Genomic DNA, 72,089 nt, shown 5'->3' with positions numbered 1-72,089 from the left:
AAATGGATCTGACTTCAACACCCTCAAAATGCATCCAGGTCTCCCCACCCAATCACCCATTTGGACACTCTCTGAAGATAAATAGGAAAGTGTCCACTAGCAAACGTGGGTGCTCCCCACGACAAAGAGGGCAAGATGGCCTCGCCCAGAGGATGGTGTCACTAGAATTCTCCCCGGCTGCACTGCTCCGATCCTCGTCATGGTTCTAACAGAGGAAATCAAATGAACCGAATGCAAAAAGATGTTCTGCCTCCCAGCAGCTGCCTGACCTTTAAAGTTCTGTAAACCTCTTTGAATCTTGGGTTAAAATTGGAATAGAGTGATATACCTCGCAAGATGGTGTTCAGGAATAAAGGAGGTAAAATATGTAAAGAATGTTTGGCACATACGAGAAACTCAGTAAATTCTAATTCTCTCTTTTCTTACCCAGCTTCTGATTTTCCAGAAAATCCTCAACTTTACGCATTGAAAACACATTAGGGACCCAGAGTCCAAGGACTCCCAGATCACCTAAGGAGAGTTCCCAAAACGCAGAGTCTCAGGACAAAACCCTGGACCAAATGAATTATTAGCTCCAGGAGTTAAGCCCAGGGATCTGTATACTCTAATGTACAAACCCTGCTTGCAAACCACCTGTTTGTCCAAGATCAGAACATTTGGTCCAAAAACCCATCTGTGGTTCTACGGGGTGAATTAGACCAAGGGGCCTGCTGCTGAGGTCAAAGGTTTCAGAACTGTTCTTCCTATTTTTTTGGAGATTTCCTTTTCATCCCTTTCTCCATTTCTTTTGATTTATAAATGTACAGTTTTCATAAATCTGATTCTTAGCTTACGTACACTGTATTAAAATCAGGCAAACCCAATGTAAAAAAAAAATCCTTGCACGAAAACACTATTATTGCACAGAAAGTAAACAAATGAAAACAGGAAATTCAAAACCATTCTTCCTATGGTAGCTCCAAGTCCTCATGCAAATATAGGTATGAATGCATCAATTCAGCAGCTGACTAGACAATAAAATGACTGTATACAGACGGGCAGGAGAAACGCATTCAGTTACTGTCAGAATAATAACTGCATTTCTTGACTGGCGCTCGTTAAAATGCCCAGTCAGAGCTTCAGATTAAGGTAGCTCTAATGCACAGTCCGAGGACTTTTAGACTCAAATCTTTTTTTTAATTAGATTGCTAGATGTCACTTCTCAAGTCCTTACGTGATGAAGCATTAAATTCCCATAGGACCCAGGTACCTACTAGAGAGACAGTAGTTAGTTCTCAAGTCAGCGTGTCAAGAAATATTTGAACCATTATCTGTCACTGAAGTGGCTTATGTGGTACGTAGAACAGAACTCTTAGCCAAGGGGAAAAACACTAATAAAAGGGTGACCTTCAGCAACACTTTAGTTACACTATATGTAACAATTCGATGATTTTTTAAAAACTACAAACTACCCATTAGATCCTTTATACAAACTACCCATTAGATCCTTCAAGTAGAATCGCTCTTCCCAACCCCATGTCAAAAACAAGGTTGCGTTTTTATATATTTATTCATTTATTTATTTTTGGCTGTGTCGGGTCTTTGTTGCTGCACGTGGGCTTTCTCTAGTTGAGGCGAGCAGGGGTTACTCTTCCTTGTGGTACGCGGGCTTCTCATTGCAGTGGCTTCTCTTGTTGCAGAGCACGGGCTCTAGGCGTGCGGGCTTCAGGAGTTGTAGCACACAGACTCAGTAGTTGTGGCTCACGGGCTCTAGAGCGCAGGCTCAGTAGTTGCGGTGCACAGGCTTAGTTGCTCCGCGGCATGTGGGATCTTCCCGGACCAGGGCTCGAACCCGTGTCCCCTGCATTGGCAGGCAGATTCTCAACCACTGCACCACCAGGGAAGTCCTGGTTGCGTTTTTAAAATGGCTTCCTGCTACCTAGGTTCAAATAAATAAAAATATTGCTAAAAGCCAGTCTTGATAATCCAGAAGCTGGCCATGAGTACTTCAACCCACCCCTGTCTGGAGTCCACCCCTGGCACTTGGCCAGAACTCTTTACAAAGCCTCCATGCTGTTAACAAACTATGTGCACTTTAAAATGCAAACAATGGTACAAATGAACTTATTTACAAAACAAAAATAGTCACAGATGTAGAAAACAAACTTATGGTTACCATGGGGGAAAGCGGGGGCAGGGGAGATAAATTGGGACATTGGAATTGACAAATACACACTATATATAAAATAGATAATTAATAAGGACCTACTGTATAGCACAAGGAACTCTACTCAATACTCTGTGATGACCTAGATGGGAAAAGAATCTAAGAAAGAGTGGATATATGTATATGTATAACTGATTCACTTTGTTGTACACCTGAAACTAAAAACATTGTAAATCAACTATACTCCAATAAATTTTAAAAAATAAAAAATAATAAAATGCAAAGCGTTTGGCAGCAGTCAGCACTCAGGAAGTGCTGCTTTGGGCAGGTTCTCCCTTCCCCACCTTCCGACATGATTTTTCTAGGGACACAGCTGACCGCTTCTTCCATCCTGATTCCTTGCTAAGTCTTCCTTTTCCTTCTCTGGTTGCTCCTTCCCTGTCACCTCTGTCCCCTCCTCTGCCTCACCATTAAAGGTTGCTGTCCTTCATGCTTCATCTTCTACTCACCTTTCCTCACCCTTTACCCACTTTCCCTCAAGCAACTGTATCTACTCCCTGGGGACAGAAATAACCACGTCCTTGTCCAAAACTCCCATGTTCCTAAATCCAACTCAGACTTCTTTTTCTGAGTTCCAGCCATGCAAGTGCTGACTTGGCGTTTCCATTTGCACGGATCACACACACAGGAAGCTTCACCTCCTTCTGCAGCATTCCCCGTCCCCTTCCTGACGTGCACGCAAGGGCTCGTACCAGACACCCAGGAGCCAGCCTCCACAGCCCCCTTCACAAGCAACCCCCCGTCATAACCAAGCTGAAGACATGCCTCCAAAACCATCTCGAATCCTCTTGCTTCTCTTCATCCCTCCTGCTCCCTCTCTAGAGCGAGCCCACATCCTCACCCCACTCGGAGCCCCGAGTTCCCTGCAGGCACCCAACATCCCTTTCTGTCCGTTCTCTGCACAACCGCCAGTTGTGACATTTTCAAAATGGAAATTTTATAACTGATGTACTTAAAAACCCTACAGTGGTTTCCCAGGCTTTTACGACAAAGTCCAGAACCCTAAAAATTCCAAAATAATCTGATTTTTCTCCTTACCTCTCAGACCTCAGTCTTGCCTCCTTTGCACTGACAGCCCTCTCTGCTGTTCCTCTTCCCTGCATCAGGAATGGAAATGTCCTTCTCTCTTCCTTTCTCCTCTTCCTCTTCCCACTCCCATCAGAAATGTCTCTTTCTCAAGGAGACTTTCTGATATCTTTCAAACTAAGTTACAGTCTTCTGTTCTATGTTCTCATGGTACCTTGTACTTTTGCCCCTATAAAAACTTAGCACAATTATATATATATATATCTACAATAATATATATAATATATATCACAATCCCTTATGTAACTGTTAATTCTACCCTATTAGCTCGGAAAGAACCATGCCTACTTTCTTCACCACCAGGATTCCAGAAAGCAGTAGAAAGACTAGCAAATAATGGATGCCCAGTAAATATTTGTTGAAGCAGGAAATCAGTAAAGTGCACTCACTGCTTCTCTTTTTCTATCACTTACCTACACTGTTAAGCGATCTCATGATTCTCGTAATTTATTTAAGCAACATCCTCAGAATGGCCCCTACAATCTCTCTCACAGGTCAGGAGTGCCTAAATCTAAGAGGAAAGGAATAGGATTTGGGGGGCTACACAAATTCATTGAAGAAGTGGTAAATTAACGACAAATTTCTAATCCATTTTAATGAATGAACAGATACGTCCTTGACTGACCTGCAGGTAGGACACTGCCTTAAGCTGTTCTGGAACTCAAGGACCTTGTGGAGCCAAATGGCCCATGATGAGGATGAGGTTGAAGAAGAGTACCACACATATATGATTAGTCTCTATCCTTTACACGTAATTTTTTTTTAGTTTTGTTTTTTGGTCCCGCCATGTGGTATGCGGGATCTTCGTTCCCCGACCAGGGACCAAACCCACACCCCCTGATGTGGAAGCACGGAGTCTTCACCACTGGACCACCAGGGACATCCCTACACATAATTCTTAAGTATCCTCTGGGGCTTCCCTGGTGGCGCAGTGGTTGAGAATCTGCCCGCCAACGCAGGGGACATGGGTTCGAGCCCTGGTCTGGGAGGATCCCACATGCCGCGGAGCAACTAGGCCCGTGAGCCACAACTACTGAGCCTGCGCGTCTGGAGCCTGTGCTCCGCAACAAGAGAGGCCGAGATAGTGAGAGGTCCGCACACCGCGATGAAGAGTGGCCCCCGCTCGCCGCAACTAGAAAAAGCCCTTGCACAGAAACAAAGACCCAACGCAGCCAAAAATAAATAAGTAAATAAGTAAATTTATTTAAAAAAAAATTTTTTTTAAGAGAGCACAACAATAACGTGCATGATGTAGATGCACAAAAGACTAATTATTTTACACAGCTTCACAACCACGCATTTACTGTCTCCATTCACCTGTTACGAGTTGGTTCCTTTTCCTCCTGGGCTGCACAAAGGAAGCACTGGCATAGAACCAGCGCATCATAAAATTGCCAACAATTCTTACTAACAGGAAGTAGGTAGATAATATTGGCAACTTAATCATTTTCATGGACTTTTCGATAGTATTTTAAAAAGAAATATTACTGAGTACATAATGAGTTATTTAGCAAGTTCCTGGAAATACAACTATGAAAAAAGTTAATAAAAGTGATTTAAAATGGTGGAATGATTACTCATCAATACAGTTAATACACTGGGCAGGTTGAACCTAACAATTTTGCTTTTTACAGGCAGTTTGACCAGCCATTTTTAATTTATCCTACTAAGTAATGTGATCATGAAATCCAATTAAGTCGGCAGTGATAAAGCCTGAGAGTATTTCTCCACAGCCCCTATATCAAAATGATTTGTTAAACACAGAGCTTTAAAAGGCATCCTCAACATGCCAGTGAAAGGCACTGACTATGGCCTGACCCTCTGCATTTCCAGTGGTAGCAGATGAAATCAGACATAGTGAGCATGCCACCTTTAAGTGTTAGCGCAAAACCTTAAAGATTTAGTGAAGTCAGACAGACAGAGAAAGAAATATTGTATGATATCCTTTATATGCAGAATCTTAAAAAAAAAAAAAAAGATACAAATGAACTTATTTACAAAACAGAAACAGACTCACAGACTTAGAGAACTTATGGTTACCAGGGGGGAAGAGTCGGGGGGAGGGATAGTTAGGGAGTTGGGGACTGACATGTACACGCTGCTATAAAGGAAAAAAATAAAATAAAATGGATAACCAACAAAGACATACTGTATAGCGCAGGGAACTCTGCTCAGTATTACGTAACAACCTGAATGGGAAAAGAATTTGAAAAAGAATAGATACATGTGTACGTATAACTGAATCACTTTGCTGGCCACCCAAAACACAACACTGTTAATCAACTATACTCCAATATAAAATAAAATGTTAAAAAGAAAGATTTAATGCAAAACCAACCTGCAAAATGCGAAGTTGAACACAAGAAAGAGCACGTAGTTCATATGGTATTTATCTACCGTAAACATGGATGGCTGTTATGTCTGCTCTGCATGTAACTATTCGGCTCACCCACTGCAATGAGGCAGCAAAAGGCAAATCTGTCTCCTTTCCAAAGGACAGCTGAGCCATTAAGAATGAAATGACCATTGCAAATTGGAACCCTGCCTATTGCAACCAATTTGGTCGGAAGTGAGGTTCAGCTATGCCTCAGGTGTCAGCACCAGTCTCTTTCAGAGGAAAGGAAAGACTAGACTATCTTGTGTCTGTCTACTCACTGGCAGAAATAAACTATTGAATTTGCACTGTAATATATTTGGGGTACCACTTGTTACAGCAGTTAGCCTACCCTAACTAGTATATCTACTATGAGAAAGGCAATGTTCATAAGGGACAAATTCCCTTAAGTAAGATTCAGTCTTTGTCAGTATTTCTATTAAAAACAGCATGTATTCCTTTTCCTTATTAAAAGGAATATACAATCACTATAGAAATTTTAGAAGCACATGAAATTCCTAACATCAATAATTCTAATGCCTCACTGATAACATTTTGTTATATAGCTTTCCAGGTTTTTATTTCTCTTTAGATTGACAGATGGATATAAATAGATAGATAATAATAAAAACAATTATACACAGTCTGCATTATAATATTTTTTCACTTGACAATATACTATGAATGTATCTGTAAGTCATTATACTTTCTTCTACAACAAGATTCTTAAAGACAACACAATCCATTATATAGCCATAAAGTTTTATGTAACCATCCTCCCACTGAAGGACATAGTCTGGAACAACGGGTAGCAAAGGTACAGAAAGTAGATAGAGAAGCAGACCATTATGGGGAAGAATGAACAGTAGGTGTAAATGTAAAGATCCCTCCAGCCACTTGGCACGTGGGGAGCCATGCCATCAGTGTAGCACGGGGTTCCAGGTAGGAGAAGAAATTGGATAAGAACACTTGGATAAAAGGTGAATGCCTTCTAAGCCATTCTAAGGAGTTCAGATTTTATCCTGATGGCAGCTGAAGAGGTTTAAGCAAGGGTATAGTACCATCTTTTCTGCTTCAGAAAGATCATTAGCAATAGTTCAGAGAATGAATTTAAGATGAGGAGAATCCCTGAGCAAAGATAAGAGGCTATTACAGTAAGGCTGAGAACTGCTACAGAAACAGTGGAGTTGGGGTAGAAGGGAGGGGTCTCAGATGTGTTAAGGAGGTAGAATCAATAAGATCTGGTCACCAAATGGCTATGGGGGAGAAGGAGAGGTTTCCGGTTGGGCTAACTAGGAAGACACTGATGCTACCATATGGTGAGGGGTTAACTAAGCTCTTCTGAGCACTTACTACTCTATGTGGCATAGAATAAGCTGTCACTCCAGGAAGCCGCTGGTAGTAACAGCAGTGACTGTAATAGGAGTAGTGATAGCAGTTTCATCATTAGTATCCAGGTGTCCAGATGGACTGCAGGGGACGTGATGAGATCCTGTTTAATATATTTACCATGAAGTGTCTATAGGACATTTGGGTGGGTTATCTGGTAAGTGCTTGAATATACTGATCTGGAGCCAGAAAATAGGGTCTGGGCTAGAGATATGGACCTAGGAGCCAAGGTTTATAAGCACCATTAGATTTGCTGGAATAGCTGAACTCACCAGAGGCAAAGGAAGGAGCAAAACAAAACTAGACACAACACAGTTGAGTCGTGCCCGGCCCCTGTGGCACTGCCAACGTCTCTTCATGCAGTGATTTACAAAGATCAAATTATTTCTCATTTGACAACTTGTTTCTGTATTGATCCTTCTACTCACAAAAGGACTAAAATATATCATCTTCTTGCCCCAACCATAAATGTCATAAGCTGAGAAAGAAGGTCTTTTAACCCAATTCTGCATGAAGGTGGGAACTCTCTCCCCACCATCAACAGAACTGGTGCCATCCGGCTGGAAACCAAGATTCCCTACTCTCTGTGCTGGTCTCATCCATTTCCACAACAGCACTCATCATTAACACCCAAAACAGTGTCAGATTTACACTGCTCAAATAAATACATAAAAATTCATAGTAAAGCACTTTGAATCTTCTTTGTCATTTCATAAAACAAATGACTGAACTTCTTGCTTTAAAAGTTTACAGTTGTAAATTAATATATTAATCATACTTTATAGCTTCAAAGACAGTATCTGCTTCTTGAAAAGACAATGCTCGTGAACACAAATAACTATTTTTGACAGTGTAATAAAATGACCCAAAAGGCAAGGGAGGTGAAAAGCTTTGGAGGAAAGGGGAGATACTTTTTCACTCTCCTTAAGCTGTCACTCCTCTTTCGGAGTGTCCAAAAGTTTCACAATTGTTTTTCCATGACTGCTCTCCACAGAACAAGACTAAAATGAGAAGAGAGGAAGAGAAAAGCTCCACGGGCAGCAGCAGAAGGGGTTTGCATGTTGGGTCATTTCTGAGATGACGACCAGATGCAGTTTGAATGGACCATGGAAAGCTCTTTACTTCCACCTTCTCATGCTGCATATTAGGGAATTGAGGCCCAAAGAGGTAAAGTTACTCACCCCAAACCACCCAGGTACTAAACTACAAAGCTAGAAGTGGAAAGGAGTTCTCCTGACTCTAAGGCTGGGGCACTTTTCACTTGTGAATAAGCTGAGGACACCCCAAGTGTCTGGCTGCAAGGATACCGTGGTCTCCCAGGTGAGGCAAGACATTCACAGCTAGAAAAACTGTTAAACAGGGGCTTCCCTGGTGGCGCAGTGGTTGAGAATCTGCCTGCTAATGCAGGAGACACGGGTTCGAGCCCTGGTCTGGGAGGATCCCACATGCCGCGGAGCGGCTGGGCCCGTGAGCCACGGCTGCTGAGCCTGCGCTTCTGGAGCCTGTGCCCCGCGACGGGAGGGGCCGCGATAGTAAAAGGCCCACGCACCGCGATGAAGAGCGGTCCCCGCACCGCGATGAAGAGTGGCCCCCACTTGCCGCAACTGGAGAAAGCCCTTGCACGAACCAAGGACCCAGCACAGCCAAAAATAGAATAAATAAATAAATAAATAAATAAAAAATAAAAAAAAAAAGAAACAAATTATTAAAAAAAAAAAAAAAACTGTTAAACACATCAGTTTTTAAAAAACAAAGATAACATAAGGGAAATTTGAAATGCACCACGTATAAAGTATGGAGTAAAACATACTTTATAAGGTGCTCTGTATTCAAAGGCTAGAATGAGTATTTCTGGCAGGATCGTTATTAGGACTGTCATGGAAGCAGTAGGATATAGCTGTCCCTTGAAGGACACAGAATTTCCGTGGACAGAAATGAGGGAAGAAGTAGACCCAGGCAGAGGAAGTGGCATATGGAAAAACGAGAGGATGAGGAAAGTACATGGCCTGTTCATGAAGCAGACTGGATAAAATCGTTCACATAGTACAAGTGACAAAGATTAGGCTTGGTTTGGATTAATGAGGACCCTGAATGTCGGGGTCTAGAGGTAACTATGATGCATTCATTGAAAGTTTGAGCAGAAAAAGAGGTCTAATAAAAGTAGTATTTTAGAATGATTCCTCCTCCAGTGCAGGGTCTAACGAAAGTCAGTTTGGAGCAATGGACAGAATAGAGGCAGGGAAATTATAAAAAAGGAAACTTAATGAATAAATCAAATCAATTAAAAGATGCTGATACTAATCCAAGCATGATAAGGTGTCTCTCTGGACCATGTTGATAGCAATATGAATAGGAGTACAACATTCTTATGGTGACTAAAGGCTAAGTTTAATCTTTAAACCTTTTACTGGTTTTTATTAAACTATGATCGATTGTAATTTTGTTATCTGGTGGCTTCAGATTCAGGAGCCTAAATGCTGGGTAAATTAAGAGTTGAATAGATGAACACCTCTGTTTCTGAGAACTTTTGTTTATTAATGACAGTGTAATTAGAAGCACTAACTTGGAATAGAAAACAACAACAATACAAAAACTGCTCACCACCACTTCACACCCATCAGGATGCCTATCATCAAACCAATAGAAAATAATACACATTGGCGGGAATGTGAAGAAATTGGAACCCTTGTGCATTGCTGGTGGGAATGTAAAATGGTACAGCTACTGTGGAAAACACCATGGCAGTTCTTCCAAAAATTAAACATAAAATTACCATATGATCCAGCAATTCCACTTCTGGATACGTATCCAGAAGAACTGAAAGCAGGGTCTCGAACAGATATTTATACACCCACGTTCACAGAAGCATTATTGACAATAGCCAAAAGGTAGAAACAACCTAAGTGTCCACTGACAGATAAACAGATACATGCAATGGAATATTATTCAGCCTTCAAACGGAATGAAATTCTGACACATGCTACAACACAGATGAGTCTTAAAGACATTATGCCAAGGGAAGTAAGCCAGTAACAAAAAGGCAAATACTGTGTGGTTCCACTAAAATGCGGTAAAATATAGTCAAATTATGGAGACAAATTAGACTGGTAGTTGCCAGGGGCTGGAGGAGAGGGAAAAGGGAATTATTGTTTAACTGGTTTGGAGTTTCAGTTTGGGAAGATGAAAAACTTTTGGAGACCGATGGTGGTGATGGCGGCCTGTGAATGTGAAGGCTTAATACCACTGAACTGCAACTTAGAAATAATTTAAATGGTAAATTTTATGTTATTACAACTTGGGGGGAAAAACACTCACCAGAATAAGACTGTGGTCCAAAAATGCTTGACTTTTTAATAAAATTCCCACTGCAATGAAAGAAAAGTTGCCACGGTTTCTGAGGAAAAGATGTGCGCCATCTCAGTGGATGGGAATGAGGACCTTGGAGGAAAGAGTATCTCAGAGGTGTCCAGACTTGCAAAGAAATCGAGAGCGGGGGAAATCTCAAAGCTGTGGTCCTTGTGCGCTGATGGCACGACAACGAACTCTGAGCAGAACATCTCCGTGCAGGCAGCCACCAAAGAGCCTTCACTGCCAGAATCACCGCCCGAGGACAAAGGCTAATGGCAAATTTTACCTGAAACCTCGACAGCTGCCCTTCTCCTCCTCGGTAGACAGAAAGAACCTCCGCTCCAGGTCTGCACTGGGCTGCAGCCAGGATGCTCCCTGCGGTAGAAGAAAATGCCGCCACTGCATCTGCTGCTTCACGGATGACACATCGCCCGTGATGTCTCCAGGGCCAGCCAAGAAAATGGAGGAAAAGGACCTCATTGTTCACCAGAGCCCAAATGGATAGGTGCCGTCCCACCTAACATTCTAAGCAAGAGCTGACAGGATGTTCACGACAAAGGAAAGAATAAGTGAAAAGTCAGTCACCCAAACTCTTTTCTTATTACTTCTGAGGGATACAAGCAGTCTTTTCCATCTTCAGTTACAAGAACTGAACTTACAGGGCTGACGTGGTGAAACACCTATGGGGGAGATCAGGGAGAACACAGAATTTCTGAGAGCTGAGATCTAGTACCCAAAATAAAATTGGTTGGGATGATTTGGTAATGGGTCTGCTCAAAACAGTGGCAGGGATTCATTGACGATCGAAAACCCCTTCTGTGCTTGGAAGTGTTTACAACACACGGAATTCTGTTCCCCAGCTGGGGCTATAGAGTACACAGAATACGGAATATTAAAATCCAGGAATAAGTTATGAAAAAACAAATTTTAGGAAATTAAATAACCTTTCTCGGAAGCCCAAAGGTTGATCCAGAGGAGGAAATGGTGTCCTGTTCTAAATGCTACTTCCTACAAAGAGGCTAGCTCACCAAATCACAGACCTGAAGAGAAAGAATCAGAGGTTTTGCTTGTTTTCTCCAAAATTCAGCCTAGAACAGTGATTGCCACCATCCAGCAACACCCTCCAACAAGCATCCGGGATGCTTCACTCATTTATTCATTTGATTATTCAACACGGATTTAACCCACACAGGTCAGGCAACATGTGTCTATCAAAGAGGAAAAAAGATACAAACTCAATGAGTGATAGTTATAACTCGGTGGTCTTAGTAAGCCCCTCAATTTTTTAGCTTCCTTTGCCTTAACAGCAATTCCCAGGCTAGAGACAAACATTTGGGAAGACAGTATTACTGCTGTGACTTTCCAAACGCAGCAAAGCAGAGAGGGCTTCACCTCTCTGATCATGACCCCTCCATGCCCCGGGCTCACGGGTGTGCCCACTACCAAGACCCTAGGGCCCACATCAGGCATGCCCCCTTGTGCTGGGCTCTGTTCAGCTCACACTTGCTGGCACAGTAGAGCGAAAGAAGTAATTCCCTCCTCTAGGTTCTGGGCCTGACCTCCTAAACCTGGCTCCCAGCTCCAGAAGCAGGCAGCACTCAGAGCTGTGCTCTTCTAGTTCCCAGCACACTGACTGGGGCAGACCTCCAAAGCCAGAGCCCTGGGCTTTGTAGCAGGGAAGCCCCTGAAATAGAGATGCAATGCAGGTTACCATCTATGTCTTCATGGGAGGGACAAAGAGCCTATCAGGAACTGAAAGACACCTATTGTAAATTCACATCTTTTTTTTTGCACCGTGCAGCTTGCAGCATCTCAGTGCCGTGACCAGGGATTGAACCCAGGCCATGGCAGTGAAAGCCTAGAATCCTAACCACTAGGCCACCAGGGTACTCCCAACATTCACATCTTGTGATCTAGGACTTCCATATTCTGACACACTTAGACCCAGACAGCCGAATTCCAAGGTGTCAAGAGAAGACTTGTCAGTGTGGCCATGAGCAGGCATCAGTACATACTTGCTCTCTTGAAGACTCAGATCCACTCATGGGCCCCATCATTTACCTAAAGCTTTACCCTGCAGTGTCCTCACAAAGGAAACAGAGATGAAGGGAAGACACAGCTGAAGCCTGAGTTAGGAACTGATAGCTCTATCTCCCCTGTACCATCCAAGCTGTGAGTAAACTAAGTTTCTTTTTGTTTTTGTTTTTGTAGTTAGTAAAAAAAAAAAAAAAAAAACAGGATATAAATATGGCTAGGTCCTAATGGGGAGAACCAAAGTTAGGATAGTTTCTCAGGAAACTATTTTCCAAAGGGAAAAATATCCTGGTTCTCTGGAAGACTAAAAAAATAATGTCAATTACCACTTAGGCATCTCTTTCTAGGATGGCTGGGTGGCAAGTCTATGTTGGGGGGGGACTATTTCCTAACTATCAGATCTATGCCAAGCAGAGATTCGTCAACCCATTTTAAGCTTTCAACTTCACCAAAATTTCTTTTTTTTAAATCTTCTGCGACCTGTATGGATCATTTGCAGATGGAGAGTCAGGAGACAAGCCTTCAGAAACAGGCTTACCTCAAGCCCATCACAGCCCTAAACAATATGAAAACACAGTAATACGAAATACAGCCTCTCAACTAGCACTTAACTCAATAAAAGTTAGGTCTGAATTCTGTACATTTGCAAATAATTCAACTTTAGATTTTAAAATGTGACAGGCTGCATCACTAATCAGCTGCTCAAGTATTAGAAAATGACTGATATTTGGGAGAGTCATACATTAGGTCACACATTCTTTCATGATGTTACTTTCATTTTAACTTAAATTTCATGATAACATAACAGCACAGAGTAAAATGTGCATGCACAAATTTAGAGCATTCACACATGAATGGAAAACTGTCTACAATAGCCATTTCTGTTATTTAAAAGTAAGGACATTAAAAATTCGTTCTCACTTTCTTATGAAAACTTTGATGAAAACATGTTGTTACACTATTGTTTTTGGTAACAAATTGCATGAGTCCATAAGAGCCCTAATTTTTTTTTACTTTTTGTTTTCTTTACAAACTTTATTATATACTTTCAATGACTAATAATTCATGAATCCCTACCACTGTTTCTCATTATATACTTTGTTTTCATTATCATTCATTTATATAAGGCTAATCAAGATACCCATTCAATCAGAACTATCTATAGACATAATTTTTCCATATCCTTTGAGCATATCAAAAACAACCAAACAAAAAACCTAAGTATTGCTAAGTACTGAGGGCAGATGAGAGTTTCAAGATCTTTGGACATCTGGCCAGTTCATCACTTGTCACTGAAATTTAAAAATAGGTTTTAAAAGATGTTACATTTATAATTAAGAAAAAAATAACAGGAGGAAAATGGGCATCGAAGCAAAGGAGATTTCCTGAACAATGAATAGATTGCATTTGACAAGGGCAATAACCCGCCCAATCACGTCTTTTGCTCTCATTTGCTATAAGTATACAGGCCAGCGGAAGCACGGCCCATTGTTTTGACCCTCAGGGCTGTTGAAGCTTCCTGGTCTTACCTAATATATTAAGACATATGGTAAAACCTTCCCTAGATCCAGAGGATTTATAGATCTCCCACAACTGATGAGAATGATCGCCTAGTGCTTGTAATATATTCTTTTTTTTTTTTTTTTTAAGAAAATTTTCGTGGTTTTATTGTATCATGCGGCATTGAAACATCTGAACAAATCAATATCTCGGTGGTGAGGCAGCTGCTTTCTCCTTCACTTCTTTGGGTTACTAGAGCAACTTGTCAGTAGATTAAAAAAAAAAAAAAAAAAAGACAACCTTCCGCATTACTTAACTCTTTCCAAGGCATGCGCTGGTACAACACAAACTTCTCCCGTCAGATGCAACTAGTCTAGCGGCCAAACATCATGCACAATACCTCGGCAGCAGTAGCGCACTGCGCCCACTCCCACCGCGGCCCTGCTCATTTGTGTATGATATTTGGAGCATCTGGAGGAGCATGAATAATATCGGGAAGAGGAGGGAGGAGGAAACAGCATGAGTGCCTGGCTGGGAGGAGGTCAGCCGAAGTTGTGCAGGGCAAGCCTGAACATGTCATTGGTGCAAACCCAAGCATCATTGATGTTCTTTAATAGGAACATCTGGTGGAACCCCATGATGGGGTCTTCATCGGCCTTAAGCTGGCCCACAACCATGCTGATGATGCAGCTATGTGGCGTGGGCTGACGGTCCTGCGCCGTGATGCTATGCTGGATTTTCTGGAACGGAAGGCTAGACAATTTCTTCACAATGGCAGCTTTCCCCTGGAATTGCTGTCCTTCCCACATAAGGCATGACGCGTCAATATAAATTGCGTCTAGTTGGGTTCTGTCGTTATCAAATAACTGGTAGTAATGTTGAATGAAGCTGGATCCAATCTGCTCCCAAATTGGCTTGTCTCCCATTCTGGAGCGTCACCCAGCCTAGTTGAGACCCGAGGGGCTGGCACGATGGCTGCAGCGGCGGCAGCAACCCAGCGCCGTCTGCCTTGTAATATATTCTGATTCTGATATTTAAATTCACCTTTTAAAATATTTTTATTCCAAAGAGTTGTTTTCCCAGATGACCCATCTTGGTTTCATTTTTTAACATAAATATATATAAATACATACACGGTTTCTCTACTCAACAGAAAGAAGTGTTCTATATACAGTATAGAATTGACAGTAAGATTTATACAGTTTAAAGAGAGCCATCACAAGCACTTGGGAAATTACATTTACACATGTATTTATGAAAGACAAGCAGTCAAGCTGTATCTGTTCCTATTGCTATGCCCTTAATACAGCTTTTATTGAGAACAATTCTCTTCAATAGTTGGCTGGAAAATCCTTGCAGCATTTCTGTCATTTTCATAACACCATAAGGTCAGCACACTTTATTAAATAGTTATTGAGAACATGAGAAAAAGAAAGACATTGATCATAAATATTTGATAAACATGTTTGCATTATTATACATTCCAATATGATATACTGAATATTTAGATTGGCTTGTAAGAACACAAGTGATGTACAAATCTTGCATGGCCCAATTAGAGATGTTATTCAGCATCAGTATTTTTACTCCTTTTTGGGAATCAGTTACAGCCTAGTATAACGGCAATGCTTTGAAAACTAGAAGTGTAGTACATCAAACAATGATTTGTTTGAATAACGGCAATTTAATTGAACAAAATCATTGAAATTATTTTGCATTCCAATAAATATAAAACCTAGAAATGTCTTAGCCTGTGTAGTGAGCAAGAGAGAAAGCAAAGACTGGGAAGAATTTAACTGTAAAGGAAGTGCAATTCACACAAACCTCAAACATAAGGCAAACAAGCTATGAGATTCTGTGTTGTCATCTAAAATACACTACACAGTTTTTGTTTCCAAAAGTCCATTGTTCAGAGAAGAGCTTCTTTTTATACAGACTCTACTCAGGAGTTTCTCTTAGATGGGGGGAGGGGGCGGGGAGGAGAGAAAAAATAATTCAGGGAAGACTTCCATTAGCTCAACCCTAAGGCTAATCTGTTGCACGTGTAGTTTCTACACTAGTAAGCAACTTGTAGGAAACAACACTGCAGCTGAGCAAAGGAGAGCTGGAAACTGTTCCCCTGGGTATGATATCACAAAATGACTTGCCTAGATCCCCTCTCCAGCCTAGCATCAGGGCTCAGGCAGGAACACAACCATTGCGCCCCCAGGGCAGCTTCGTGTGGTTAGATAAGAACCCTCTGCTCCATCACTCTCCCTGAAATCTCCTGACCAGAAAAGCACACAGAAGCAGCTCGACCACGACAAATCAGTCCCTATTCTCTCTGTACATTTTTTTTTTTCCAATTTGTGTTCCTTTGCCTGGTAGGCTCTGAATGGCATTGTTAAACCAGACCACACAACTGGAAAAATTCACAAGTTTTCACACACATACACACTTTTACACCCCATATTCCAAGTATGGATTTACTGAGTTTCCATTATATAAAATAGCTTACACTATTTACTTATAGCCTACAATGTCACAATAACTACTACGTTCGTAAAACTCCAAGAGAAACTTTGAGCACGATTTCAGTTAGTCTTTAGCTAAATCTATTAGTTAAAGTTTCACGCGGTATCGTACTTTAAAGTACATAACCCTAAAATCACCAAACATACACAATAATTACACAAACCTGAAGCAGTAACTTCATGATTTCTTAATCAACTACATTACACGCAGGAGATTTCCAGTTCATTAAAAAAAAAAAACCCTGCTTTGTTTAGCATGCCACAACTTACAACTATGTATTTCCTTTGGCAAACAAAAGGGCAAAACTACCTTTAGTGAAGCTTTTTCGGCTTAGAAGCACGAAAATAGTATTTCTCCAGACAACATGAATTTTCCATTATCCAAACGTCCTCTGGACCCTTACAAGAAGTTTACCCCTGAAAACTGACATCTCTTTCTAGTTAGAAGGCGTAACTAACGCCATGGCTTATCTAGCAACACCCCACCCCCCATCCTAGGCACCACTGCCAACTACGATCCCCTTTATATTAACTTCCACCACGTGCAGTAGATGATCCACAACTCACATGGTTTGGGGTAAAAGCAAAATCCTTCCTGAACTGCATACAATAAAACACCTGAAAATGGGATGACAGCGTGGCTTAAAATGTTTTGTTTCAGATTCTCTAACAGAATAACATATGATGCAGTACAATGGTGAGGAGCTTTTGTGTTTCCTAATAAGACAGCTCCCAGCAGAGAGTTTCCCATGTTTTATAGTGACATCTATCAGCCAGACCCGGGGAATCCCAACGTCACTCAGCTTTCTTCAGCACCACTGTTTGAGAACAGCTTCCGGCCACAGAGTGGTGCAATCTTAACAGGTCTCTGGCGCACAAAGTGCATGGTGAAAATAAGGCAATGGAGGATAAGCAATGCTCTTCCCTGACATCAAAACCAAATCGTTAGGCATTAATTAACCGCAGGCTACAAGCATCAGAAATGCCAATCAGAAATTTAAATAACTGGCCATCACCTGATACGAATTGAAAAGAGCTGACACACTTTGCATCACAGGCAGACTGAGCATGGCATGGTGCTGAGTTTTGTAAAAATTCAATTAACCCAGCCATCTATCAGACGGATACATCAAGACCAGGGGAAAATCTATTATGCATGTTAGAATTTGTGATGTGTAATCATGTTAATTTTTGGTTTGAGAAGAAACCCCTCTATGTTTTAGTGATTACATGATCATCAGGAAATTACACAAATATTTAGAACCTAGAAATTACTTTATGAATGGCATAAACGTAATGCTACTTCAGAAATGTAATCAGATTATCAGCTGATTTCTCAGACCTGATAATACTAAGGAGACCTGGGAAGAACCCTCTGCAGTGGTAAAATCGGGAAAGGTCTTTGAAACACGATTGCTAAACTTATCTTCCGAAATTCTCCTTAAGGGCCTACGTGTGAAGCTCTATAATGACGCTCATCTGTTCCGACGCACTGACGTGCCAAAGCATACTCCAAACGAAAAGACTGGGAAAACAACAATTCTTGACACGATGTCACCAAAAAGAAAACACCCAACTTTATACTTCTCACATACACATTTTCACAAGGTGCAGACTGCACCTGTCTGTTCGGACGTGACTTCGCCAAAATCTCTGCCACATCGCAAGGGGAATCGCAGTGCTCCGTCCTGTTCTTGTTGGACTCTCCACAGACACAAACCCCTGACCAAGTCCACACTCCGGACTCGAAGTGATGGGAAGACTTTACAGTCCTGTCTGACTCACCTTTCCTCCTTCAGAGGAAAAAGCCCCTCACGGCTGCCCTTAACAGCAACTCCTAACGAAAGAGTTCAAGAAGGCACGCGCAAGAAAGCAGCCGGCCCATTTCCATTCTACTTGGCGAATGAAACCCCAAGGAATTAAAAAGTTTGAGGCGGCCCCAACCGAGGACCAAACTTGGGCTTTCAGCAATGGCAATGCCTCGAAACAGGGACACTGGAGAAGGCGCTGCCCGTGGAATCCAATCCGCGAACCTTCCTCCTCTGAGGATCGCCCAGAGTCTTCCAAGCCCGAAACTCCACCGCTCAGACCACGTCCGCCCGGAAGCCGTCGAAGCCCGGCGCCCGCCACGCCCCGGGAGTGCGCCCTCCCCGCCCCGCCCGAGCGCGCCCCGCGAGGCGAGGAACTTACCGCACCGCTTGCACAGCACCCGGCTGACTTCCTTCTTGAGGTTCCGGTCCGTCTCCAGAGGGGGGAAGGCTGCTCGGAAGGCGGCCGGCGCGCGGCCGCTGCTGTTGGCATCGGGCTCCATGAAGAAGATGTACCTGCTGTCCTCCTTGAGCCGCCCACAGGAGGGGAACGCGGGGTGGCCCCAGGCGCCCAGGCGCACGGTGAGCAGCGAGTCCTTCTTCAAGCCCCCGGCTTTCACCGCCCACACCTGGTGCACCTTCACCAGATAGGGCGCCTCGTCTCCGGGCTCGGCGGCGCTGGGCGCGGGGCCCGCGGGCCAGTGGGACACGGTCCCGTTGGCGGCGGGCAGCGCTCCCGGGCCCGCGGCTGACGGCTGGCGCTCGCCTCCCCACGCCCCTGCCTCGCCCGCCGCCGCCGCCGCCTTCCTGTCGAGTGCCCCCTGCTGCCGCCGCGGCGCGTGCACCTTTCCCTCGATCACCACCGCGGCGCGCTGAGCCAGCTCCTGCACCGAGCCCACGCTGGGCGGGGACTCGTAGCACACCGAGGCCCCCGCGGGAGCCACCTCGTCGCTGGCGGCCGCCTCAGGCGCCAGGACCGCGGTCCACAGCAGCGGCGGCGGCGAGCGGGCGGCGGGGCAGGGGCGCTGGGCCCGGGGGCCGGTCCTCCCGGAGCGGCGCGGGGCGCGTCGCCATCTCATGGTGCGAGGTGCGTGCGGGCTCCTGGCTGTCGGTTCCGACTCTGCCTCGCTCTCTCGCGCTGCCTCCCTTTTCCTCTCCCCTCCTCCCCCCGCACCCCTCCCCCATACCCTCCTCCTAATTTATTTATTGGCGGGAGCTGTGGGAGAGTTGTTTACGGGAGGAGGAGGAGGAAGAGAGAGAAGAGGTGGGTGGAACCACAGAAAGGCCAAGCAGTATAAGGGTAAAAAAAAAAAGTTTTTTTAAGCAAAATAGAAAAAAAAAAAAAAGCCGCCGCCGCCGCCGCCGCGGTTGCTGGGAGTGACAAGTCGTCCCCGCGCCGCCGCCGCCGCCGCCGCGCCCGAGCCCGGCTGTCGGGGCTGCCGTCACCGGAGGAGGACGTGGAGGTGGAGGAGCGGCTCGGCGGGGAACAGTCCTTTGTGTGAAGCGATGCTGCGGCGGCTGCCGAGGCTGCGAGCGGGCGGCGGGGCGAGCGCGCGAGGGAGAGAGCCCTGGAGGCGGAGTTGCGTGCCTGGAAATCGCTGGGCGGCCGCGGCGACAGCGCCCTGCGCCTCGCCGGCCTGTTTACCTGCGGGGCGCGCTCGGCCCGCGCCTCCCTTCCCCGTGCTGATGCCCGAGCCCGGCCCGCGAGTCGGTCCTCCCGGGTCTTCCCCGGCCTGCGCGCCGCCTCCCTCTCCGTCGCCCTGACTGCTGCACTGGGAGGCCGGGCGGCGACCAGGCTGCAGTCCGAGGGGGCTGCGGAGATTTCCCGGGGGCTGAGAGGTGACGCTTCGGTGACCGGGGACCTGTTAGCCGGCGCAGGAAGGAAGGGGGCACGCGGGAGATGCGGGGCCTCGTGGCAGAAAAGTTTTGGGTGAACTGGTTACCGGAGAGTCCAGAGGGAGCAACACGTTCGCAGGAGACAGGCTGCAATTAGAACAACTTTCTGTCTCGCTCGCTCCCCTGCTAACGCGCACACACAGGGAGCTCTTCAGGTTTGCTGCCTCTTCCACGGCTCCCCTCGTGGGACGCTTCAGGCTTGATTACCCTTGCCTTTTCTGCTGTGAAAATTCCCCGTTCGCCGTGATTTTCTGACCTGTGGGGTACTGCTGATCTGAGCACTGCTTGAATAAAATAGTGGCTCAATAATGCCGCTTGGTATAAAGTTTCAGGCACTTCGTCAACTAGTCCGTTTTTTAAAAAAAATAACTGAATGAAACGAAGGACGCCTCCGTGCCTGCTGGTACAAAGGATCCCAGGCATGAGGGGCTGTAGGTTAAATATTGTTCCATCTGAATATCACACCCGCCCCACCCTAACTCATCCCATCCCCCTCTGAACCCTCCACCCGCTGTCCCGCCAAATTTAAGAGGCTACTTTTATTTTTTTAAGAGTTTTTTTTTGTTTTGTTTTGTTTTTAATATTTTGGGGATTGATTTTACTTTCTTTTTTTTAATTTTTACTTATCTTTTATTTATTTATTTATTTTTGGCTGTGTTGGGTCTTCGTTTCTGTGCGAGGGCTTTCTCTAGTTGTGGCAAGCAGGGGCCACTCTTCATCGCGGTGCTCGGGCCTCTCACTATCGCGGCCTCTCTTGTTGCGGAGCACAGGCTCCAGACGCGCAGGCTCAGTACTTGCGGCTCACGGGCCTAGTTGCTCCGCGGCATGTGTGATCTTCCCAGACCAGGGCTCGAACCCGTGTCCCCTGCATTGGCAGGCAGATTCTCAACCACTGCGCCACCAGGGAAGCCCCATCAACAGAATTCTTTTATTCAAACTACCCTGAACAAAAATATCTTTCGATTCATTTTCAAGGGCCCAAGTGGTGTGCAAAGTGAGAAGACACACACTAGGGAATTTGATCCATACCCTTCCAAGTCTTAAGGTCACCCAGGAGGCATTCTCGACCTCTTCACCCATGAGGCAGCACCAAATTGTCCTCCAGAGAAGGACTCCCCGACTATCACGTCCCTTTTGTCTTATGGCTGAAAGGGGGTTGGGATCTGGGAAGGACATCTACCTCTGTGAGCTGCACACCAACTCCGGCTCACACAGCCTTGATTTCTGGTAAAATAGGATCAAGCCTCCAAAAGCAGACAGGTGAAGGCAGGCAATGCCTAGCAGCAGAGGTGTCCAGTGAGAGGGCAGTAGGCTTTGCCAAGGGGGAGGATGGAGTCAGGACGTGTAGATGGTTATCAGAAGCAACTGCCGGAGGGACCAGCTTGTGCTATGAGAGCACGCCCTCCAAGGACCTGCCTCTCCCTTTCTTTGGGTTTTTCCTATTTGAATGTGACCCCCATGGGACCAAGAACCTGGTCAAGATTCTTGTGGAAACTGGCCATAACCCTCAGATTTTCTTGAACAAAGCCAATTTCACAAAATATTCTTTCAACAAGGTCACTTTGATAGGTGTATAACTAAACTATGATTTCATGGAAATGTTCTAGAAGACTTTCTATACAAATGATCTTTTTTAAATTAAAACTATTGTTTAAAGTCTTAATTGTTTTAAAGCAAAAACAACGGGGCAATAGCTTATTATGAAGATATGAACAATCATTTATGGAGCCCCTCTGTGTGAGGTGCTAAGGTACAAAGGTGAGTAAGCAAAGCCCATGCACTCAAGAAGTCTAAAATCGTGCTCTCTGGGTCCTACCATCTCTGCCTTTTAAACAAAGGAAGAACGGGATGGACCCCCTGGGAGTCACTGGACCTAGGTCCCGAGACCACACCTAAACTGTTCCCACCTTTTAAATAATCCAGTCCTCCTGCTAGAGGCGTATCATCCAACTACTGCCAACTTCCGTGTCCCCTCTGGACGCCTGCAATAACTTCCTGCTGGTATCCTTCATTCAGGGTACCGGGGTTCTGGTAACTGTCCTGTCCGCAGCCCCTCTCTTGGTGACTGTCTTGAACTCACTCAACGCACTGTCCTGCCTTTGGATATCAGCACACCAGGAGGGCACCTCTAGCCCGTGCCTCTCTGGGCTCCACGCCCTGGGCTGGCCCCTGGGTGTCCTCACCCTCCATCAGAGAGGTAGAAAGGCTTGATTGGGAAGAAGCTCTGAGGACAAAGCCCCCTGGTCCCTCTCCCTTGCTGCCCCATACCCCTTGGCTGGGGGCAAATTCACCTCTATGCCACTTTAGCCCTGCTCAGCCTGGAGCAACATGGACAAAGGGTTTCGTCATGTCCTTCTCCCTGCTTCTCAGATCTTTCTGGTCTCTGGGTCACAACCTCAAGGTTATTGTGGCGGGGGGGGGGGGGGGCGGGTAGGGTGGAGGTGGGTGGGAGCGGCCACCATCCAGTGGTGTAAGTTCTAAGCTTGGAAGTCATTCAGAAACCACCTTCTCTTTCACACCCATTATCCACTTCATCCATTTTTACCTACTTCATTGTCCCTCAGATCTATTTATCGCTCATTTTTCTCCACTGCTGTCACCCTCATCCAAGGCCATACTCTTTCAGTTGATAAAAGAAATGTTCACATACTGAGGTATGGGGCAGTCATTCTGGCTTAATTTGAATTTTATGCTAACTAGAACAGCCCGTTTGTGGCTATCAAACCTACTTTATACATCTGCTTTAGTTATTAAAGAAAAGGGTGCACTGACCAAAAGTAAAGAATGTCCATGTTAAAAATAAAGATGAAATGCCCCCCCCCTTCCTGGGACACCACTGCTGGTGTTCCTTCCATGAGAAGACCCCCTTCCCAGGTGCCAAAGTCATACTGACTCGCTGTGTGCGTGCTGATCTGGTTTTTTGAAAACCTAAAGGAATGTATCCCTGACTTGTTTGATGATCTTTGTTCTGACAAGACATAAAACTGTGCTGAAATCCATGCTTCTCCAGAGCAGTTTCTCAGAGTAATCTAAGAAGCTGTCTTCTGGGCTACAGCCCTCAGTTTGGCTCAAATAAAACTCTTTTCTACTCCTATTATAGACTGTTTATGGATGATTTTCATCGACACAGGAAACAATTGAAAGTCTGACAGTTGACAGTTCAAAGTAGATGACACTCTTGTTTCCATCAATCCATTCTCTGCACCTCACCGCACGGCTTCTAGCCATGCTGGCTTTCTTGTTATTCCTTAAACGCTGTGATTTCTCTGACTGCAGACACTTTGCATATGCTGTTCCATCTGTCTGGAATTCTCCTGTCTCCCCTCACTGCTCTGACTAATCCTTACTCAGAGAAGACTTCCCTGTTGCCAAAGACCTTGTGATTTCCCCTTTCTCTACTATTCCATTACGTTCCTTCATTTAGATATTTGTATGATTTTTTAAATTAGTGTCCATTTCCCACACTATCCTGTAAACACTATAAACAGAAACTGTATCTGTTTCATTTGCTATTAAATTCTCCGTAATTAACACAGCACCTGACTCTTGGTAGACAGCCAATTAATATGAAAGATTAAGTAAATGAAGAATATATAGTAATTCAGAGCTCACATTTGAGAGCTAAACTGTACTGTGTTTGAACCTTGGCTGTATCACTTACAAGGTGTACGATTTTGGATGAGATACTTGACCTAAGCTTCAGTTTTCACATCTTTTTAAGATGAAGGCAATGAAGATTCCTACTTGCACTTGTAAAGTTCAAATGAAATAAATACCAAGTATTTAGTAAAGGGCCTGACACATAAAAAGGGCTTAATAAGTCGTCTGCTAAGAAGAGGATATATCCAATGATAACAATATAATAATGGGATTACAGAGTACAGGAGGAGGCCACAAGGCTTACAATAATCAAACACCCATGACACTACCTCCACCTTAAAAAAATTACTTTCATAGCTGTCATTTTGGGGAATTCTTTCCTCTCCTCTGAATCAGATTCTAGATGGAAGTAATGACTATGATATATATTTTTTAGTATAAATGAGCTTCAGAACCAGACTCCCAAGCTACAGATCTTGTCGCAGGCCTAGGAAGTTGTATACAGCTCAAGTGCCATACTACACATTCACATCTGTTTTTTCATTTAAATTATCATCTGTGTGTTTGTATAACAAAAGTGTTACTCCCCTGTTGGGTACAGTTTGGAGAGGAAATACTAGATTTTTCAGGACATATCATTGATCTGTAGTGACAAGAAAAAATATTCTACATCAGGGCTGTCTCAGAAAACTCAGGAGTCCTGGTTACCAGAAATTCAGTTTGGTGGGAAGATGGCAGAAGAAACAAACCATCCTCATTGTTTCCACAGTGTGGCAGACTTCAAACTGATTCTTACAACATAAAATGTTCGTAAATTTCAATCTATCTTATTGAAAGAAACAAAGCAAAATAGCAACAAAGTTCCTGTTCAGGGGTTGGGAATGATACTTCTTATTCCCTACAACCTTCAACCTGCTGGGCCCTAACAAAACGAAACTCTGGAAATGAACAGAAGACAAGGCAGCTTTAGAGTCTGGAATGTTCCAAAGGAATCATTCCTATGAGTAGGGAGACAGCCACCCAGAGGGATGACAACTCACCTCCTCCTTCACCAGAATCATCCACTTCACACAGGGGTGGGCAAACATTTCCTGTGTGGCGGCCAGAGAGTAAACATTGCAGGCTTTGTGGGACAAGAGTCCTCCACGGCAACTACTCAATTCTGCTGTGTGGGAGAGGATTGAGTATGGCTGTGTTCCAATAAGGCTTTATTTATGAGCCTTAATTTTTGAACTTCATGTAATTTTCATGTCACGATGTATTATTCTTCTTTTGATTTTTTCCAAGCATTTAAAAACGTAAAAACCATTCTTCGCTTGCAGACCTTACAAAATAAGTAGTGGCTGCATTTGGCCGGTGGCTATGTTCTGACCCCTGGCTTAAGACACATAAATAAATATTAAGTCACACCTATGGATTTCCTAACTGCTCTTCGAGTCTTCAGGATGTGCACAGCAGGCCTGCCCCTAACTGGAAGATAGAAGTTGTATATTGCACTGCAGAGATGAAAGAATGGAACTAATAGACAATTTTTTTAAATCCCATGAAGGAACATTTTACACACACTTTACAGTTTATTACACAGCTTGGCAAACAGGAAGCTTCTAAACAAGCAGGGCAGTCATTGTAATCCCTGATTATAAAACCATGGCAGTGAAGGTTTAGAAAGTTCAAAGCAATGCTGTAAAACTACTAGGCAGCTGAGCCAGGGACAGAATCCCTGCTTCTAGCTCTACATGTGCAACTGGAAGCCAAGGCACTGCATCCTCAGTAGATGCACCCCTCTTTGAGAATTCCCCACGAATTCGGCAACAGACCAGTCGAGAAAATGGAAAATGTTGACAAAGTAAATGTCACTATTATGCACAGTATGGGTCTGTACCTTTGTCTACCATCCAATCCCCACTTTTGTCTCTACTGCTGTGCTGCGAGAGTACCGTCCCCCCAAATTGAGGTCCACCTCGGACATGTGACCTTATTTGGAAATAGGGTCTTTTCAGATGTAATTACGATGATGTCACACTGGATTATAGTGAGTGCTAAACCGAATGACTGGGGTCTTTTTCCGAAGAGGAGAGGACACCCAGAGACACACACGGGGAAGAGAGCAGGCTGGCGTGACTCAGCTGCAAGCCAGGGAACAGCAAGCGTTCTCAGCAGCCACCAGCAGCGAGGAGAGAAGCGGGGACCTGACTTTCAATCAGAGCCTCCAGAGGGAGGTCCTGCCTACACCTTGACTTCAGATTTGTAGCCTCCAGAACTGTGAGAGAATAAATTTCTATTGTTGTAAGCCAAGCAGTTTGTGGTCATTTGTTACAGCAGCCCAAGGAGATGAACACAGCCACCCGCTAGCACTTTGCATCTAGAAATACCTTTGAATTTTGTTTCCCTGAAGACATCACTCATGTCGAGGCCACACTCAGGAGAGGCCTTTCCCACCCTTCTTCACTGGCATCATCCACATCCCACCCTTCAAGAATCAGCTCAGGGTCCCTTTCTCCAGGAAACACTGTCCTGCCCCGTCCTGCCAGGAGAGATTGGGGACCCCTCCCCTGTGCCCAGATGGTAGTGAGAAAAGAAATTTTCACATACTGAGGTATGGGAAAGTCATTCTGGCTTACACAGGAGTTAACTTGAATTTTATGCTAACTAAAACAGCCTGTTTGTGGCCTATCAAACCTACACTGTACATCTGCTTTAATTATTAAAGAAAAGGGCACAGGGACCAAAAGTAAAGAATGTCCATGTTAAAAATAAAGCCGGTTTCAAAAATAGAGCCGGTTTCAAAGCCTTACGTTGAATGTCCTCTATCACGATAGAAATCTAGCAGATCGGCATCGGTGGGAGGGACCCACGATTTTGCTACCTGTCCCCGGTTCTAGATACCCCTCCAACTCCAAAGCATGTTCTCGTGTTATCACTGCCTTCATGAAAACCAAGGTGCCCCTTTTCAAAAGCTCCCACCTGCTGGATGTCTTCTCTCGTGGGCTCTCTGGGGGTCACCTGCCCCAGACAGACCACAGAGGAGAAGGTCTTGGGCCAAAGATGCCCCAACAGGCAAGACAAGTTCAGCCTCCACTCCAGCCTCCCAAACACAAAGGCATTCTCCTCTGCGGGTTTGCAAGCTTGTTTTGTTTACAGCCAGGCAACATGTGCAGAGGAGAAAGCTGACTGTATCCTGACCAAGAAAAACAAAAGTCGGGCAGCCGGTTTTTTTTTAAGCATTGTGAGTAGAGCTTCGGCAATAACATCTCCCACCCGAAATAGCTGTGTAAAGGAGGCGGAGGAGAAGCCCTTGTGGAGGTTAAAGAAAACAAGAATTAAAGAGTGAATGTGATTTGTGGAGCCGGAGAATGGAGGCATCTACACCTCGGCGGGAAGGGTGTCCTGGGGACCAGGTGTCCTGGAGGAGTCCTCCCAGCACATCCCCATCCTGCCAGGACTGGGAACCGAACTTGCCAGCTTCGGGTCTAGGCTAGAATTCAGAGGGACTCAGGGATGTGGAAGATCAGTCCTGGACCAGCTGCTTCTGAGGACCCAGCAGGTGGGAGGACACACCTGGCCAAGTGCTGTGGAACATTCAAATAGGAGCTGCCTGCACCAAAGCAGGAAGGAAGTTTAAGACCAAGCACATCACCTTCTCCCATGGGGACCCTGCTTCCTAGGAGGCCCACTGACCTAATACCTCCCGGGTGGCAGAACGTGGGGAGAAGGGCTTCTCCTCAGGACCACCGGTGGGACTCAGAGCAAGCAGGGCCCTTGTGGTCCTAACTGCTCAGAAAGGAACAAGGATGCTACAAGCCTGGCCCAGCCTCCTGCCGTGGCCAGCCCTTCCCTTGAAGAACAGTCATCACAGGCAGCAGGGATGGCGGTGCGAGCAGCCCCTCAGCCCCCCATGCACCCAGAGCCTCGGGCTTCCTTAGCACCCTACGGCCTGTCCCTGGTGAGGGCGTAACCTTCACACGGGCTGCAATTTCACTCCATCCCCTTTATTTCAGTACACACCAAGCCCAGACAGTCTTCCAGAATTTTTGGGAGCTAATCAGTGGAGTGACGGCTTTTCCTCTGGGAACCGTTTTGTTGCTTTCTCACCAAGTTATGTGACAGGCAGACGCCCATCAGGTCAAACAGGACAGTCGCCCACACCCCAGGAAATGTCTCCTTCCACCACATTAAATGAGCGCAGACAGAGTCGGCAAGCGGGAGGGGCGAGGAAGGAGACAGAAGTTTGAGGAAGGACTCAAACTGAAGGTCACAAGAGTTGGGGGACAGCAGGTCAGGATAAAGTCAAGGGGGAAGACCCTATGGTGGAAAACCCAACCAACCCATCACGCTTCCCAGAGTCAGCCTCCCAGCAATGCGTCCTCCAGGAAGCAGCACATCCAGGGTTCAACCCCCTTCACCCAACAAATCCAAATCTACACCCCAACAGGCAGGCACCCTAGCCCAAGACCAGACCTATTTCCACAGACCTGAGCGCGGCTAATTGAGAGAGTAGTAAACCAATCCAGTTCTAGACAGCACAGAAGTTTCCCAAACCGTCAGCTTGTTTTCCTCCCAACAAAACACGGTGATTTCCCTCCGTTGTCACATTTCCTCCCCTAAACTTTTCTTTCTGCAACCCCTCTACAGAGGCTAAACTGCAAGCCGCTGAGGACGGAAACGCAAGAGCAGCCCCGCCGGGATGCAGCAGGAGTACCTTCTCCGTGGAGCAGAGGGGCCGGTGCCCAGAGGCTCGCTGCCCTGCCGAGCCGTGGAGGGCTGCTGTCGGGATGGAGCACGCTGAGGATTACGCGTCCCCGTCTCTGCGACCAGACCTTTCGGCGGCTCGGACCAACTGTGCTAGCGAGGCACTTAGCAATTTTCTGCTGGCGCTGATGCCCCGCCCTCTGCTCCTGCGATTGGCTCCCGGGTCCCGGGCAGGACTCCATTGGTTTCAGACGACCTCACTCATTGCCTTGGCTCCTACTATTACCTGAGCCATCAAAGGAAATAATTCCAGGTTTCATTGACAACCTGTAAGGCTCTCCTCCAACCCGGTGTGGGAGCGGCCCTGGGAGTCCAGTGGAGGGAAGAGGGGAGAGTAGAAAAAGTGGGGGTGGGAGAGAGGGAGAGCCGAGAAAGGGTGGAGGGTGAGAGAGAGAGGGGGAGGGAGAGAGGGAGGAAGGGAGAGAGAGAGAGAGAGATGGAGAGAGAGAGGGAGCTATCAAGCAATCAGATTCCTGCACCAGCATTTTAACTTCCACAAAACAGAGCCCATAGCAACAATTTTCTGGCTTTATTTTTCCCCCAGCTGGTGAATGTTCCTGAGGGCAGGGAGAAATATGACGGTGGTGTTTCTGCCGGTGTAACACAGGCTCTGGGAAGCAGAGCAAGGTAAAGCCTGGAGGAATCTAGTGATGTATTTCCCGGGGCCACCCTGGAGGGCATGTGAAGGTCATTTTAGATTGTTTGGGAGGACAGATTATGCACCTTCTCTGGATTTATCCATCCGTTCTTTCCCTCATGGTCCACCCAACCTGAGAAGACAGTTTCCTTTTGCACCTTATTCAGTCTCAGGAGAGCTGATTTTAAAGTCTGCGAAAGTCTGGAAATCCTCACTGGTCTCACAGGGAGGTCCAGAGAGACAGGCATTCCCCAAGCTAGTAATTCTGCTTGGACCCTGACTTTTGCTTGTTCTCACGTGGCTTCAGTGAATTGCTTAGACTCACATCATCAACCAAAGCAAGGAAGGAGAGGAAAAGAAACTCATCACGGGGTGAGAACAGTCCAAATGCTTTTCCTTGTTCAACAAGGAATCATAGAGCATGAGTCTTACCCTTTTTCTTTCCTTAGTGTATATTTTTCACTGTATGGAAAGGACATCATTTGATAGCGGACAACATTTGATAGCTGAATTTTTTAAGAGGAAGGGAAAGAATTTTAAAAGGGCCTTTTAAAGGAAGCTCTTGGAATATCAAATTTCAGATTAGTTAGAACTCGCCTTTCACCCTTTTCCTTCTGGGATCCGCATGTCTCTGAGCACAGGCTATGGTTCCAGTTCGTCCCCTGTAGCCTCAGACAATTGCAATCTTTATCACCATCTGCATCCTTGGAGGCAAAAGTTCCTGCTGCCTTGCTCAGTGAGCTTCTGCTTCATGGGGATATGCCTGGTTTCCCTAAACACATTGCAAGCTCTGTAGGGGCAGAGCTGGTATCATGTATATCTTTATAACTCCAGTGACAGCACATAGCACTCAATAAGTGGGCTGACTAATAAAACCCAATTCAAAACGCAGAGTGTACCTCTGAGCCTCCTGGCATCATTATTCCACTGTGATCACTCATCCAGCTGGCGGGGTGGGGAAGGGGCCCATCCTGGATTCCAGGAGGTAAAAATTCAGGACTGTGACAGCTACCGCCGTCCCTCCTAGCTCTCAGTGCCCCTATTCTCTCTGGAAAATGAGGCAGCTCTTCACTCCATGTCTTCTTACTCCCTCGAGCGCTGGAAGGAAATGAGAAGATGAGGGACACACATTTTATTTATGAGACATATACCTCAAAAATTAAGTCATTTCCATAGTGGCTTTCCAAATATCAGCATGGCTAAAAGGAGAGTGACCCTCTACTAGGAGTCAAAAAATAGGACAAGGGGTGTAGCAAAGTATTTGTTTTTTATTTCCTTCCTTTGTCTAGGTGAAATTCTTACAAAGCCCCAAGGATGAAATTAACCTTAGCTGTTCCTTTGAAATTGACCCTGTCCCAGAAAATCTGGCACGTTCAGTCATGGAGTAAAAGCCATAAATAATACTTTTATGATTTAAGCCGTAAGATTTCCACTTCCACAAGAAAGCAGAGAGCGAGAAATAAATGGAAGAAATAAATGAAGGTAAAATGAAAAAATAAAAAAATGCAGGCTTCAGCTCTGTGCCTTCACACTATCCCACTTCTCCCCCTTAAGAAAAAATAAGAGAAATAAACTAAATTATAAGAACTCTCTTGAGCACCTATCAAAGATTCAGTCATCCTCAAAGGAAAAGGAAAGCATTTCAAGTGACTTTCTAAAATGCTTTGTCTGCCAAACAGCAAGTCCTTACATGTACTTTTTGCCTTTTGAAGATGAAAGAGAGAGAGAGAGCTGTAAACAGTTGTTTATGTCAGTGCCTTTTAAACTGCCTGGTGGTGGTGGGATGAATTGGGAGATTGGGATTGACATACGTACACTACTATGTATAAAATAGATAACTAATAAGACCCAGCTGTATAAAAAATAAATAAATAAATTTCAAATAAATAAATAAACTGCCTGGTCATAAAATATTCTCTTTGAGAGAAGGATGATCCCTTTGTGTCCCATAGATCAACTGCTTAATTCTGAGAGTTGGAGAAGGCAGATTAAGTATGCGGACTCCACTGGTGCTTGCATTTGTATTAAATATCAGCTCCATACCATTTAAATGCACTGAGGTATGAAATGTACCGAATTCCACCTTGTGGCCAGTGCCCTGGCTAAAGTAGTCCGTTTCGATTTAACAATTTCAGTGCATTAGTGACCTGAAAGGCTTTGGAGGGGGTTCGCGTTCCATTGTCAGCAATTAAGGGAAGGCTGTGGGTTGCTTTATTAAAATACAAATTAAACAGCAGCCGTTGGAGCTCCCGTCCTTCTTGTGGGTAACCACCTGCTGCAACAAATTACCCCGACCTGCAGCGGAGGCTGGAGAAACCCTGTGTTTACCCTCCTGCTTATACCATTTTGTCAGTTATTTATTTATGCCAAATTCTGTTCCTAAAAGGGAAAAGAGGAGAATAAATCTAGGCAATGCCAAGAAAAAAGGAAATGTGTGAAAATGGGAGAAAAAACAACAACAGAAAAAAGAGAGGGTGACTTTCAACCTTACATCTTTGCTAATTGAGTTGAGCCACACGGTACTGTCTTGGAAAACATGATATTAGCAAGATTTCTGAAAACCAGCATTGGATGGATGAAGGCACAGCTTCCGAAGTAGAGGAACTTGGAGGAACACACGCACAGCTTTCTGTTCTGGCTGATGGCTGTTGTGAAACTTTATGTAATCTGATTCCTGCCCCCTACAGCTACCCACTCCACTCCCCAAATCAAACCTGTGGAGCCAGTGGCATTTCCTCTAAGTACAAGAGGAGATTGTGGTTGCCAGGAAGGTGTCAGTCACTGTGAACCATTCTTAATGACTTCATTAATTACTAATGAGCCTTCAGAAAGTTGGTATTAAAATAGACAGGGCTTCCTGAGCTTTGAAGACAGTAGTTTACTATTTACAATACCCTGCTAAATAAAAGCAGGTGATTCTGGGGGTTTCAAATCATGATGATATTGTCAATAACCTGAAAGAGAGAGAGAAAAAGACAGAAACAGACAGATGGACAGACAGCAATCTCCAAGGCTAAATTGCCCACCTAAATTCTGTTTGCTTCAGTTAAATTCTTCATAAGAAACATGGGGCTGAACGCTGTCATGAATTCCTGTCCAGCAATGCACCAGTTGACAGACGCTGGAGAACTGAATGAGGAAGGGCGGCTGCCTTCCATGAAGCTGGCGGATGACCGTGACAGAAGGCACCTTCCAGATCAAAGGGCTGCACACATGAATATGACTCTGGGGCCCCCTGCCTGCCAGGACCCATGTCCTGACATACAGTCTTCTCGAAAGTACCCATCCAACTTGTTTACAAAACCTGCCGCACATCATTCCCTCATTTGTAAATCAGGGTAATATTATTATTTCTAGGGCTGTGGAGAGTATGATGGCAAATCAACCTACAAAGGACCGTACAGATGTCCTAGCACTTGATATTAAGGGACCACATCTTGGCATTGGCGAATATTCGTGGGACACACAGTCACTCTGCTCTATTAGCCCAGATGTCAGATCAGCTCTTGGAGTGGGACCAGAAGATGCTCACAGGGGCAGAAAAGATGCTCCAGGCACAGAGCAAAGCCTTGGGCAGTGAGGTCTCATTTCCTATTGCTTAAGGAAATTCTCAAACTGTCCCGTGATACACCCCATATGGAGAAGAGTCCCTGGGGGTGTGACAGTGTCATGCAAGGGACCTGCCATAAACCAAAGTGGCTTCAAAAATGCATATTTTATTACGAAAGTCACGTCAATTTTGTATTCTACTCCAGAACGTTTGTTTTAGTACATGAGTTAAAGAATGAGTTGCCCCAAATATTTGTATAACACTGAGTTTCCAGGAAGATGCTGCATATTTATGAGTAGCCTGGGGTTTGAGAAACACAAGCCTCAAGTTTCTAGTCTGCCTTCTGCCTGGCTTTCAGAGTCAGGTGAAACCTGGCCCCATCCCACCTGTGTAACTTCCTCCACCCTCATCCTCACGGACCACGATCCCACCACAGCCTCTCTGAGCATGCTCACTCCAGCCTCCTGGCCTCCCGGTGGCTGCCCCAGGGTCTCCCTCGCACCTGCTTCTCCTGTGAGATCGCAGCCCTCCTCCAAGGTCCAGACGCAGCTCTCCTTCCGTCACTTCTCCTGTCTGCCAGGACGCTTCAATTTTACCCTGCACCACACAAGTTAAAATTAGTTACATTCTTGTTTGTATTTTCATTATTGTTTCCATATGGCCATTTTCATATCTGCTACTACATGTTATGTTTATTTGGTAGCCTTAACACCACCCCCATGTCACCCCCAAATCCACAGTGATACCCACAGCAGTTAGGACAGTGCCGGCCCAACACTTAGAAATCCCAACAATGAACAGTTAATGACAACGTGGACAGATCAACTTCTTTCACAGTTGGAAGAAATGGACATCTGGTAACATCTAGCACAAGGGTCATCCCGACCTGTTCAAAACGTTCAGGGGAGAGTGTAGCATCCCATCTCGGCCTCTTTGGCCATCCAAATGCATATCACACTTAGCATCCGGGGAAAGCAAAGAGCTGAAAACATCACAGTGACATCAGGACCGGATTTTCCCTCCTTCTACTCCCTTGTTCTTCCTCCAGCAAGAAGGGAGGCTGGGTAAGGCCAGAGAGGTTTCTTTTAGCCTAAGAATGCATTTAAGTTACCGAGGAAAAGTGATAAACATTAACAAGGAAACACTGGTCTGTCATGAAGACGTATTTGAAGGGAGTACTTTCTATCAAGCATATTTGCCTCCTTTGAAATGAAGAGAAGATCCCGGGGGGAAGGCAGGGGCAGAAAAACTGCGGGGCGTTGGAACTGAAGAGGAAGATGAGGGATGGAACTCTTGGGCTCTCATCCAACATGGTCACCGTTAGCACTGAAAGGTGTCTGATGGAAAAAGCAAATTAGTGTTTTTGCACAATCCTCTGCATTCTATGTTTGGGATTGGCTGGCACTAAGAATGTCTTCAGGCTGGACTTGGGCTGCACACCTTTCCAATTGCTGTGACATAACCAGCAGTTTCCATTGCAATGCCAAAATCGTATCTATTAGGATAGCTATCAGAGTACTCCAAATACTACTTCTTGCAGTACCCTGTCCCAACCATTTGCCTTCCTCTTCCCATTAGTCCTTAATTCAGAAACCCCAGAGATTTGTTCACTAATTTATGAACATATTTCTTCATTCAGCCAAGAAAATTGATTGATCCCTTACCAAATTTCAGGCACCCTTCTTCAGTATGTTTTATAGGCATGTTCAGGAAACACAGCAGTGATCAACACAGATGAATATAGCCTCTCTCGAGCTGAGGGGAGAGACAAAAGTAAAGAAGCAAATATAAAATCATAAGTTTAAATATGTAAATAAAAATTAAATAAATGGGTAGAATAACTAGTATATCAGGTAAGTGCTGGAGAAAAACAGCAAGCAGGGAAGGGAGATGGAGATTGTTAGCTGGTAGGAGGAGGCTGCGATCTGAAAGTAAGTGATCAATGAGGGCTTTCTGGGGAAGATAAAATTTAAGAGGGAACTTAAGGTTGTGAGAAGGAGCAAGGTGCATATCTGGGAAGTGAATAGTACAAGCATAGGAAACAGTCAGATGGAAGGGCAATGAGGCAAGAGTGGGTTTGGAGTATCCAAGGAGCAGAAAGGATGTCAGTGTGTGGAAAACAGAGGGAGCAAAGTGGAGAGGAGAAGGAAACAGTCAGAGAGGAAACAGAGGCCCAGATTTCTAGGGCTGTGGAGGCACTTTGAGGACTTTGCTTTTCCTGTGAAGAAGCCATTGAAGAGACTTGGGTGACATGATCTGACCTGTTTTAATAGGATCTCTCTGGATGCCATGTTGATTAGAGACTGTAGGAGAATAAGGACAAGCCCCAGAAGACGAACAGTTGATTCAAAGAAGTGATTTACTCAAAAATGCGCCTCCTCCTCAGTGAGGACGCAGAGCCGGGATCGGCAAATACTGGCCACAAATCAAATCAGGCGCTCAGCCTGGATCTGTGTGACTGTGAGCTAATAATGGTTCTCACGTTTCGAAAGGTTGTTGAAGAAAAAAGGGGAGGAGAAGCTACAGAAACTGTATATGGCCCACAAAGCCTAAGACATTTAAAATCCAGAAAATGCTTTCCAACACCTGATGGAAGGCATCTGGCTGGTAGGAGGTCCTCAGCAAAATTTGGAAGAGGAATACATGAGTCAATTAGTTCCTGAAAACATTGTAAAGTGATAGGTGTCAAGAAACATTTATGCCTTCACCCTTAACCTTCACAAATGATGCCATTTCCATTCAGCTATTGAAAAATATATTCTGGCTTTCAAAACAATAAACCAGAAGGCATTTTCTCACATAAGCAAGGTCATAAACAACTGTCAGCTAAAGTTGAAATAGCAACAAATCAAATAATAACAAAAAGCATTTTTATAGATTTTTAAACCTTACAAAGCATTTTCATGTTCATTATCTAATTTAATCCTCAAATCAACTCCATGAGATAGTTATTATTTTCCCATTAGAAATGACCACATATTAAATCCTTAGTGATTGCTCAAGAAAAGCTGAAATCTTGACTGTTACATCTATTAATGCCAAGGTTGGGTTTTTTCCCATGGGAACACTGGATGCTAAAATCAACAGGGATTTTCAGCGCAAGATGGCAGACTAGGAAACATTTACTTTCTGTTCCTCCTGAAACCATGTTTAAATAAAACTGTAGAAATACCAAAATTAAGCAACCAATAAAAGCCAAGACATTGTGGAAGTCATCAACCACAGAAAGATTTCAACACATTTTGAGAAGGCAAACAATGAAATGGAGGAGCCATGAATAAAATAATTAAGAAAAGACTACCCTAAGTAGGGTCTGCACAAAGCCAGTCAGCTTTTGCTGAGCTCTGGTTATAGTCAAGGGCAGAGGAAAGAAGAGGGGCGGAAAACAAGGAGACAAAAATCATTTTAGGAACAAAAGTTCATTTAATGAGCTCCAGGGAACACTCAGCCTGCTGCCATACAAACTCATGAATTACAATGGATTGTTGGTAAGCAAGACAAGAAAACAGGGAACAAACAAAACAAACAAAAATCAGGACATTGTTTCTTACTGAACTCTTCTCAAATGAGATCAAGGAATTATGGTTCAATGCCACAGCTGGAAATCATTTCTGCTCCTGGAGAGGTTAGAAAGGGCTTATAATATTTACCCCTTTTTTTCAGACAGAATTTAGGTCTGAGCAAAACCTTTTGTGTCCTCAAACCTCAAAGTTTATTGGGGATGGAAGTCCAAATTAGCTGTCACATATCATAAAAAGAATCTCATGGGCAGAGGGTCAAACTAATTTTGGAATATATGAATTATGCCCAGTGTTATTTTCAATAGATTTTAAACTAAAATATATAAATAAATTTTTACTCATCTATATGACTCTGGGTTCTGAAACTTCTACATGTCACATGCGTGATACAGAACACACAATGTCAGCCCCAGGAGAGAGAAAACACTCCAATGAAGCAAGCCAAAGAAACAAGTTTCAAACAAGGTAAAGTGATGTGTAGACCAGGATTTTTCAATTCTTTCCTGTCATGCTGAAGCTTCCAGCTCCTGAATAACAACACATGTTTCCCTTGCCCTAGACACCCAAGAGTATGTCTCCTCTCTTGGGCATAAGAATCGCTAGAGTTACATATGTGTAGTAAACAGTGGACCCAGCTGGCATACTCACAATGACCAAATTGTGTTGATCGTACTTTAAACCAATACGTCGCTCCACGATGAAGTTGCAATAAATGATATATTTGCTTTCCAGACATGAATGAGATGCCTTACTGGATATACTCCAGGAAGGCCAGAGAAACTGGAATAACTTACTGGTGAATTTCTTTCTGGATAGCCCATGATTTATCTAGAATATAAGCTTTACATATCTGGATCCTTCAAACTAGACCAAAGGGAAAATCTGGGCTGCAAGCCTCAATTAGAAATGTGGGACGCTGCTATGCTGACAACTGGTGCTCCCTGACCTGTATCTTCTGAGACTAGAACCCAGTGTGGTGGATGAGCAATTCATGCGTTGAACAAAAGAAGACCTCCTACATGGCAGTGTATGTGTTCATCACACGTATGGCACTTAGGGCTAAGTACCATAAGGGCCACAAGAAAAAAAACAAAAGTAACACATGAAGCATATATGATAAGGAGGCGCCACAGTCCAGAGCACGAGCTCTGGAATCACACAGGCTTGCTTCGAATCCCGGCTAAGCCACTACCATCTGTATACCCTGAAGAACAGTCGAAGGTTTAAATGTTGTTTTACCAAATTTCGAAAAAGAAGTGAAGAAAGAACCTATCTGCCAGGAAGGGACATCGTGGGGTGCAGCACCCAGTCGGGTCAGGGCTCTGCATCCCCTGCTCAGAAACCTTCGCCACCTGGCTCATGGTGATGCTGGCAGCTGAGCAGCCCTGGAGAAGGTGCTCCCGTCATCAGGCCTCGCAGAGAAGCTGGGGAGGTCCCTGGAGGAGGCGGGCCACAGCCTGGCAAGCTCTGGGTGCCTCCTGCACTTAGCTCTGAACAGGCTCTGGCCCCTGGGCCCCTTGTGGGGGAAGGGCTGGCCGATACATACGCAGGGCTGAGGGGCCTGCAGAGCCGGTGCCCAGGCAGGGTGAGCTCTGCAGGAGAAGGCTTCCACAGTCCCCAACAGTCTCCGCATGGTGGCCCATCCGGTGCCAAACACCTGTCACCCACAGTGAGAAGTCCCAGCCACTAGAAAGTCCAGAAGGGGTCGGGCTCTGGGGCCCCGCCCTTTGCCCTTGGGCCGGGGTTTCTCCACGGGCTGGGCTTGCATTCGCCCCCCGCCCCACCCCCTGCCCCGCCCACCCTTTCTCTGTGACGAGTACAATGGGCATGTCACAAGCGCCAGGCTGAGCCATCCAGTGTCCAGTGCGTGCTAGACCTTGAGAGGAGGTGAAGCTAAGGAGAAGCTCTCCCAGTTTCACACTCTGTTCTCAGATCGCTTGGCGCACAACCGGTCCTACATGGGCAATTTACTGTGTAAATTTCGTACCTGGCTCTGCCACCGCCGCCGGCCCCACCGGCCCCGCCGCCCGCCCCGCCGTGGGGCCCCGGTGGGCTGTCACCCGCTGGTTTTGCCCTCCTGGGAGGCTGCCACATCTGACCGGGACCACCCTGCTGCTCCAGCGCCTGCCATCTGCCCTGAGCAGGGAGTCAACGTCAGGAAGCCGGTACCATCCAGTCACCTCCCACTGAGGAGACGGGGGCTGGGGAAAACAGGGGCAGAATGCAAAATGACAGCTTGGGAAGGAGGTGAGAAGAGGGAGGTGAAGGTCCCATCCCATGCCGTGGTGTCCTCTGCCCCAACCTCATGCTGCTCCCTGCTGCTGGAGAGGCCAACAAAAAAAGTGCTGGGTGAAGACCACCGGCCCAAATCACCAGGCTCACCGACGTCTGGGAAGGAGCTGCAGCGTGAAGAGTCTTCACGCATCCCAACAAGAAGATCCCCTTCCCTGCTATCTACCAGCAGTAGGCCCTGGAAGCGGAAGATTCCCCTGCCGCTTTTTCTGCCGCTGCCAGGGCTGAGGTCGCCCCCGTCGGGGAACGAGGCACTGACGTGGGATCGAGGTGAGCTGCCCCCTCCTCCTAAGCTTCCGTGCTTAGCTGCTGCCAAACACCCAGGCACCTTGGAGAAGAACATTCAGTGTCGCTGGAAAAAGATCCCCAAGAATGTAAGGAAGGTCCAGCCACCGTCCCATGAAAAAGAACCCCCAACACCCATCTGTGTAGCTCCTACCCCTCCTTTATACTTACCTACCCCTCTTCCAGCCCCTACCATCAATCCCCCTATTGTAACTGGGCAGCCCAGGACTTCTGTGGCAATCCCTTCCACCAGCATGGTCACGGCATCTGGAAGTGTGACCTTGCAGCCTAGCATCTACATGGACACTGCTGCCCCTTCCGGAGCTGTCATTTTCCATTCGGCTCCTGTTTTCCCCAGCCCCCCATTTACAGCTTCGGCCAGCATCGGTGCTTCAGCAGGCAGCACCTCTGACACTGTACCTATGGACACCACACCTCCTTCCCAGGCTGTCATTTTCCATTCGGTTCCTGCTTTCCCCAGCCCCCCAGTTACGACTTCGGCCGTCACCAATGCTTCAGCAGGCAGCAGCTCTGACACTGTACCTATGGACACCACACCTCCTTCCCAGGCTGTCATTTTCCATTCGGTTCCTGTTTTCCCCAGCCCCCCAGTTACGGCTTCGGCCGTCACCAATGTTTCAGCAGGCAGCAGCTCTGACACTGTACCTATGGACACCACACCTCCTTCCCAGGCTGTCATTTTCCATTCGGTTCCTGCTTTCCCCAGCCCCCCAGTTACGACTTCGGCCGTCACCCAAGGGAGAAAAAGAAAAAGAACGATAAAACCACCACACTGAGCAAATTACTAAAGCTTTTCTACTTTTAACAGGATTTTCCATCTGGTAGATTTATTGTCATATCCCCTTCAAAACAGACAAGATGCTCACCATATTTTAAAGATTATAGGTTGCCACTGAAAGAAAAATTTTACACAGTCACTTCAGCCGTCACCAGCCTTCGGCCTGTCTCCAGGCAGAACCAATAGGCATTTCACAGGGCTGTTCCTAGTTCTGGGAACACACCTCCCAGTAGTAGCAATGCCTCAGCCCATGCCTCAACGCATTTACCTGCAACGTGGCCAACAGATAGACCAACACTTCAAGCTTCCTTGGACCCAGGTCTCCCGTCTCAGGCCACATTGGGGGCCAACGATGGGCAGAGGCCTAATGATAATTTTCTGTTGGGAAACCCAGCAGCTTCAGCATAAGATAAAGTCCTAGTCGCCCCTGCAGCCTAGCCACCGCGAGTCAGCATCATGCCGGCAGCTTCGCCAGCTTCCCTATTCGCCACCACCAGCAACACGCAGCCGGCCTTTGGCGACAAGCCAGGCATTCTCCCCAGGGCTGTGTCCATTGCTACTGGCTTCGGACTTGCCACCAGGATGCCCAGTACTGGGGAGAGTAGCTCGCTCTCTGCCGACACCACACCGGGCCCACTGTTCATGGGACCTGCAGCCCCTACGGCCGGTGGGAGCCTTGGGGTCGGTGTGTCAGCCCCAGGCCTCACTCACTCACAGGCATCCAGACCACTTAACTTCGGGGCAGGACTAAGTGGGGCACCCAGCACCGCTTCTGTTCCTACTTTGGGCCAGACAACCTGCCATCTACCTGACCACGGCAAGGCTGCTGCAGTAGGAGGGGCAGGCACCATCCCAGCATTTGGGAACATACCTGATTCCACCTTAAATCCAAACACCTGGGGCCCACCTGGGCTGAGTACAGGTGGTACGGTGATGGCAGGGGACAACACCATCCCCACAATGGGAGGCCCTAGGGTTCCCACTTTCCGTCACTGCACACAGGGCCCATCTGGACGGAGAAAATCTACATTTAAAAGTTCCATCACCAAGGAGGAGAAATCTGTCAAGGGACATGTCAGTTTCCACCTTCTAACAGAGCACACCACATCTGTTGCAGTTGCAAGTGTGGTTATCACCCGTGGGTTTCAACACACTTCTAGTTCTACCTTATTTCCAAGCACAAGGGGCCCACCTGCCCACAATCTAGGTGGTGGTCCTCTAGGAGGGAACAACATCATGCCCATGATTGGAGGACCTGCTATTCCCGCTTACAACTGGGACCCACCTGGCCAACACACAGGTGGTGCGGATGGAGGGCACAACATCTCACCGGTGCTGGGAGGCCCTGTGTCAATAACTGCCATCAGACTTGGAACCCATCTGTGCAGAGAACGGGGGGGGGGCATGGGGGACAGCACCACACCTGCTGTGACTGGATACACTTCTGGTGCCGCATTCATACAAAGCACCCGAGGCCCCCCTGGTCAACACCCAGGTGGTGGCATGGGGGACAGCAGCATCCATACTTAGAGAGGAAGCGCCACGCTCAGGAAGAACACTGGGGCCCCCGAGTCACGACACCCCTCTGACTTAGACGAGCCAGCATTGTGTTTGCAGGCTCCTGGTCAGGGCAGCTGTGCCTGTGCTCACAGGAGTCTGGCAGCCGCATAACCTGCCCAGGGCTTCATAGGAGCCACCAGCGAATTCCTTTCTTCTATGAAGAAACTCAACAAATGAAGAGCAGATCTTATTCTGCAAACTGTGTGTCACCATGAATGGACTTTGCCTCACTGGAAAGCGGCTCAGCCCCTTTAAGTGAAACTTAACCTCCTCTCTTCCTACAGCAAGCCGGAGGACCACACCTCAGGGGTGTGCAAGAGTGTGTGTGTGTGTGTGTGTGTGTGTGTGTGTGTGTGTGCTGGAGGGTGAGGAGCATATGAGCCCACTTCAGAACTACACCAGACTTGAGACGCTCCAGTCAGGAGAATGGAAGACAGCTGCCTGTACCATCCTCTGTGCCATCCCTGGCTTGACTGTTAACTTGGCGGACCCAAGTTTTCCCTAGACTTGGAACTGGCAGGATGCCCACTGCTGTTTTCAGATGCTTCCTCTCCCCCTGTGCATTTGCCTGAATGGGCCCTTCTCTTTCCCAGCTTTATGTACATATATATATATGTCAATAAAACCTTGTTCGTATTAATCTACTTCTGTTTATGTGTCTTTACTCACTGACTCAGCTGTAGAGGAAGAACTGACATATGTGAGTGGTGATGTGTGAGCCAGACTTAAGACACCAAAATTTTGTGTCCCAGTGACTGGGATGTGGAATTAGGCACACATTATGGCTGCATGTGCTGACTCCTGAAATCTGTTTTCAGTGTAACGAGTGACAATCAGGAGGAACTAAGGTCCAGAGGAGGGAGAGATGGGGTGACTCACCCTGGCTTCTCTATATGTCTCTCTGTCCCCTCACCACTCCGACCACACTGGAGGCTAGAGAATCCCTGATGTGTGATAAGGAACCACACTTAATGATTGTACTTTTCAAAAATGTTGAAATGTCTTTTGGGGCATCTTTTTATTCAATTGAGACTTAGGCCAGTCAACTTCATAATTCCCTTTACACCCAGAGAGGACAGATTTGGCATCCAGGTCCATGTGTCTAGAGAAACAAAGGAAGAGTTCATACCTGCTCTGTAATTATTGAAAATTTAAGTTGACCTCAAATGTACCATGTTGCTTAAAATAGCAGAAAAGATCCTCTTTAATAACTGGCTTGGCTCTGAGCTAACCCACTAAAATATCAAATCACAAGAGTGACAATTGTGCCCAGTTCTGGCTGGCCCTAGAGTTCTACTGGGCCTCAACTAGGTTTAATAATGGCAAAATTCCTGAGTCTGTGCAGCCTATCTTCCAGTTGGAAGGGAGAACAGAAACCTATGTACATTATCTGGTAGGTTTGCCAGGAATAAATGCTATGGAGATTAAGCAGTATATGGTGAGGTGAGATTGTGGGCAGAGAGGAGCAAGGCTTTCAACGTAAACGGTAGACAGGATAAGTCTTACTGGGAAGGTGGAATTTGAACAGTCTAGAGGGAGGCAGATGAGTCAGACATCTGAGGGAAAAGCATTCCAGATCATGGGAATAACCTCTGCAAGGCCCAGAGGAAGGATGCCAGTGTCCTCAGGGAAGAATTAGTAAATAATGTGGCTGGAATAGAGTCAGCAAGTAGGAGGGAGGGAAGGAGGAAAGGAGGACAGAGGAGATGTGTGTAGAATTCCCTGCATCACCATTTATTGACTGAGTGATCACAAACAGTTAATTCAACCTTCAAGTGTTTCAGTGAACTCAGTGCTTTTCCTATGGCCTACTGACCTCTCAAGAGTTTTGGAAGGATAAAATAATGTAGGGAAGTGACTTATAAGCCACTGTTACTGTTCTATACATAAGGATAGATGGATAGACAGGTAGATATAGATAGACAGATACATAGATAGATAGATACATAGACAGATAGACAGAGAGATAGACACAGAGAGAGATAGAGAGATAGATAGACAGATAGATAGATAGAGAGATGGAGAGATAGACAGATAGATAGATAGACACAAAGATAGATAGATACACAGATAGATAGATAGAGAGATAGACAGATAGACAGATAGATAGGTAGAGATAGATAGAGAGATAGATAGATAGATAGACAGATAGAGAGATAGACAGAGACATAGATAGAGAGATAGATATAGATAGATACATAGACAGACAGATAGATACAGAGATAGAGAGATAGAGAGAGATAGAAACATAGATAGATAGACAGATAGATACAGAGATAGAGAGATAGATAGATAGATAGATAGATAGATAGATAGATAGAGTTAAGGAGTGAATTTCTGTGCCCCCCCCAACCAAATTCATATGTTGAAACCCTATCCTCTTATGTATGATGAAATTAGGAGGTGGAGCCTTCAGGAGGTAATTAGGTTTAGAAGAGGTCATGAGGGTGAAGCTGCCATGATGTGATTAGCTCTTATAAGAAGAGGAAGATACACCAGAGCTTTCCCTCTCCACCATGTGAAGAGACAGCAAGAAGGTGGCCCTCTACAAGCCAAAAAAGGAGGACTCACCAGGAACTGGATTTGCCTTGATCTTGGACTTCCAAGACTCCAGAACTGTGTGAAACGTCTGTAGTTCAAGACACTCAGTCTATGATATTTTGTTATAGCAGCCTAAGCAGACTGATACAGATAGGTAAACAGGGAGATAATGATTGATAGATGATAGATAGATAGATAGATAGATAGATAGATAGATAGATAGATAGATATACATACATTCATACTCACTTCAGTGACAGGTGGAGATACTGCACATATATGTATGCTTAATGAATTCCTTCTAAAGCTTTCACTTGGCAATTCAAATGGGAGATCCCCTTTTTAAAGGGAGCATAAAAGTGCTTACTTTTATGAAGTACACAGGTGGAAAAATATAACAGTCTAAAAATGCACAGCACTGAGCCTAGTGCAACATTTATGAGATTAGACCTGTAAAAACAAAGAACACCATCACAGAGAGGCTTCCAGACTCCTCCAGGCACCCAGGCGCCTGATTCATTTACTCTAAGTTGTTTGTTACGGTTCCAGAGGATCAAAACTCCTGCTCCCGAACCTTTTCTGTTCTGTTCTTTTTTAGATTCCATATATACGTGTTAGCATATGGTATTTGTTTTTCTCCTTCTGACTTACTTCACTCTGTATGACAGACTCTAGGTCCATCCACCTCACTACAAATAACTCAATTTCATTTCTTTTTATGGCTGAGTAATATTCCACTGTATATATATGCCACATCTTCTTTATCCATTCATCTGTCGATGGACACTTAGGTTGCTTCCATGACCTGGCTATTATAAATAGAGCTGCAATGAACACTGTGGTACATGACCCTTTTTGAATTATGGTTTTCTCAGGGTATATGCCCAGTAGTGAGATTGCTGGGGCAGGACAGGAATAAAGACGCAGACGGAGAGAATGGACTTGAGGGCATGGGGAGGGGGGAAGGGGAAGCTGGGACAAAGTGAGAGAGTGGCATGGACATATATACACTCCCAAATGTAAAATAGATAGCTAGTGGGAAGCAGCCGCATAGCACAGGGAGATCAGCTTAGGGCTTTCTGACCACCTAGAGGGGTGGGATAGGGAGGGTGGGAGGGAGACACAAGAGGGAGGGGATATGGGGATATATGTATATGTGTAGCTGATTCACTTTGTTATAAAGGAGAAACTAACACACCATTGTAAAGCAACTATACTCCAATAAAATGTTAAAATAAAAAACAAACTCCTGCTACCTGGCTTCAGAGAATCTCCTGCCCTTGTAGTCAGAACTGCCTCCCAGAAGCAGGGTTGATATCCAGGTTGCTTCTAATAGTTCCACACCTTCTCTCTGGGGTGCCTGGCAATATTATCAGGGACAATTTTTAATTTTAAAAACTCATACTTCTTGGCTTTTTATTTTTAAAAAATGGCCTTCAAAACTGATAAGAACGATCCTGATAAGGAAAGCATTTAACAAATGTATGAGAGATTTAAAGATAATTTTGAATTTCATGTTTTGATGCATTTACACAGTTGAAGCGATTTCTAAATAAATTAAAGTATTTTTAATGAAAATAATACATGAACATGATAGCAACTCAAATAATACTGAAATTCAACCCGTCTAACCCCCGTTCCCCTCTCCAGAGACAGGTTTTCGCTACTTCAGTGTCACCCCCATAATTCTAAACATTATGTTTATCCTGCTATATCCATTTTAGATCCATTTTAACACCTTAACATGAAGGAGGAAGATAAACCCCTACCCCCACTACTACTCATCACTCTTCTTTTCCAATACATCATATTCATGTCATTACTCATGCTGCTTCTCTTTTGTAACTTCATGGAGTTTTGCTAGCTTTATTGATGGGAGAAGTGGTAGCATAGTAGCTAAAAGCACTGGATCTGGACATGGACCACATGGCTTGGAAGCTTTCTTCCTCAGTTAACTAGCTCTGCAATCCTGAGTAATTCATATAACCTTCCTGGGCCTCTATTTCCTCACCTGTAAACCGAGGAAATGGATGATACCCATCGCATGGAGTTGCTCATGACGATGCAAATAATAATAAGGCATTTGCAGCCTTTAGTATCCAACACCCAGAAGCTCTCAAGAAATATTATTAGCTCTAGTATATAGCTATACTCTCAACTTTCTTATGGTATCAACTTTCCCCCTAATCTCATCATTTTCTTTCTGCCTGAGACTATTTGTGTCCCCACAGCTCTCTGTCTTTCCTCTCCCCTTGTACAGCTCACCTTCTGTCAATACCATGTTTGTTTCGTTTGTCTGTGCTGATCACATTTACATTTTCTTATGCAATCACAGCAAAGGGTCCTGTGTTTTATCTACAGGTTGACAACAAGGGTTGAAAACCAAGAAGTTATATTAACTATTTAAGTTTTGCTCAGTCCTGGGGACAAGAGTATGGTAGGACTGTATTTTCTTCTCTCTAGGTATGACGCCCCTACTTCTGTCGTTACTATCAATTACTTAAACTCATGCTATATTTTCGTTTGCTTTTGATTTCAACTATTATCTTCTCCCAAGATTTCATTACTTTTCCTAAAATTTGACCCACCTTCTTCTTTTTTTCTCCCTGCATTACTTGCCCATAATAAATTATTTTTTAAATTTTCAAATTCAATATTGTTTCCTTGGCTGGGTCCCATCCTGTGCCAGAACGCTTGTCCCTCCCCTACTCAGTTTGGAAGCTGTAAGACCAAAGTAAGGATAAGATCTTAAAAGAAAGGGGACCAACTTGCTTTTAGGCTAGGCCGGATGGTGGCCTCAAAGAACGAGTTTGGGAGTGTTCCTTCCTCTGCAATTTTTTGGAAGAGTTTGAGAAGGATAGGTGTTAGCTTTTCTCCAAATGTTTGATAGAATTCACCTGTGAAGCCATCTGGTCCTGCACTTTTGTTTGTTGGAAGATTTTTAATCACAGTTTCAATTTCATTACTTGTGATTGGTCTGTTCATATTTTCTGTTTCTTCCTGGTTCAGTCTTGGAAGGTTATACCTTTCTAAGAATTTGTCCATTTCTTCCAGGTTGTCCATTTTATTGGCAAAAAGTTGCTTGTAGTAGTCTCTTAGGATGCTTTGTATTTCTGAGGTGTCTTTTGTAACGTCTCCTTTTTCATTTCTGATTTTATTGATTTGAGTCCTCTCCCTCTTTTTCTTGATGAGTCTGGGTAATGGCTTATCAATTTTGTTTATCTTCTCAAAGAACCAGCTTTTAGTTTTATTGATCTTTGCTATTGTTTTCTTTGTTTCTATTTCATTTATTTCTGCTCTGATTTTTATGATTTCTTTCCTTCTGTTAACTTTGGGTTTTGTTTGTTCTTCTTTCTCTAGTTTCTTTAGGTGTAAGGTTAGATTGTTTCCTTGAGATTTTTCTTGTTTCTTTAGGTAGGCTTGTATAGCTATAAACTTCCCTCTTAGAACTGCTTTTGCTGCATCCCATAGGTTTTGGGTCGTCATGTTTTCATTGCCATTGTCTCTAGGTATTTTTTGATTTCCTCTTTGATTTCTTCAGTGATCTCTTGGTTATTTAGTAACATATTGTTTAGCCTCCATGTGTTTGTGTTTTTTACGTTTTTTCTCCTGTAATTCATTTCTAATCTCATAACGTTGTGGTCAGAAAAGATGCTTGATATGATTTCAATTTTCTTAAATTTACTGAGGCTTGATTGTGACCCAAGATGTGATCTATCCTGGAGGATGTTCCGTGCCCACTTGAGAAGAACATGTAATCTGCTGTTTTTGGATGGAATGTCCTTTAAATATCGATTAAATCTATCTGGACTATTGTGTCATTTAGAGCTTCTGTTTCCTTATTTATTTTCATTTTGGATGATCTGTCCATTGGTGTAAGTGAGGTGTTAAAGTCCCCCACTATTATTGTGTTACTGTCGATTTCCTCTTTTATAGCTGTTAGCAGTTGCCTTGTGTATTGAGGTGCTCCTATGTTGGGTGCATATATATTTATAATTGTTATATCTTCTTCTTGGATAGATCCCTTGATCATTATGTAGTGTCCTTCCTTGTCTCTTGTAACATTCTTTATTTTAAAGTCTATTTTATCTGATATGAGTATAGCTACTCCAGCTTTCTTTTGATTTCCATTTGCATGGACTATCTTTTTCCATCCCCTCACTTTCAGTCTGTATGTGTTCCTAGGTCTGAAGTGGGTCTCTTGTAGACAGCATATATATGGGTCTTGTTTTTGTATCCATTCAGCAAGCCTGTGTCTTTGGTTGGAGCATTTAATCCATTCACGTTTAAGGTAATTATCGATATGTATGTTCCTATGACCATTTTCTTAATTGTTTTAGGTTTGTTTTTGTAGGTCCTTTTCTTCTCTTGTGTTTCCCACTTAGAGAAGTTCCTTTAGCATTTGTTGTAGAGCTGGTTTGGTGGTGCTGAATTCTCTTAGCTTTTGCTTGTCTGTAAAGCTTTTGATTTCTCCATCAAATCTAAATGAGATCCTTGCCGGATAGAGTAATCTTGGTTGTAGGTTCTTCCCTTTCATCACTTTAAGTATATCATGCCACTCCCTTCTGGCTTGTAGAGTTTCTGCTGAGAAATCAGCTGTTAACCTTATGGGAGTTCCCTTGTATGTTATTTGTCATTTTTCCCTTGCTGCTTTCAATAGTTTTTCTTAGTCTTTAATTTTTGCCAATCTGATTACTATGTGTCTCAGCGTGCTTCTCCTTGGGTTTATCCTCTATGGGACTCGCTGTGCTTCCTGGACTTGAGTGGCTATTTCCTTTCCCATGTTAGGGAAGTTTTCGACTATAATCTCTTCAAATATTTTCTCTGGTCCTTTCTCTCTCTCTTCTCCTTCTGGGACCCCTATAATGCAAATGTTGTTGCGCTTAATGTTGTCCCAGAGGTCTCTTAGGCTGTCTTCATTTCTTTTCATTCTTTTTTCTTTAGCCTGTTCCACAGCAGTGAATTCCAGCATTCTGTCTTCCAGGTCACTTATCCGTTCTTCTGCCTCAGTTATTCTGCTATTGATTCCTTCTAGTGTAGTTTTCATTTCAGTTATTGTATTGTTCATCTCTGTTTGTTTGTTCTTTAAATCTTCTAGGTCTTTGTTAAACATTTCTTGCATCTTCTCGATCTTTGCCTCCATTCTTATTCCGAGGTCCTGTATCATCTTCACCATCATTATTCTGAATTCTTTTTCTGGAAGGTTTTCTATCTCCACTTCATTGAGTTGTTTTTCTGGGGTTTTATCTTGTTCCTTCATCTGGTATATAGCCCTCTGCCTTTTCATCTTGTCTGTCTTTCTGTGAATGTGGTTTTTGTTCCACAGGCTGCAGGATTATAGTTTTTCTTGCTTCTGCTGTCTGCCCTTTGGTGGTTGAGGCTATCTAAGAGGCTTGATGGGAGGCTCTGATGGTGGGTAGAGCTGACTGTTGCTGTGGTGGTCAGAGCTCAGTAAAACTTTAATCCACTTGACTGTTGATGGGTGGAGTGGGTTCCCTCCCTGTTGGTTGTTTTGCCTGAGGCAACCCAACACTGGAGCCTACCTGGGCTCTTTGGTGGTGCTAATAACAGACTCTGGCAGGGCTCACACCAAGGAGTACTTCCCAGAACTTCCGCTGCCAGCGTCCCTGTCCCCACGGTGAAACAGAGCCACCCCCTGCCTCTGCAGGAGACCCTCCAACACTAGCAGGTAGGTCTGGTCCAGTCTCCCCCAGGGTCACTGCTCCTTCCCCTGGGTCCTGATGCGCACACTGTTTTGTGTGCGCCCTCCAAGAGTGGGGTCTCTGTTTCCCCCAGTCCCATCGAAGTCCTGCAATCAATTCCCACTAGGCTTCAAAGTCTGATTCTCTATGAATTCCTCCTCCCGTTGCTGGACACCCAGGTTGGGAAGCCCGACGTGGGGCTCAGAACCTTCACTCCAGTGGGTGGACTTCTGTGGTATAAGTGTTCGCCAGTCTGTGAGTCACCCACCCACCAGTTATGGGATTTGATTTTACTCTGATTGTGCCCCTCCTACCGTCTCATTGTGGCTTCTCCTTTGTCTTTGGATGTGGGGTATCCTTTTTGGTGTGTTCCAGTGTCTTCCTGTCGATGACCGTCCAGCAGCTAGTTGTGATTCCAGTGTCCTCGCAAGAGGGAGTGAGATCACGTCCTTCTAGTCTGCCATCTTGGTTCCTCCCATTGTTTACATTTTTATTTTCTCTTCCTGTTGTCTATAAACATAATTCCACATAGCTTCAATATAATTTGCCATTCTTATCTTTTCATACTAAATTTAAATTTTATGATTCATAGTTATACTTTTTAACATTGGATTCAGAAGGTTTCATTGTGTTGGTCCATTTTTTAAATTGGTGAAAAATTGGAAATAACCTAAAATAAACTATTGTAAACATCTTCATAAATACAACTTTTCTTTTTCTACTTAAAGATGTATGTTTTTGATTCTCCATTAATCAACTTGCTTGGACAATAGTGTATTAAATAGAAGTTGTTAAGAGTGTTTATGAAGTCAAAAAAAAGCTTATGATTTGTCTGCCAATTGTTATTTCAAGACAGTGATATTTTAATAATCAAATAGTACATACAAAGAAGTTAAGATTTGTGGTATCACACTAATTACATATTATCATTAAAAATTTATATGATATGTAAAGCATTCTTAAAATAGCTAAGTTGCCTTTTGCTATAATATTAGAAATGGAAATATATATAAATAAAACATGTATATGTAAAACATATTAGGAATTCTGTAATATTAGTACCTGGTGGTATATAATACGGCATCATGGAATGAGAATACAATTAAATTTTTTTTTTTTTATTTAGCATGATTAAACAAAGTGGAAATGTAACTGAAGTATACAAGCTCATAGAGCTATTTTAAGAGTAATTTTATTTCTTGGGCTATTTTTTGTATTGGCCTCAGTTATTTGGAGACATAGAGGTAAGCCAAATCAATAGCTGGGTATATACTTAGATCCAGATGAGTATAGGGGTAAGATAATGGTGTGAATTGTGTCACGTTTATATTGTAATTATGTATGCCTAAAAAAGATGGGAACTTTTATTAGAAATTTTTTTTTTATCTCCTAACACGAAAAGTGTAATTAAAAAAATTTTTAATACAAATGTATTCGCATTAGTTTCTGAAAGTAAAGGAAGGGTATACACATACAAACCACATGCATACAGACATTTTTTTGGAGGGTAGTTAAGTTAAAAAACAAAATAAAATAGCACAAAAAGAACTGAGCTCCTATATATTTTTAAGAGGCATGTTAAATCACACAGAATCATGTGGTGATTATCAATAAGCTACACTCTATGAAATATTTCTCCTATATTACCACATACACTCTATTTTACACTCCATCCTAATGCCGCTAAAATGTAGAAAGCAGCAGCATAGCACAGGGAGATCAGCTCGGTGCTTTGTGATGACCTAGAGGGGTGGGATAGGGAGGGTGGGAGGGAGGCTCAAGAGGGAGGGGATATGGGGACATGTGTATGCATATGGCTGATTTGCTTTGTTGTGCAACAGAAACTAACACAGAATTGTGAAGCAATTATACTCCAATAAAGATCTATTAAAATAAATAAATAAAATAACATGAAATAGTAGATTTGAAGGATAAAAATAACCATTTTAACCTATGATGTTTGTTTTCAGTAAATTCAAATTAAATATTTAAATGTGAATTTTAATATATGGCTTGTTCTAAATAAAATATTAACTCGTAGGTCTAGTTTTTGCAACCAAATATTTCATATAAAGATACTTGCCTCTTTACTACTGAAATACAGGATAAGTCTCCACATTTCACTCTTTTATCCAGTGGGTTACATTTGTTTTTTTGTGTGTTTTCTATATGAAATCAAAGGAGCAGTGAAGGCTGACAGGCTTATAGGAGAGTAAGATTGACTCACCTACCACCCAGCAACTTGCAGTCTTATAACTTTTACTGTTTTTACATAGAAAAATTCATCTTAAATTGAAATTTTGGTCCAATTCTGAAGATTCTGTTTGGCAGAAGTCATGGGTGTACCTGTGTTTCGCTATCCTTGAGATTCAGAAATGCCAAAGGTGTTCTAAGATTCAATAAACTTGAGTGTTTCTGCATTATACATAAAATGGATCATACTTTGGGATTTTTTAAAAATTTATTTTTCCATTTCTGCCCATCTCAATACTTTTGTTTTAGTTAAAATAACTTGTTAGTGTAGAGAACTTATATTTTTAAAAAATGCTGGCTTATGTAAAACCTTTTTACAAAACGATCCTTTTTTTAATGGCCTTGGCATCATTGTCCAGTGCCTGTTTGATTCCTTTCAAACTGTACACTTTTGAGAGTTGCTCTGTAGACCTTTGGTGCATCTTGATTCTTTCTTTCGTGCTTTGTCAAACATAGGATTGGCCACAAACAAACCTGTAAGTAATGGAAGGAAACACTCTGCTGGTAAAGAATGTTAGGGTCCTGAACCTCTACCACCTGGTGTGTCTGGTTTCCTGCCGTGGCGTACTGCAGAACGTGCAAAAAGCAACAGGTAATGTGTTTGCATCCCCTGTCTTTTTCAGTCGTTCAGAATTCTTTATTTTGGAACTTCCATTACGTGGGCGGTCTCTGGTGCTTTCTATAGAGGAAAAAAGATAACTCACACATGGCTTCTGCCTAATGAGCCCTCTAAGGAAGTAAAACAAAAAGTAACAGAGTTTCAAGTTGTTTCTCAAGTGTCACAACAGAGGTAACCCCGTGGGAGTCATGAGGAGACTAAAATTATCTCCAATTGTGCAGGTGAGAAAAGTTTCACTAAAGACAGGTGTAGTTGAGCCAAGCCCTACAGCACAGAAGTAGGAATTTGGATATGTACGAATGGGAAAAAAGACATTTTAGGCATGGGAAGTAGTTTAATGCAGAATGAATGAGAAATCTGCATTAGACCTATTCTAAATCAACTGGCTTATTAACTCAGTAAATCAGATTTAGTGAGTCAAACTAGCTTTAGCTGATTACTTATCCAGGGGATAGCTGTTCATAGTAATTTTTGTCATAGAACAGTAAATAAAATTGTTGAATTATAGCTTTAGGCTTGCTAAGTGAAATAGATTGCTCTAGATGATTTTCAAGTGACTTACTTGGTAGTATTCATGAAATTGGGGGTTAACAATTGCTTAAGAAAACAAAGAGAATTGATTTTAAATAGTACTTGAAGGAGTTACTGTGTAAAGTATCTGTTCAGTAGCTCATGTTAAATGGATGTTTATAATCCCTATTGGACAACCAACTAATTTTTTGCAAATGGTAATGTGAACTGCTGTTGCATAAACTATAGTGTTGAATCCCCAGTCTTTGCACTTGAGTTTAACAACTCTGTGGTTTCCTATCTTCTTGGTGAGACACTTAATCTCAGGTCCATCCTCATCACACAGAGTGGTAAATTAGAGAACGATTAATATCACCATTTAAAGAAGTGAGACTGAAATCTCAACCATCCTGAACATAGGAGCTGAAGGGGCCTCTCAGCAGTTCAGAGAGTTATCACCAAGCCAGTGGGCTGAATTCTGTTCAGTTTTCTCCGTAGCAGAGCCCTCCAGGTCCTTCTTTTGAGCTTATTTATTTTTATACACAATTCTGTATGGATACTGTACATAATACTAAATAGTTGTATTAACTGGATTTAACTGGTGATGTATTTACATCAAGATCTAACTTCGTTTTGTTGATATGTTTTTAGGGGCTTTCCATTCATCAGACTCGTGATGTATGTAGTCAGGTGCGTATTTATGATATGTAGGGGTTGAATTGGGAAAGGTGGGTGGTCATTCTTTTTGCTTTTTAAACTGACAGAGCCTTACAAGAAGCATTTCCCTCTCTGAAATAAATCCATGTAAAACTTGTCTGGTCGCTCTCCCAATGCAACTGTGTAGTTGTGTGGATTTCGCACACAACTGGCAGCCTTGTGGTTATGTCTGTAAACAAGGAAGCCTGTTCTCCAGTCTGCAAATCAGCTGTTACCCAGTGAAATGAACTTGACTGCCATTTCTGACCCCTCACATGGAGCTGTCATACTCAAGAATGTTCATATGTTTTCAAGAAATGTTGTTTGCAGGCTATATGTACAAATTCCTGATCTGAAAGCCAATATAAAGCAACATCTCCCAAACCTCTGCTCTCTCACCAAGGCCACACACATTCCCTTGCTTATGGCCTCATGGCTAGTACTGTCAGTATCAGATTCTCCTTCGCAGTGGTCTTGGGAGACTGCATAGTTGCTCTGTGAAAGGCACCACTGCTGAGATTGAGAGAAGAGCACCTTGGGTGTCAGTCCTGCCCTTGCATGCCCAGAGGGAGGGGTGTGCGCCTCGTTCTCCTGTTGGGAATTTCCTATGCTGCAGGTTTGCTGCTTGTTGTGAAAATGATGTCCTAGTGACTTGTCTTCTGCGTAGTTATATAATCCCAGCACACTTCTGTATGATCTGTAGACTTTTATGGGGTTGTGGCCAGGTCAGTTTTTAAATGTTTGGAAATGTCCTATGGAACAACATTGCAGTGGCAGTGAAGCTTGACAGGAGAACTGTATTACTGTTACCCTAGTTTTGGCTTAAGGGTGATGAGAAGATGAAATTTTTGATGTGTCAGTTTTAGTTGTGTATGTGTATGTGATTTATTTTTTAAAATTCTAACGTCTGTTATTCACAGCTTAGATATGTTGACTTTCTGATTATTCATCAGTCCCTTTACTGATGTATTTTCCTCCGAAAAACTACATTTGCTTCCAGACTGTTTTCGTCTGATGGTAAAGAATAAATTTTTCATTTGCAGTATAAAGTTGATTTGAGAAAAAATGTTTACCTTGGCTCTTCACTTGGCTTCTGTGAAAGAAACTTAATAACATGGGCAATTCCCATTACTAATCCTAACCATGTACAACAGAGGTCTGTACAGTAACATAGCAAAAATAAGTTACTGTACTTTTACTTAGTCATTGCCTGTTTTAGACTAAGGAGCAGTGAGAGACATTTATAAATAATGATACCTCAGATCACTTTTGTTAAATGTCCTCTAATATGTGGATATTTGGTATCTGGCTTGTGTTATCTTTTATACAATCTTGTCTTCTTTCTTTGCACTTCAGTTTAACAACTCTGTGGTTTCCTATCTTCTTCTTGTGACACTCAGGTCCATCAGAATTTCCTGTGACTGTGACAGTAGAGAGTCCTTCCTCCTCACAAACTGAAGAGGTCGAAGATTCCTCAGAAAGTGTTCAGGAAGAGCCAGAGAAAATCAGTTTGAAACAAGAAGCATTGCAGGTATGAAGTTATCACTTTAAAGCTATAGAGAAGATTATTTTTCAAATGGAAGCCTGATTGCAACACTGCACAGCTTGAGTGAGGGTTCTGTCTTCTCCTCCCATCTGCATTGTATCCCCTTGAATGGTTCCTTAAGCTTAGACCAAGGTGAATGGTGGACATTTGAACTCTAAGAAGTAAAAATCAAATCATGTCGCTAGTAATATAGTTTCCTTTCCTTACAACCTTCGGATATTCGATTTAGGGAGAACCTTAGTGATCATAAGATAAAGAAATTGAGTTCTGAATGAATATAGTCAGCTGATTCAGTGCTCTTGTTTTACAAATGAGAAAATTGACAGTTCTAGTTGAACTCTCTTTTTATAAGAGGAAAATATGGCCTCATTTTAAATAAAAGTAAGGTTGAAAAATGTTTTGATGTTAATATTCTCCTTTCCTAAAATAAAAAACCTCAAGAAGCTACATTATATTCCCTCATAAACCTGACATCTAATGTGATTCCATACTTTTGTTTGTACAGACAGAAAAGAAAAATTGATTTTCATAAGAAACTTTTGCACCTCAAAAATAATATATTTCTTTTATTTCAACTTTAATGCAGAGCTGAACATTTCTAGTAAATAAGGGAATACCATTTGGGGGAACCTTGTCTTTGTGCTACAAAGTCCATGTTTAATTTTTAAAAATTATTTAATATGATTCTCTTTTCGTATGAAACATGAAACTTGACAGGTTTCAGAACTAATTATCCCCTTATTGTAGGACTATGGTAATTACTCTTTGATTTTCAAAAGAGAATGTTAGATTTTTATGTTTTTAATTAAAATTAATGATAATATAGAGAAATTTTAAGAAAACTTAGAAAATTATGAAATGTTACAGTAGGAGAAATCTATAGTTCATGTAGAGTTACCCCCTTTCGTTTTATAAATGAGCACCTACAATTTGTAGCACGTAAGTGGTTTCTTAGTAAATTGCAGAGTACGACAAGACCCTAGAGCATCTAACCCGCATTCCTTGTCATTTTAGATGCGTTGTATTCGTTTCCTTCATGAGTAGAACAGGAGATTGTATTTCTAAAAGCAGTGATAGACTGGGGAAGACCAAGAACTTTAAACACGGGGACCACAGAATAGCAGATTCAGAATGCACTGAGAACCCTTGCAGCTCTTCTCCATTTTGACAAGACACTACAAGGATGGTATCAAAGTGTTTAAGTACATAAGCCAACAACAGTCAAGAGATTTCAACATAGTTTTGAAAGACGGAAGACAAGTGGAGGAGTGTGAAACTGAAACAGTAGAACAGAGGAAAAGCATCACCTAGAATATGCACAGGGACCACCTGCAACTGAGGAGGATTCTGACCCCACCTGCAGAAGTAGCTTCATGCTTTGATGCGCATGTAGGAGAGAGGGTGGAGTTAGTTAAAAGTGTGACTGAAATAGGGGAGCTCATTGAAGGGTTGTGTTTGGAGGAGTGGACTCCCAGCCCCGCCCTCACGCTCCTGAAATGAGATGATTTCATTTTGAAAACAGTGAAACTGGGGAGAACTAGGGCAGCTAGTGTGAGTTTTTACACCCTAGAAAAGAGTGTTTGGGGGGGGATCCGATTACAGTCACTCCCCACTTCTTCCTGCATAAGAAGCCAATCAATCGTTGACTTCAGGGAGCTTTCTGCGCTCGTTCTTAAATAGAAAATAACTGTCATTTGCCTGATAGTTGAGTAAAGCTTACAACGTGAGAGAGGGGGAAAAAGAGAGAAAACATACCCTGGTAGGACCGGGGACAATTTAGGGAACAAAATAGTTTAAGCAAAAACCCTAATTAGTATCCTGAGAGAGGTTTAAAAAGAGCTAGCAACTATAAAATAAGACTAGGGTGTTAAATAAAAAAAGAATGGTCAGAAAGCAAGAGAGGTGTCTTGGAAATGAAAATATGGTTGCTGAAATAAATTCAGTAGGAATTTAAAAAATTTCTCAGTATATAAAAAAGAATGACACATGGAAAATGTGATAGCAATATGTTAGAGAGGCTGCATCTGGGAGATCCAACATGTTACTACTAGAAACTCCAGACCCAGACAAAAAATGGAGGGAAGCTGTCAAAGGGCAACAAAATTCCCCATAGCTGAAAGTAGACATCAGGCCTCAGATTGAAAATAGTTACTCAAGTTTTGAGCAAGATGAACAAGAATAGACTCATACCTAGGCACCCTTCATTGTGAAACTTTAAAATACTGAAAAAATAAATTAAAATAGATTGGGCTTCCCTGGTGGCGCAGTGGTTAAGAATCTGCCTGCCAATGCAGGGGACATGGGTTCCATTCCTGGTCCGGGAAGATCCCACATGCCGCAGAACGACTAAGCCCATGTGCCACAACTACTGTGCCCGCATGCCTCAACTACTGAAGCCTGCACGCCTAGAGCCTGTGCTCTGCAACAGAAGAAGCCACTGCAATGAGAAGCCCGTGCACCGCAACGAAGAGTAGCCCCCGTTCACTGCAACTAGAGAAAGCCCGCGCAGCAATGAATACCCAAATGCAGCCAAAAATAAATAAATTAATTAATTAAAAGAAAAATAGAATAAAATACTGAGAGGATACATCCATTCCAGAGAGAAAAATACTGGTCACCTAAAAAAAAAAATTTAAAATCTGACTTTATCATAGTTGTCATCAGCACCATGGATGCTGGAAGGTATTAGAAAGATACCTCCAAATTTTTCCAGCACATAATTTTCACCCTAGGGTTTTGTATCCAGCCAAACTATCAGTCATAAGTGGAGGCTGAATGAGATATTTTGTACGCAAAGAAATTTGAAAAATTTACCTCCTGTGCTACACCTTAAGCTATTTATAGAAATAATCCAGCAAAATGAGGCAATAAACCAAGAAAGAAGGTAATAGGGAATTCAGTGCAGAGAGCAGCTAGTCTAGATTGGAGAGGCTTCTATTGATTGTGTGATTGAGAGCTTAGAAACACCTTGAGGCATATTGTACTTACTAGGTATTAGGCACTGTTGGAAGGGAGGAGGGAGAGGAAGAGGAGAAGGAACTTGAACTCCAGAGGAGAAAAGGCTATACTGACATAAACATGAAGCAAACTAAACTATAGTTGATTTTTAACCTACTATTGGTGAGGAAGAGAAGAATCCACTTAAACTTGACACTATAGATGCCCCCGTTTTCAGTGACACACAGGGGTAATGACCACCTATCTAATTTGTTGTCCAAACCAGAACTTGTCCAAACTCCTTACACTTCAATAGTGTAAGGAGGCGCTCTAATGCTGTAACATCAGGACAACAGGTATAAACTGGAACAGCCCAAGGTGGCTTGGGGTATGTGGTCACCCTGCACAAGGGCAGTGACACTGACATAGTATGGAACGAGGTGTAGTCTATACACAGAGACACAGTACATCTGCAGTGGGCAATATTAATTTAATTGTAATAATGGCAATACTGTCTTGGTTTGCAGCTTTTATTGTCAACTTGCATGTAATAACAAATAACTAACCTAAACTATACTTAGTATGTATTAGTATTAACTTGGTATGTACTGAAATGTATTGTGTACTAGTATGTACTTAGTATATGTTAGGCTCTAAGTGTTTTTGCATATATTAACTCATTTAATCCTCTGAATAGCCTTATGAGATTGGTGCTAATATCATTCCCACTTTTGAGAAAAGGATGCTAAGACAGGGAAGGAACTTGCCCAGGTTGTACCGAATTTAGGGTTGGATCGAGGCTTTGAGTTTAGGCTCTCTGCCTGTTCTCTTAAACCTTACTCCCTACTGACTCTCAAATGACAGAAGACTTAACTGCACATAGAACAGAATATAAATTTCAACTTTGACAACGTAAAAGCTAGGTTTGGAAGGTAGACAGGAGGTAGAAAAAAGGGAAGATGGTATGAATGTCCTCATTTTACAAAGTGTGACGTTGAGAGAGTTTATAGTGGATCAACAATGTAGGTTTTTAAGTATATCACTAAAGTCAAAGAGATCATGAGCAGTGGAATAACTAATGATGACATAACTTTACTGAGCAGTGTGGACATAGGAAAGAGTGTAAAGGAACTAAACCCTTACTTAGTAAATCAGAAAGTGAACAGATAATGCCTCAAATTTAGTCAGAAAATAGTCATGTAAGAGTATTACTTGGAAATGGAGAAGAATTCAAAATAACAATAGTTGGACCTCCCTGGTGGCGCAGTGGTTAAGAATCTGCCTGCCAAGGCAGGGGACACAGGTTCGAGCCCTGGTCCAGGAAGATCCCACATGCTGCGGAGCAATGAAGCCCGTGCGCCACAACTACGCAGCCTGCGCTCTAGAGCCTGCGAGCCACAACTACTGAGCCCACGTGCCACAGCTACTGAAGCCCTCGTGCCTAGATCCTGTGCTCCACGACAAGAGAAGCCACTGCAATGAAGTGTAGCCCCCGCTCGCCGCAACTAGAGAAAGCCTACACGCAGCAACGAAGACCCGACACAGCCAAAAATAAATAAATAATAATTAAAAAAAAGAATAAAAAATAACAATAGTTGACGTCAACCTCATAAAAAAGGAAATCCAAACAGCCAGTAAACACAGTAAAGTATACAACTTCATTAAGTAATAAGAGAAAAGTGAGTCAAAACCAATGAAACTACATGCCAATCAGATTGACAAATACATAAATAAAGTCTGGTAGTATCAGGTATTGTAGACCTGGAGTACTATGGGAATCTTCTACCCTGCTTATACTGGAGTATAAATCGACACAACTACTTTGGAAAGCATTTAGCACTCTCCATCAACTAAAGGTATATAAATAGCCTGTGACCCAGCAGCCCTCACCCCCGCCCTGTGTAAATGCACCAGACTAACCGGTACAGCAGGATTCCTGTCCATGATTTGCATTAGCACAAACTGAAAACAACCCAAATGTCCATCAAGAGTCAAAAATTAAATAAATTATGTGTATTCATACAGTGGGAAAACTATCAAGCAATAAAACTGAATGAACTAGAGCTACAGGCTGCAATGTGGATGAATCTTTTAAACCAATGTTGAGTGAAAGAAATAAGATAGAAAAGACTTCATATACTATGATCCTCTACATAAAGTTAGATGTTGACAAAACTAAACTCTTTTGTTAGGGATGCATGCAGGTTAAAGGAAATGATTTTCAGAAATGAGGATGGTGTTTAACTGGGAAGAGGGAAGGAGCTTGTGATGAGAAAACGATATGAGGGGTTTTTGAGATGCTGACAAGTATCAATACTTTCAGATTCGAGTAGTGGTTATGTAAGTATTCTCTTTTGATTTGTCACATTGACAGTTTTGTCCTGTGCACTTCTCAGTACACATATCGTATTTTACAATTAAAAACCTGTGTACAGAATCGGTCGCTTCTTGAGTGCTGGATGTGGGAGTGGGATGAGACTATTTCATTTTAAGCCCTTCACTACTGCTTGCGTTCACATGTTCATTCATTCAGCATTAATTGAACATATGCTGTGTACCAAGCACTCTTCTAATTTTATATGTGTTTTAACTCATGTAATCCTCACAAGAGCTCTGTGATATGGGAGCTTATCTCCATTTTATAGATGAGGAAGTTGAGGCCTAGAGTTATAGAACTTGTCCAAGGTTATCTAGCTAATGGGTAGTGCCAGGCCCATTTGCCTCAGAGAATCTGAATTTTTACAATATAATATAAAAGAGAAATTTAATTACTAATTATAAGCCAAAAAATTGCACATTAAAGAAGATGACAAGTTTTCATCTATCCAGTTAGAGAAAAACACACAGTCTGTCTTTCACACACGTACATCTTGTATTGGCAGGGATTTTCCTTATTAAGCAATTATTTATTGACCGTCTACGTTGTGCTAGGCACAGGTGCTGGGGATAAACACTTAATAAAATACACCCCCTATCTTCAAATAACTTGCACTCTAGGTGAGAAGTAAGCCAACAGTTATAGTAGAGGTTATATACCAAGTGATACATCGCTGATGGCAGTATACAATCTCAGAAATCTTTTGGAAAGCGGTTTGGAGATAGGTACCTCAGAGCCTTAAAAATATTCATTTGCTTTGATCTCAAACTCATTTTTATGCATTTATTGTAAGAATGTTATTCTCAATATGGAAAAAAGCCTTCATGCATAAAAACGGTTATTTTGTCTTATAATGTTGAAAAGTTGGAAAGAATTTAAATGTGTAAAATGGTTAACCAGTAAACCCACTCAGTGCAATATTTTGTAGCCCACAAAAAAAAAATCAAGGTTATGAATCCCCTGATTATATGAGAAATGATTGATTTCAATGTTAAGTGGAGAAAAGTTGAACATAAAATTTGATATCCAATATGATGGGAGCTTTGTCCCAGAAAAATCACCCTAGCCAGTGTACAGAAGGGATGAAGGAGAGCAGATGACAGGAAGGAAAATTATTCCAAAGCCTTATCATTAGTCTTACTTAAGTAATAGAATATCAAGCAATTTTACTTTCTAACTTTCTTGGTTCCATATTTCCACGTAAGGGACATGAATTATTAATACTTTGTAGGAGAGGGGTACACTTTTTCACAAAAATTTCACACTGTGTTCTAATTCCCTCCATTAGAGGGAGAAACTATTTCATGTAATTGCACTTTGATGTGCTATTTAGAACCAGTCAGGAATTTTAGTCTACTTTCCTCTGACTGTGGTGAGGGTTTTTTGTTTGTTTGCTTATTTGTTTAGAATTTCTTTGAAATCAGTTTTAGAAGATTGATTAAACCATTATGTTAAAAGTAGAGGAATTTTGCAATTTTTTTCCCTTTTTTCCCATTGAAAACTTGACTGGCTTTAGTAATGAAACATTAAAGAATTTGAAGTTCTTAGACTCTCAATTTTTTAAACATGTTCTGAATATAAAAATATATGTTCATTGAGCAAATCTTTGAAAACAGTGAACAACTTATTGAAGGAAATAAAAGCCACCTCTGCATGTACACACACCTAATCTGCTCTTTTGTCTTCAAAAAGTATCAAAAATATTTTGCCATGTCACTAAATACTCTTCTACATCAGAGAATTTGATTAAGTTTATGCATCATCTCCCAGGAGAAACGCACAGATATATTTTGAATGTAGAACTCCTGAAGCCCGTTCATTAACTCTGGCTGAGACCTCTTGTCATTCTTTTCTTAGTGGCTTCACAGCGCATTCCTTCATACGGTGAGCTATTTTTATTGAAACCAATCCCAATTTGGAAGCTCTTAGCTTTCTTCTAGGGTTTGGTTATAAACAATCTTATGACATCATGTTGGTAGATAAATCTTTGCCCACATCTTTAATTTTCTTAGGGTAAACTCCTGATGTAGGATTGTTGTTAGGTACCAAAAGCTACTCTCCAGAAAGTGATACCAGTTCCTCTCCCAATGATGGCATATAATAGAGTTCCTCATTAAGTGATTGTTCAAAGCAGTTAAAATGTATAAATATACCTTACTGTTTTCATAAGTATAGGTATTCTGACTGTTTATCGCTGCATAAGAAACCACCCCGAAACAGTGGCCCAAAACAATGACAGTCATTTATTTTGTCCACGAACCTGGAGGTTGAGTAGAATATTAATTCTTTTACTACACTCTCACTGACTGAAAACAATACCTATTTGACTAGCTCACAGTTCTGCAGGTCTGAAGTCCAGGCACAGCGTGACTGGGTTTCCTGCTCAGATACACACGGGAACATGTGGGTTCCCTCCTAAGAGTGTTAAAGCACGTGAAATTTAAGTGTAAACATTGAGCCCCAAATGTTGGATGTTCACCATAGTTTGTGTGGGTCACAGACCTGAAATCAAGATGTCAGTCTGGCTGTGTTAGTATCCAGAGGCTCTGGGAAAGAATGCCTCCAAGCTTCTTCGGCTTGTTGACATAATTCAGATTCTGCAGTTGCAGGACAGAGGTCCCCATTTCCTTGCTGGCTGTCAGTCGGGGGACGGTCTCAGCTCCTAGAGGCCTCTCGCTTGCCTTCCCTGCCGCAGCATTGGACTTCTTCAGAGCCAGCAATGGAGAGTCTCCCTCTTGTCCCTTTTGTACTTCAATTCAGGAAGAGTTCAAAGTCCTTTTCATGGGGTGCCTGAGTAGGTCACATCCACCTAGAATAATCTCCCTATCTTAAAAAATCAACTGATTTTGAATCTTAATTCCGTCTGCAAAATCCCTTCACTACAGCACCCAGATTTAGGGTTTGATTGTTTAAGTGGAAGGTTTGTGTACTTCAGTAAGTAGGAGTCTTAGGGGCTCTGTTAGAATTCTGCCTATTGCAAGCAGTGTCCCCACTTCAAGGACCGAAGTGTCTTAGTTCCTAAAACTCCTAAGAGAGCTTATCAGTGTTCATTTTATTTGATTGACCTTGGTGAGTGGGAAGACTACCACCTCCGTGAACAGGAACGGCACCCAGCTTCCTGAGTCCACAGTGTGGCTCTGCTACTTAGTGGTGTCACCTTGGCTGTGCTGCTCTACTTACTCTACTTCTCTGCCTCTGTTTCCCTCATCTGTAAAATAACATGGAGTTAGTGATTGTTCTTGCCTCGTAGGGTTTTTTTTTTAAATAAATTATTTTATTTATTTATTTTTGGCTGCGCTTGGTGTTTGATACTGCTCACGGGCTTTCTCTAGTTGCGTCGAGCAGGGGCTACTCTTCCGAGTGGTGTGCGGGCTTCTCATTGCGGTGGTTTCTCTTGTTGCGGAGCACGGGCTCTAGGCACGCAGGCTTCAGTGGTTGTGACACGGGGGCTCTAGAGCGTAGGCTCAGTGGTCGTGGCGCACGGGCTTGGTTGCTCCGCGGCACGTGGGATCTTCCCGGACCAGGGCTCGAACCTGTGTCCCCTGCACTGGCAGGCGGATTCTTAACCACTGCACCACCAGGGAAGCCCCCCTCTTAGGGTTTTGATGATTAGATTATTTAATGCCCAGGGAACTCCAGGAACAGTGCTTGACTGTAAATTGCTTTAAAAATGATTACTTTTAAAAAAAAAGTTTTTGAATCTGCAATTATGCAATTCAGGTATATTAAGCATGTTCATTAATAGGACTTCCTACTATAAAGAGACCCACAAATAAAAATAGAAGTTTTCTTTCTTGGTCTTAACTATTTATTTCTGACTTGCTATGTTATACGCATATGCCTTTTATGGTGGGCTGCCACAAATTTATGTTGGAAAAAGTGGAATTTAAATAAATCTTTACTATGCTAATTTGATAGATTTTGATAATTCATTTCACTAGCATGGTATGATATTACCAGTAGCAGACTAAAACCTGAGTTCACTTCTGGCTCTGCCCCTAAATCCTGATGAGTCCTATAGCTGGAAAGGCTTTTGGGTATTATACTACGAATTAGTTATAATATTTACTCTGTTTGTTTAGGAAAAACTGGAGGAGTGCCTAAAGCAGTTAAAGGAGGAAAGAGTAATAAGACTTAAGGCTGATAAATGAGTCAATGAGGCAAACAATTTCTAATACTTTTGAGAGTGTTTTCGTTTTATTTTGATTTGATTTTAAGCCGTACACACATAGTTTGTAAACTTTAAAACTGTAATATGTTGCAAATTGGTTGTATCATATGGACTTTTGCATTTACTGGTATTTAGTGATCATATGATCTATATTCCAGAAAGCATGTTTTTAAAAATGTGAAAATCTCATTTTGTGTGTGTGTGTGTGTGTGTGTGTGTGTGTGCTTTCATATGACACTAGCTTATTTTCTGTTCATGATTCTTTGATTCAAGAAAGCACTTTTTGTGCATATACTGTATATACAGTAGCATAAAAGACATGATGAGACTCTCCTGGCAATGAATTAGGAAAGTGAATCATTTAAATAAATTTAAGATATTGGAAAACTTGTACGAATGCAATGCAAGATAAAAATATATACTATAAGAATTACATTAGGTAATGTGCATGAAAGCAGGGCATAATCTAAAAAGTTCCATCTAAATATACTTTATCATAGGTTGAACGTAGGGAGGAATTTTTCAAAGTGCATCCATTGGATTGGCGGACACTCATTCAATAAGTGTTGAGCACCTGCTTATATAAGGCAAAAGGGGCATCATGAACATAACAGCCTTTCTGAGAAATACTAGAGTTGAGCTTATAGGGTTTTTTTTTTTTTTTTTTTTTAAAGGATTTTCTTATTTATTTATTTATTTATTTATTTTTGGCTGTGTTGGGTCTTCGGTTCGTGCGAGGGCTTTCTCCAGTTGCGGCAAGCGGGGGCCACTCTTCATCGCGGTGCGGGGACCGCCCTTCATCGCGGTGCGCGGGCCTTTCTCTATCGCGGCCCCTCCCGTCGCGGGGCACAGGCTCCAGACGCGCAGGCTCAGCAATTGTGGCTCACGGGCCCAGCTGCTCCGTGGCATGTGGGATCTTCCCAGACCAGGGCTCGAACCCGTGTCCCCTGCATTAGCAGGCAGATTCTCAACCACTGCGCCACCAGGGAAGCCCCTTATAGGGGTTTTAAGTGCATAGGTGATGAGCGGAAGGGGAAGAGTGCACGGGAGTGAATATTTTCAAGAAGCCAAAGAAAATATTGGTGATCGTACATTTAATAAATTGGGTTGGGTATGATTTAGGACTTTTAAACGTAAGCATTAGATAGTTTGCTCACTAAAGTTAATTCTTAACATTCAGCAGAGTTGTAATATGTTTTGTTCAAATCAGATTCTATAATTCACTTTCTAATTTAAGGGAAACTTAAAGCAGGTAATTTTCTAATGTGGAATGAGGCTCCATTATGAATTTAACCAGTTAGAAATGTGATCTTTTGTGAAAGATCATTAATAAAACGATAACTTTGGTTTATTTATGTACCAGCTAAGTGTTATATAGGAAACTTTGTTGGGTGCCTGGGAGTTTTGGTTATTATGTGATATGGTCTCTGTCTTTACTGGTGGCGAGTTAGGTTAATTACAGGTTAATTACATTTTGAGTGTTTTAGTTTTGTTCCTTGAAACTAGACAAGACTACTTTTGATGACAATGAGAAAAAAGCATGTCAGACATTTTCAGTCTTCTTTTATAGCTGGAACATGAAAATGCCCAGTTAAGAAATATAAAATTCTCTTTGTCTGAAGGCCTTCATGCCCACTCATTGACAAGCATGATCCTGGATGATGAAGGTGTTTTGGGCAGCACTGAGAATTCTTTTCAGAAGTTCCATGCTTTCTTGGATCTCCTTAAAGATGCTGGGTTAGTTCATTTCTCTTCATGGCATTCTTCTCTTTGCGACTATAACGGTAGTTTGCTGAGGAACTGGAGCGATTTTCATCACTTACGTGGCCATATTTAGCCAAATTTAGTGTAATTATAGGTAATATAGTTGACGTTTTAAAATGAGGAATTAAATGTTTTAAGAAATGCAAATAGGGCAGCCTGCTTTGGTAGAGTGGGGAGCCCATTATAAAAGAGTAACCTGTAGACAGAGTAATTAGTAGGTATAGTTTTTTGTGAAGACTAAATTGAAGGCAGTGTCCATTGAAAATATTTGGGAATGGATAAGAATTTTCCTATCTTTCATTTATTTTGCTTGTTTGATAAGTTTGAATTAAAGTTATTTTTGTCTTAGACATAAAAATTATTATTAATCTTCAGGGAAGATATAGGTCAGTGGTTCTCAACCGGGAACAATTTTGCCACAATGGCTGGTATAGATCAGTCAGATTTTCATTTACTAGGTCGTCCCCAGATGAATTCTACTGTTAGTAGTCCCCTAAAGAAGAAAAGAAGGCACTTGAAGAAGAAAAATCAGAATCAAAGCAGAGTGCCCCAGTACAAATGCAGAATCTCCAAGTAAGTGGACAGGACAGCACTTAATGATTCTAAGAGTGATTAGCAAAAAGGAAATGACCAAGTCAGAGAGAAAATAATAATGGTCGGTCTCTAATAGTTCACATGCTCGGGAGCTAGAGGACTGTGGAGTCCTCTCCAAATCTGAGATTAGTAAATGTGGGCCCATTTCATGATACTGTATTGTTGTACATAAGAAAACTGGAAGTTCTTTAGAAAATTTATGAGTTAAAGCAAACTCTCCTTAATGAAGAAAGAAAACATTACAGAAAATATTCCAAATTTTAAATTGTATAAATGTCTATTCTATTCATATTTTATCTAGGTTTCTGTTTGTATGCAGTCAGCTTACAATGAAGGAACACTAATGAAGGTACACGTATTGACAGAATTTTTAAAATAAGTAATCTTGACATAGCTAATACGTAAGATATTATAGTGACTCACCTGGTCATGGGAATGGGAGGGGAAACATGTCAGCTTTTCCTCTAGCGTTACTTGGAGCCCCCTTCACCCACCTCAGCCAATCTCAGACTGGTCTTGGGAACTGACAGCTTGAGAACACAGTCTGGTCACAAACTATATACTGTTTACATGTGCCTGGAGGATAGAAAAGAAATTAATTTTCTTACAGAGTAGGGTTTCATTTTTAGTGAGGGAAAGGAAATGGGTAATAACTACCCCAATCACCAAAGTCTGAAAATGTAGCAGACATAGCCTTGGATATAGCTAGGTTAAGTTGAGAATCACTTGGCAAGATATAATTAGAAAAAAACTGGCTCTGAAATCTTCTGAATAATCAATTACTGTGTTAATAATAAGATCACAGAATAACATTGACGTTTTGAACTCTACTTTTTAATGGTTGGCTTTGTTCATCACTGAATTTTTGTCTTGTCTTTTGTCTTTCCCTCCAGTTTCAGAAAATTACAGGTGATGCTGGGCTTCCTTTGCCTCTCGACTCCTTCCATGTCCCAGTCTCTACTCAGGAGGCCTTAGAAACTTCCAAAGACAACCTGGGGGTCCCAGTCACAGAGCAGCAGCAGGAGTCTTTTGAAGATTTCATTGCTAGAACATGTTCTCCCTTCAGCAGACATCATTTCTGGAACTGGAAGTCAAAGAAAAGAAGAGGAATTATCTAGAAATAGCAGGTCTTCTTCAGAGAAAATGAGCAAAGCAGGTGAATAAACCAAAAAATACTCTGCTAAGAAACAACCTGGGAAGGACCTGCATTCCTGCTCTGACTCACCTGTAAAGCAGAAAAGCAAAGGAATTGGGCAAAAGAATTCTTTGGTTAATAAAGCAATTAAAAGTGAGTCTTTGAAAAAACACATTTCTGTTAAGTAAGAGAGTAGAATAGTGACTGTTTCATCAAAGACAACTAAAAGTAAACTCAGTCTACTAGAACATTCTGAAAGTGATACTCTTGGATCTGACTGTGAATTTTAAGAAAGCATCCATACTCTATCACGCCTAACATAGGACTAAATCTTTTAAAATTATGTTTTTGCCTTCAAATTTTAATGAACTACTTATGTTTTTATTATAGCATATGGTGTTTTCAATTACTTGACTGGAAGCCATTAGAGAAAGATTTATCTATACTTTTTTATTATAATGAAAGTTTTGGTGTATTTTTCCTTGTGACACTTTGCACCATTCATTCAGCTAGTGTTTTCTGAGGTCTTCATATGTACAGTACTTTTCTGGGTGCCATTGCTTTCAGCAGTGAACAAAATAAAGCCTTTACTCTCCTGGAACTAGCACTCTGTGGTGGGAGAAAACATAAACAACAAAACAGGGTAAGGGGTAAAAAGAGATGGGAATAATAAATGGAATAGTTTTACCATTTGGTTAAATGTCAAACTATTATAAATCACATGGCCAGAAGCCATTGACGTATTTTAATTCACAATAACCAGAGAGCCTCAAACATTTACCAAGGCACTTAACCGTGTTTATGGATTACAGCAACGCTATGAGATTGGGAACTATTACCATCCCCATTTTATAGATGAGGAGTCGGAGGAGACATTATGTGAGTTGCCAAGAATTACACAGCTATAAGTAAGTGGTAAGCTGCGATTTGACCCGAACCCATGCTCTTTTTTTTTTTAAATGTACGGACTTTATTATGTTTCATTTGTTTCTGATTTATGTGATTATTTTCTTTAAAGATGTTTTTTGATGTCGACCATTTTTAAAGTGTTTATTGCATTTGTTACAGTATTGCTTCTGGTTTATATTTTGGTTTATGGCCACAAGGCTTGTGGGATCTTTGCTCCCCGACCAGGGATCAAACTCTCACCCCCTCCATTGGAAGGCGAAGTCTTAACCACTGGACTACCAGGGAAGTCCCCCTTATGTGATGATTTTTATGGCAATTTTTTTAAATTTTATTTTTTATTGACGTATAGTTGAATTACAGTGTGTGTTAATTACTGCTGTACAGGAAAGTGACTCAGTTATACATTTATATACATTCTTTTTCATATTCTTTTCCATTATGGTTTATCACAGAATATAGAATATAGTTCCCTGTGCTCTACAGTAGGACCTTTTTGGTTTTTTTTAAATACATCCACTTTTTTTTTAATAAATGTATTTATTTATTTTTTTATTTTTGGCTGCGTTGGGCCTTCGTTGCTGCACGCGGGCTTCTCTAGTTGCGGTGCGCAGGCTTCTCAATGTGGTGGCTTCTCGTGTTGCAGAGCACGGGCTCTAGGTGCATGGACTTCAGTAGTTGTGGCATCAGGCTTAGTTGCTCTCTGGCATGTGGGATCTTCCCGGACCAGGGCTCGAACCCGTGTCCCCTGCATTGGCAGGCGTATTCTTAACCACTGTGCCACCAGGGAAGTCCCATGTAGGAGCTTTTTGTTTATCCATCCTGTATATACACCAGTTTGCATCTGCTAATCCCAAACTCCCAATCCAACCCTCTCCCACCCCCTCCCCCTTGGCAACCACCAGTCTATTCTCTATATCCTTGGTTATGTTTCTGTTTCACAGATAGGCAGAACCCAGGCTCTTAATTACTTTGTTATCCTGTTTCCTTGTTAAGAGAGGAAGGGTTTAAGGAAGGCACCGAGAGAGCAGCCAGTGAGCAGTGAGCAGTAGAAGTGCAAAACAGTGGGGCTATCAGAAAGCACACCTGTCTCCTTTCCCCATCGTGAGCCAAATTTTTAAACGGCAGAGTATGTAAGAGTATGTGATGACACATCTCTGGATTAAATTATGTCTCTCTGGTAAAACATGTACAGATAAGTCTTTAGTTCATTCAGACTGAAAGGTGAGATCAGAGAAGAGCTGGAGTGTCAGATTTCTTCTAGAAGTTCCTGCCTGATTGTTACTAAGAGGGCTACTACAGTACTAGTTAGTTCATTAGTCATGGATTGAGTGTTAGAGGAGCGAAACAATGAGCAAGATGTAGCGTTGGCCCTTTAGCAGTGGAGTGAGAGGGGAAGACACACAGCAGATGTCTCATCCTGCACGTGACAGGCATGTTCAGGGCGTTTCATCAGTGTTTGTGGAAGAAGAGGGGGAGCTGTGAGGCAAAGAAAAGTCATCGAAAGAGGCAGTCCCTAAGCTAAGTCTTAAAGGACTCGTGAGAAACTGGTGAGTCAGCCGGTGGAGGGCAAGGGCACTCGAGGCAGAGAGGACAGCGGAAGTCCAGAGCCGTGAGTGTGCGAGGCGTGTGTCACGGAGGCACAGGCGCAGGCTCTGGCGCGTCGGTGCAGTGTCACCAGGCAGTGGCAAGCGCCCCTAAAGGAGGCAGCGAGGAGGAGGAGAGCGGGTCCTAGCCATCCATGTGCGTGGAGCTGGTTTCCTCAGAAAATAGCTAAGAATGGAAAGGACAAGCTCAGGTGGCATTTTAGACCACTGACGTCAGTATGGATGAGGAATCTGAAGAAGCCTGGAGACAATTATGCCCCACTCTTCTGAGGAGCAGTGTTTTTTATTTTCGAGTGGGACTTTCACGCTGCCACCTCCTCTCCTGTCCCTACTGAAAGGTTTATAGGCCGGCAGAAGGGAGAACCTGGCTTAAGTAAAGGTAATCAGGTTTCTTTACTGCGCAGCTTCTCGGGGCTGCTGTCGGCTAATGTTCATTCTGGATCGTCACAGCAGGCGTATGGTACACAGCCATCCTCAAAGCTATTTGACTCTAGAGTCCTTTTTTAATAGAAGTGTCTAACAACTGGTTCCAGCAAACAGCAATTTGGTAACTTCTAGACCAGGTAATAGCAAGAAGAAAGGGGTCTGAAATAAGGTATAGATGAAGGGAGGAAATAAGTTCTAATTGTATTTAGGAAATTACAAGCAAGACTTGATCTTGGGAAGTAAGGAAGAAGTAGGAGGCGGAGGCTGAAGCCCCATCTGTGTGACTAAGGTTGGGTGGTGGTATCATTGAGTTTGGAAATAGGGGATAAAGAACTGAATTGGGGAAAAGACTTTAGTTCTGGACATGTAGAATTTTAAAGCACCTGTAGAATTCGGGAGACAAACTGGTAGATAACTGGACCTGCATGTGAAGACATGGAAAGATAAAAATTTCAATGTCATCAGCACTCAGCAGTCATTAAAATCATGAAAATGGATGAGATTTCAGAGAATTGTGAGTACTGACAACGTTTAAGTAATAAGCAGAGAAAGAATTCTGGGAAGGAGAGAGGTGATAGAGTTTCAAGAAGGAGGAAGTAGATGACAGTGTCATCCTTCAGAGAATGTAAGTGTCCATTGGATTTGGGCAGTTAGGTCCCCAGTGACCTTAGAGCAGTTCAGTGAAGTGGTGGACAAGAAAGCCAGATGGCGATAAATTGAGGGTGTAGGGCTGCCTGTGGGGGCCAGGCGGGGCTAGTGAAGACAGTGGGAATACGCTACTCTGAAGGAGTTTGGATGAAAAGAGAAAATAATTAGCAAAAAAGAACTTTTTAGAATGAGAAGGACTTATATTTTATATGTTGAAATGAAGGAACCGATGAAGGAGATCCTGAAGATGTAGATAATAATTTAGAGAACTGGGGAAACATGGACATAGGAATAAGAAAAAAACCTTGCACAGTATGTAAAAATCACTTGTATCCTTCGAGTTGGATGGATACTGGTAAGTTTGGGAGGAAATAAAGGTAAGAAGAGATAGAAGTTAAATGAGTTTATACTGATAGCCTCAGTTTTCTTTGACACAGATTTTTCAGAGACACATATATACACATACATAATTACAGTCTTAAAATTCTTTCATAGTTACATGTTTTATTA

General features: G+C 42.9%; 2 protein-coding genes and 1 long non-coding RNA gene across 3 annotated transcripts; all 3 read right to left on the bottom strand.

The window, feature by feature from the left end:
* Positions 1–14,101: 14,101 nt before the first annotated feature.
* On the bottom strand, positions 14,102–14,939 carry LOC130707028 (nuclear transport factor 2-like). The gene has a single exon (XM_057539671.1). It carries the CDS (start codon positions 14,861–14,863, stop codon positions 14,480–14,482), a length of 384 nt encoding a protein of 127 aa, XP_057395654.1. The 5' UTR covers positions 14,864–14,939; the 3' UTR covers positions 14,102–14,479.
* Positions 14,940–16,538: 1,599 nt separating this feature from the next.
* On the bottom strand, positions 16,539–19,337 carry LOC130707027 (pro-neuregulin-2, membrane-bound isoform-like). The gene is made up of 3 exons (XM_057539670.1): positions 18,641–19,337; positions 18,236–18,287; positions 16,539–16,578 (listed from the first exon to the last, which is right to left on the bottom strand). The coding sequence occupies exons 1-3, from the start codon at positions 19,335–19,337 to the stop codon at positions 16,539–16,541; spliced, it is 789 nt and encodes a 262-aa protein (XP_057395653.1).
* An 8,478-nt stretch (positions 19,338–27,815) lies between these two features.
* LOC130707029 (uncharacterized) lies at positions 27,816–67,921 on the bottom strand. The gene is made up of 6 exons (XR_009007042.1): positions 67,281–67,921; positions 49,705–49,900; positions 44,945–45,048; positions 34,355–34,445; positions 30,040–33,287; positions 27,816–28,807 (listed from the first exon to the last, which is right to left on the bottom strand). It is a non-coding gene; the product is annotated as an uncharacterized LOC130707029 (long non-coding RNA).
* Between the last annotated feature and the right edge of the window lie 4,168 nt (positions 67,922–72,089).

The sequence above is a fragment of the Balaenoptera acutorostrata genome, unplaced genomic scaffold, assembly GCF_949987535.1.
Source record: "Balaenoptera acutorostrata unplaced genomic scaffold, mBalAcu1.1 scaffold_449, whole genome shotgun sequence".
Lineage (NCBI taxonomy): Eukaryota > Metazoa > Chordata > Mammalia > Artiodactyla > Balaenopteridae > Balaenoptera > Balaenoptera acutorostrata.
Note: the sequence above shows the minus strand (reverse complement) of the source record. Positions and strands in the feature narration are given on the sequence as shown.

Excerpts from the sequence above, each read along its gene's own strand:
- LOC130707028 (XM_057539671.1), bottom strand. The coding sequence starts at position 14,863 with ATGGGAGACAAGCCAATTTGGGAGCAGATTGGATCCAGCTTCATTCAA.
- LOC130707027 (XM_057539670.1), bottom strand. The coding sequence starts at position 19,337 with ATGAGATGGCGACGCGCCCCGCGCCGCTCCGGGAGGACCGGCCCCCGG. Across the intron at positions 18,288-18,640 it reads GGTGCTGTGCAAGCGGTGCG|GAGTTGCTGTTAAGGGCAGC; the intron begins GTAAGTTCCTCG and ends CTCTTTCGTTAG. Across the intron at positions 16,579-18,235 it reads TTTCCTCTGAAGGAGGAAAG|GGTTATGTACTTTAAAGTAC; the intron begins GTGAGTCAGACA and ends TGGTGATTTTAG.